General features: G+C 39.9%; 2 protein-coding genes across 5 annotated transcripts; one reads left to right on the top strand and one right to left on the bottom strand.

Moving 5' to 3' along the window:
- Positions 1–20,431: 20,431 nt before the first annotated feature.
- Positions 20,432–37,446, top strand: LOC147618562 (uncharacterized). Of its 4 annotated transcripts, none has more exons than XM_086775012.1 (3): positions 20,432–20,582; positions 36,542–36,808; positions 36,981–37,446. In XM_086775012.1, exons 2-3 carry the CDS (start codon positions 36,557–36,559, stop codon positions 37,077–37,079), a joined length of 351 nt encoding a protein of 116 aa, XP_086631138.1. In that variant the 5' UTR covers positions 20,432–20,582; positions 36,542–36,556; the 3' UTR covers positions 37,080–37,446. The 4 variants fall into 4 exon arrangements, with proteins under 4 accessions (XP_086631138.1, XP_086631139.1, XP_086631137.1 ...); XM_086775013.1 differs by lacking the exon at positions 20,432–20,582 and adding an exon at positions 20,678–20,702; XM_086775011.1 differs by lacking the exon at positions 20,432–20,582 and adding an exon at positions 20,703–20,749.
- Positions 37,447–38,806: 1,360 nt separating this feature from the next.
- LOC147618561 (uncharacterized) lies at positions 38,807–41,824 on the bottom strand. Its single transcript, XM_086775010.1, has 3 exons — positions 40,117–41,824; positions 39,673–39,988; positions 38,807–39,587 (listed from the first exon to the last, which is right to left on the bottom strand). The coding sequence occupies exons 1-3, from the start codon at positions 41,547–41,549 to the stop codon at positions 39,108–39,110; spliced, it is 2,229 nt and encodes a 742-aa protein (XP_086631136.1). The 5' UTR covers positions 41,550–41,824; the 3' UTR covers positions 38,807–39,107.
- Positions 41,825–72,089: the final 30,265 nt, after the last annotated feature.

Genomic DNA, 72,089 nt, shown 5'->3' with positions numbered 1-72,089 from the left:
GAGCTTTGATAAGCTCAAGGTGATTGTAGCAGCTGCACCTATTTTGACTATTGTCGATCCAAATGAGCCGTTTGTCTTGGAAACAGATGCTAGTAATGAGGCCATTGGGGCCGTACTTATGCAAAGGGGATGCCCAATTGCATTTGAGAGTAAAAAGTTAGATCGTGCGCAGCGTAACTAGGCTTTTACGAGCGAGAGTTACTAGCGATAGTTCATGCACTGAAAAAGTGGAGACGCTATTTATATGGTGCTCCTTTTGAGGTCCGGACGGACCATGAAAGTCTCAAATGGCTTTCAAGTCAAAGTGAACTAAAGGGTAGAAAAGCTTGGTGGGTGGAGATTCTACAGGAGTTTGACCTTCAGATACATTACCAAAAAGGTAAGTATAACGTGGTGGCAGATGCACTTAGTCGCATGCCACAGATTAATGAACTTAGTTTCACAGTCTTCAAGAATGATTTCTTGGAGTCACTACGTGGTTTATGTGAGCATGATCCATCTTTTACAGAGGTCTGGCACAGTGTACCCGTACGCACTTCTTCACAGATGGACCACCTCCCTCGTTGGCACGGATTGTTAGTCCGAAGAGACTAGCCGAAGGTGCAATGGGAAAGGAAGCGAGAGTTAGTCCGGAGAGACTAGCCGTGTCTTCTGGGTATAGTTTAGAGCCGGAGAGCTCTGACGTAGGCCCTTCATCACCTTTGACTGTCATGGCTTCAAAGGGGAGTGATAAACTTCGTCGGGGGGAGAAATATGCTAATTACTCTATTGATGACGGGTACTTACTCTACAAGGGTAGAGTATGTGTACCAACTATTGGTGACTTTCGGGCCCAAATTCTTAAAGAAAGTCATGATAGTCCAAGTGCGGGTCATCCCGAGATTCAGAAGACCTATGCACTAGTAAAAAGATAGTTTTATTGGCCTAGTTTGTTTAAGGACGTCCAGACTTACGTGCTGAAATACAATAAGTGCCAGGTTAATAAACACAAACGTCTTAAGGTTGGAGGACTACATCCGCCGCTGGAGATTTCTCAAGGAAAATGGGAAAGCATTTTCATGGATTTCATTACCGGTTTACCCAAGACGAGTCGAGGGAATGACTCGGTGTGGGTGGTAGTGACAGGTTAACTAAAATGGCAAAGTTTATCGCCAACAACAAAGAAAACTATTAAAACGCCAGAGTCGGCAAAACTCTTTATTGAACATCTCTACAAGCTATATGGCCTGCCCGCAAATATAGTGTCGGATAGAGATAGAAAGTTCAACAGTCATTTTTGGAGGGAAGTCTTTAAAAAGTTGGATACTACTCTGAGTACGAGTATGGCAGATCATCCAGAGTCTGATGGTCAAACTAAAAGAGTTAACCAAATTCTAGAGGATACGTTGCGTTCTTATGTTAGTAAGAAGCAATCTAATTGGGAAGAGTACTTGCCCTTATTAGAGTTTACCTATAACCAAACACTGCAACTGGATTTACACCATTCATGTTAATGTATGGATTCCAGCCGAGATCTCCGATGGCTGTAGGCCTAGAAAAGGAGAAGATTCAATCTGTCAAGGATTTCCTTGAAGATATGAATGATATGCTCAGAGCCGCACGTGAGAGCATTCGTAGTGCTCAGGATCGCTCTAAAACTTATGCGGATAAAGAACGTAGAAAGGTGATCTTTGCAGAAGGTGACTTTGTATTCCTCAAGGTTCATGCGAGGTCAGAAACCATGAAAACGGGAAAGTGTGATAAACTTTCTCTGAGATATTGTGGTCCTTTTAAAATCCTTAACAAGATTGGGGACGTAGCATATAAACTTGAGTTATCGGAGAGTTCTCAAGTCCATCCTGTCTTCCATGTCAGTAAACTGAAGAAATCAGTTCACGGGTTAGAGAATGCAGTTTCTCCAGAGATTTTGGTGGACTTGATAGAGCCACCAAAGATACCACATGAACCTGAAAAGATTCTAGGGTATCATGACAGACAAACCCGACATAAAGTGTACCAGGAGGTACTTGTTAAATGGATAGACAGGGATGAGGAGGCAGCTACTTGGGAATGCCGTAGTGCAATTTCCAAGAGGTTTCCCAGTTTGTTTTCGAGGACGAAAACTCTTCTTAAGGGGGGAGTAATGTCACATAGGCTGTAACGCCTATGATGACCGACGGCAGACCGGATAGCCAGACGGGGCTTTAGCATCAACGCCTCGGACATGGCCATCTGGGGTTTAGTGGGAGAGGATGCCCATGCGGAGTCATGGGCAGCCAGGCTAGTGTGGATGACAGGCCACACACTATATAGCCTGGGGGATGAGGGGCAATCCTCATTCTTCCTTTGTGGCTGGGTGGTGAGCCAAAGGTCGTCCCCTCCTGTGGTAGCACCCGTAGTGGCGCTACGGTGATCTAACAGCACCAAACGGGGGTGTTGAGAGATGTGGTGCCATGGAGCACAAGGAAGATAGGGAGTGAGTCACATGAGTAAAAGAGACGAAGCATGTACATTAGAAAAAGGAATAGACTAAGGGTCTAATGTCAAAGATTGATTTGTATGGTCAAAGGTGAAGTCAAAGGTCCAAAAGGTAGCACATGGAAAGTACAAAGGGGCACATAACATGTGAGCATTTATGGACACACGGTTGGCACTAGGGTACACACATCTTGTGAGATGGGAGCTCGATGAGGGCTATATAATGATGTATTTGGATCTAGTCTATGCAATGAGATTATGTGCAGTTCTTTCTATTGGACTAAGGCTGTCTCTTTCAAAGTGAGCTTGTTCTGCATTTTGATGTTATGGTGAGCATACCATTTTGTTGTTAACATCTTATTTACTTTCTTAATCACCTCATTAGTCTCCTTAATCATGTCTAGAATTACTTGCTATGAGCTGCCCGAGATCCATGATTTTTAATAACTTATAAGTCCTTCTTCCCACTAGACCCAAACAAGATATATCATAGTGGCTACAGGCTACTTCACAAAGTGGACATAAGCTAGGGTAGAAGCTAAAGTCACTAGGAAAGTCGATACTCATACCACCACTAAATTCTTACGTGAGTAGGTAATTTCTAGATTTGGATACCCGTTGGAGATTGTTAATGACCAAGGGTCACACTGCATCAATGAGGTCATCAAACATTTATTGAAAGGCGTTTTGGTAATACATCAAAAATCATCACCTTTTCTTAGCTTTGGAGAGGATGGCTGAGAATGACATGGTTAAGAGGATAATTGACTTCGAAGATTTGAAGAAAGCTAGGTTGATTGCCATGCATGGCCTAATGGTGGAGAAGTTTCAATGAAAAAAGTGGTTTACGTCAAAAACAAGGAGCTTGAGGAAGAGAATCTACTACCTCTGTTTAGAACAGGTATAGTAACAAGAAAAAGAAACTAAAATTGAGGGGGCATGGGACCATTTAGGATCACGGAGATAAGGTTTTGTAAGGATCAATGGGACCATTTAGGATCGCAGAGATCTATCTGCCCGCAAAGGTTCTATAAGGTTCAAAACTCTTGATGCGGTGTAAAAACCTAGGGGTATATCAATGGTAGCAAATTAAAGAACTACTATGGATCTTTTTAATTTTAACCAAGCTCGTAAAAAGAAAGAAGATAAAAAGAACAAAGAAACAATAAAAAAGCAAGCCTAGGAGGAAGTGAAAGAACATATAACATAAGAAAAAATGCATTGTTCAAAGATAAAACTTAACACAAATATGGCTGCTCTTGTCACCCTTGAGGATATAATGACTTAGATATTGACAAGGATAAAAGTTTAAGTGACTATTGTAGGTAGTGATACCTCAAGGATTGCCTTAATAGATACATGTGAAAGTCACAACTTTCAATCTTAAGAGACCTATGAAACTCTAGGTAGACTTGAACTTAAACCTAAGAGACATATGAAACTCTTAGGACAGATGGTCACAACTTTCTGTCCTAAGAGACCTATGAAACTCTAGGTAGACTTGAACTTAAACCTAAGAGACATATGAAACTCTTAGGACAGATGGTCACAACTTTCTGTCCTAAGAGACCTATGAAACTCTAGGTAGACTTGAAATTCAACCTACACTATAGTTATATCGGATAGATATAGAGGTTGGGGTTCTCACAAGGTCCCTTAATTTCCAACTGGGTCCACTATACCGAGTAGTTCTATGCTTTACTTAACCTTGAGATCTCCTCTTCTTATACTTTCTTAGGAAGTGTTTCTTCATATTTTGGTCTTGGTTTATATTATCCATCCATAGCTTTCTTGGCCATTTCCAATGTGAATTTTGGAAGCTAAGATGTGGGAAATCACCATGGATTCTTGCATAACTTGTTTGCCATCATGAACACCATCAATTCTTCCTTCAATGGAAACTCCATGGTGTTGATTCATGGGTTGAGTCAATTTATCCTCCATCAGTCCCATCCTCGTAGTTATTGAATCAAATCTTGAGTTCAAGGTATGGTTGATGGTATCCAGCCTCTCCATAAGAGGTTTGAAATCAAGATGCAAAACTTGGAAGCTAAGATATGGGAAAGCACCATGGATTCTTGCATGTATTAAGAAGATACTCTCACACAAACGACATGATGCCTAAGTGAGTTAACCTCACTAGCAAGAGGATGGAAATGGCCTTCCACAAGCCAAAGACTCCAAGATTATCCAAAGGATAAAATGCCAAAAAGACACAATAATGGCCTATGAGCCCCTTTTATACTTGAGCTCATGATCATGATCCCTAAATCTAACTAATGAAGTTGCTACTTCTTTACAAACCATCCCTTCCCAAATATTTTGTCCTCAAAATATATCATATGTACAATTATACTTCCATGAGAAGAAGTGAAGGTTCCATGATGCCCATAAGACCATAAAAAGTAGATAGAAAGATCTCCAAAAGTAGCCATGTCAATAGCAGAACTAGATCCTCCACGTATTAGAAAAGAAATGTCATTGGTCTTCCGTATGATCCCATGAATATAGTCTCCAAGGAAATGATTGAGTGAGCCTCCAATCAATGTTAGAAAACTTCCACCCATAAGCTTTGACTATCCAATCAAGAATAAGCATGAACTCATATGTAGGAGACTATCTTTTGACATCCATGTCATAGTTGAAAGCCCTTGCAATTCCTTCGTGGGGAAACACCTTGAAATGGTTTGCAAATGAGTTATACAAAATGTCAAAACATTCCCTCATCATAATTCTTAATCATAGGAGCCATTGCATTAACATAGAGAAAAGAACCCAAAATTGCCTCTACAGAATTTGTCTATAAAATTATAGAATGCATATCTCCCCATATAAGAGGTCCATGGGAATCATGTGACGTGGTTAAGAAACATCGCGCGTGAGCGGGGGCTAGGCCCACTCAAAGGTTTTTTCAACCATTAAAAAAAAATCATTATCTGCAGAGCAGATCACGATTGTGTATGTGTGGTGGAAGGAGACCAAGGAAGCAACCCTTTTCATCATTTTTCTTTTGGGCAGCAGCCGCCAAGGGAGATCTTATCATTTTCTACGCCATAGCAGCTCGATTGAGCCACAAAAGGCGCGGACAATGGCACCAAGCAAACACAGCGTCTCCGTGTGTAGTAGCAACCCCACATGCAGGAACAACGTGTGCAGCTGGGAGAGGCTGCAGAGCTACAGCAAGACATCATGGCATCACTAATCGTCCACGTTGGTGAAGCTTCACAAGCAAAACGGACGTCGACCAAGCTGCGTAACAACCAATGTGGATAGCAACCGACTGTTTCTCTTATATGCACAGAAGCAAGCGTGGATAGCAAAGCTAAGCCAGCATGCGCAGCAAGAGAGAACCAAGCCACTGAGCACAACAAGAGAAGCCGGCATGGGCATCAACCATTAAAGGGACCACATGCATGTGTGAGCTATGCATGCACAGAGGTGGCGAGCTGGACTGAACCAGCTGAGATCCGTTGAGCTCTCCATCTCGCTTTGAAGGAAAGAGGGGTCTATCAAAGATCCACATCCATAGAAGGAAGGCAAACGAGTGCATGGTTATGGATCTTCAGCGCATGAGATATTGAAGCGGGACGTGAGCTGTGGTGCAGGTTCTACTTGGATCGAGGAGGGCCACCTTGCATAGGGTACTCAAGGTAACATCATCGGTTGATCGCGTGTGACAGTGTGCTGAATGGTGGAGCCATTGTGAGCCCCTTGTGAAGACTGCGAGTCTGGGCATTAGCAGCGAGTCTTGGATGTAGTTCCATCTCTCTTGTCTTTCTTTCTCCCCCGTCGACACACCAACACATCGACATTGACTCTCCAACGGGGTGGCTGGCACACTCTATGGGACTCGAGTATGTAGTTTCAATTTTCTCGTCAATTTATCCCCTATTATTTATTTATTTATGGCATTTCTTTTTATTTTATCTATAAAATAAATATAAATATAAAGAATAAGACTTTAAAAATCCGATTCCAGCATGGCTAGCGGGGGCAATTCGCGTTGTTAGGTGGATTAGGGGGTTTTCTCATATGTTGTCCTCCGTGTCCGGCTTGTCGTCCTAGGCCGAGCTACTGTATTCTCCAGGCAATGACCACTTGCCAGACTGAGATGATGCGATCTCCTTTGGGCTTGCGCGAGGGACTGGGAATGTTCTTATTGACGTAGCTCCTGATGTTTCCCTGTCTATAGAGAGGACCCCGTAAGCCCATCCGCAGAGCGACGAACACCATGGAGATAGTGGACAATCAACCCTTGCAAGGATGACTACACTAACGAGAAATAGTCCGAGGATGATCCTCTTGATGATAAGAACACCTATGGAGATGATACTCAAGGATGTGGAGTTAGAGGCCAAGATGGATACCTTGAGGATGTCCTTAGTCCAGTTGTTTGCAAGGACCAGTGCATTGAAGAGAAACCAGATCGAGATAGGAGTATTCATGACTATTTGGATGCTAGTCTTGCTACTCCTATAGCAGGGAGTGTTGTTGTGCCAAGATCTACACACATGAGGGTGCATTTTCCTTCTATCGAGGATGTTGTGCCTTGAGTGGGATCTGAGGCTAGAGTGCCTGCAAAGTAGTGTGCAAAAGCAACTACAATATCCTTAAGAACTTGTATAAGATCGGGGATTAAGGTAGAAATAAATGGATTCATAAAATAATTAAATAGAGCCTTGGTAATTTGCACAAATTAAATTAATATAAAGGGCTAGATTAAAAAGGTTTAGATCAAAGAGTAAGGCCAAGGCTAAAAGGATAATGTTCTTTTAATAAAGGGACTCTAAAAATTAGAGCATATGGGCTCCATAGGGATGTGTCCACACATATTTGGTCCTATATTTGCAAAAAATAAAGGGGCCAAGGCTAAAATAATTAGGATAAGGATGTAAATATAGATAATAGATATCAAGCACTCCAAGAGTTAGATAAAATGGGTTGTACTTACCATAAAAGCATGCTAAAATTACATGCATGTCCCAAACTTTTTGGGAAAGCATAAGGGGGACCTTGGGCTTATAAATATACTCCTCTTCCTTGTTTTTTGCCATGCCTCCCTCCTTGGTAGCTATGAGAGTGAAGTGCAATCATCACAAGTTCTTTTTGTCATATTTTGAGTACTGGAGGTACACCTACAACTGGAGTGGTCCCTTTTTGCCTAGTACTATAGTTTTGGACTTTATATGTGCACTTTCCCCCTCAAGAGAAACTCATGGAATTCTCGATCAACCCCACTTGCTAGCCAACTACTCTGATTTCACCTCTACATAAGGTTAGTCAAATCTATTATTCAATTTTTTACATAAATCTTTCTTAGATATAGTTTGTACTTGTGTCCATGAAAGTTCAAATTTGAATTTCCACTCATAATTACCTTCTATTTATCCATTTATTTAATTTTTATAATAACATTAAATATGATTAATCAAACCCATAGCCTTAGAATTAATTTTGTCTTTCCATTAAATAACCTTTGAAAGCCAAGGATGCATAGTTTTATAATTTTTTCCCTTAAAAAGTTTTTTGGATAAATCCCTTGTCCAAAACCACCATCCCTAACCTTATAACCCATGTTAATTTAAATTAATTAATTAGCTATTTCGTACTAAGTCATTAGAGATTTATTCCTTATATTTGTGAAATCTTAGGCTAGGAAAATCTATTCTTGATTTTAGAAATTTTCCTTGGTTATGGTTTTCATATGGGAATTTTCCCTAGTGTATTTTTATTAGGGGTTGTTCTTACGCAAAATCTAGTTGTCTAGTATTTGCTTCTACCATATGCAAAAAGGAAGAATTTCTATGCTCATTTTAGCTTTCTATTTCTAAATTTAGCCTTTTCAAGTTATGTGCATAGTTAGAGGCTATTCTCATGCAAAAAGCAAAAAAAATTGGTATTGAACAAAAAATAGCACCAATGCTACAAATAGAATCCAGTATTGAAAAGATAAAACATGTAACTGACCAATTAAGGTTAAGGTTTAACGATTTTTCACTACGTATTAGTCTGGTATAGGACACAAAGGTTAATACTGTGTGAAGGATTCTGATGCATACTATCACGAAATTTCTATGTGGGATAATTTATGGTGATATGGGACACTAGAATTTATTGCACACTAGAATTTCTATGTGGGATAATTTATGGTGGTATGGGACACTAGAATTTAACACACATAGAATTTCTTGATTCATCGTCTAATTTCTGGTGGTATGGGACACTAGAATTTATTTCACATAGAATTCCTTGATTCATTGTCTATCTATCATAATTAGAGAAGATAGTAGAATTTGTATGTTGTAAGACATTGATCTCCTTTGCTTGCAATAATAAAACACACAACTGAGGCCAATTGCTTATCCAGGCAGGAGGGATGTTACATAATGTCCACCCTTTAGCTGAACGGGGATGCCCAGACACTAGTGTTCCATGCTAGTGAATTTGGTATCATAGGTGACCCACATTAAATACTAGTTACCTATAGTGTCATTGGTATAGCTTCAGACCATGCTTGATGGGTGTATGTTACTGAAGTGTAAAAATAGTGCTATACTTGACGACTGTGTATGGTCAAAGTGAAACAAGTGAACTATGCTAGACAATTGCACATAGTTGAAATGTAAAACAAGTGGTTTATGCAAATGATGTGCCATGCTAATTGTGTTGAGAAATCAAGTTTGACTAAGTGGATCAAAGCATATGAGAAACATGATTAAGCATATTGGTTAAGATAATACAAAATGTGATTAAGCTAATAGCAAAATAATGATAAGTGATTAATCATAAACCCACATAATATCATGCATTAGAGTTGATCCAAGTACATCCTTTTATAGCTCTTATGGAGCTCCCAATCCATGCTTTGTGTGCACCCTAGTGCCAACCATGGGTCCAGAAATGCTCACACTACATATGCTAACTTGCACTTTCCATGTGCTATATTTTTTACCTTTTGACTTCACCTTTTACAAATGACCAAACAAATCAACCTTTGCAAATGTACCCGTAGTCTATCCTTTTCTAATGTGCATGCTCCTCCCCTTGCTCTATTCATGTTGCACCTTCACACATTGCTTTTCTCAACAAATTGAAGTGTAACAAGTGGTAATACATGCCATGCTAGATGATGTATAAAATGATACTCTCATAAAAGTGTAACAAGTGGTGAGTGTATGTTGTGTGTTTTTATCAACGTTTCATATTGGGATTAATTGTGGAGATAGAAATCAATTAGAACAACTAATGCGTTTACGTTTGTGAGAAAACATAGTTCAAGATGGAAGGACCAGTTTCTTCAAGAAGTTCTTCTTTTGATGCATAAAAACTCTCCTTGAAATTTAGAAAAACTCTTAAATAAAATTTATCGTAAAAATAATCAAATGAAATGAGTATGTTACCTTGGGAGTTAGAATACTCATCATAGTAGGGGTATTCGTCTTCATCATCATTGATCATGTTTATTCCAAGTGAAATATACTTTGACTTCCGTGGACAATTCGATGTGATATGTCCAATCTCATTGCACTTGTAACACTTCTTTTGAATCATCTTTATTAGCTTGTTGTGAATCATCAACCTTGGTATCAATTCTTATGTTATTGCCATTGAGGGGTTTATCAAATGATTTTCGAAAGGTTTTAGGCTTCAAAAACTTTGACGTTGAGGTTTGAGGTGTCATTGCTTCTTTGGGAAAGCCATTTTAGTTTTCACAGTTCAAGGCTAAGGAAATAATTGAGCTAAGAGAATGCGGTCGAAACATGTTTACTTTTGATCAAATTGTGGGTCTCAAACCTGCTATAAACTTCCTTCTTTAATCCTTGGTGCAAACTTTCTCAATTACCTGCATTTATAACAAGGTTTGCCAAAATCTATCTACATAAGCGGATATATTCTCTTTCAAGCTGTCTGAAGATAGACCATCATTGCCTAGCCCTAGCTTTGCACTGCGAGGGTAAGAAATCTTTCTTAATGAGCTTCTAAAATCTCTTCCAAGATTTTTGTTTGTGCTTGCTGGTTCTGGTCACGTTCCACCATAATGCTGCATTATCCACCAAATGATTGGTACCACCCTTGATTTTCTCCTTCTCTAAGAATTTCTCACTAAAAAGTAATCATCAAGCTGACTAAGCCAAGCAAGTATTGTGCGAGCATCTTTCTTGCCATCAAAATTTTGAAAGATAAAAGCTTTGTAGCTAATTTTCTTTGAGTCTTTCCTAGACTCTTAAGCTCTAAGAGTAGCTTGCATGATTTTCTAAATTTGGACACCATCGAAGTTTGAAGATGCATCACTGACATGTCTACGCCTTTTCTCATGGAATAATCTATCGTCTAGCTTCATTCTCAATTAGAATATAGTTTTGGAGTAATTGAAGTTTCTCTTGAATGATAAAAGGCCTTGGTCTAAGAGCTGGTGTTGCAAGATATGTTGGAAGAATAGGAAGAAAGAGACAAGGAAATATAGAGACATGAGGAGGAGCAAAATGAAGAAGATAAAATCTAAGGGCGAGAGATTGACTTGGAGTTAATAAGCTGTAAGTTTGCTTTATGTGAGAGGGACATAAAGACACAAAAGGATGAGGTTAGGCAGCTCTGTAAGGCAAAGAGGTAGCATGAGAAATACCTATAGATGCAGGTCAACCATAGAAAGTATGAGCAAGAAAGGAAAATTGGACCTTATGCAAGTAAAGCTAAAGTAAGCAAGAGATGATATATAATTATTAAAAGAAAATAAGGCAAATATATCGAGGATTTTGGACTCCAAGCATCCATCCCCAAAGAAAAGGTCAATTACTCCAAGCTAACAAGGAAGCCATAAACAAGCTCATGCCTAAGCCATCCATACATTCATGATGATGAAATCCAAGCAAACAAAGAGGAGATAAAGTTAACATGTCAGCAGGTGCACCAACAAGTGGTCACTCATCTAATCAATAGCATAAAGACAGTGCAAAAGGAAACCACCTCAGTAAAAGTAGAGCTTGACAAGCAAAGAGGAACATAGAAGAGGTTATCCCAAAAGGAAGAGACTTCACATGTAAAATATGCAGAGCTGCAAAAACTACAAGAGCCACTCGAGAGGACGAAATGATTGTTGTGCTACCAAGATTATAGAATTGGAGTTGCAGCTCACATGCCACAAATTGTAAAACCAAATGACAGGAGCAGCTGATCATGCATCATAATTAGATTCTCTATCCATAACTCCAAGGGCAACTCCTCAAACCTTAACTTTGTACTTTTATGGACTAACCCCTATCTTTGTCATAATACGACATTGATGTCAGTAATAAGGACCCCAAAAGGGAGAGACTTCACATGTAAAATATGCAGAGCTGCAAAAACCACAAGAGCCACTTGAGAAGAAGAAATCATTGTTGTGCTACCAAGATTATAGAATTGGAGATGTATCTCACACAATGAGTCATGCCACAAATCACAGAACCAGATGCAAAACTAGATGACAGGATGCATACATCATAATTGGCTTTTCTGTCCATAACTCCAAGGGTGACTCCAAGGGCCCCTCCTCAAACCTTAACTTTGTACTTTCATGGACTAACCCCTATCTTTGTTATAATCCAACATTGATGTCAATAAGGACTTAAAGTACAACAGTACAAATAGGGACAAAATAAGGGGATACGTAGTATCAATACAACAAAATATATATAGGGACACTAACCCAGCCATCTTCCATGACAACTTATAATGTATTGATTATAAATCCATGTATACTTATACAATGCACCCTATAGTATTAAACTTTAGATCTTTGTGGAGAGTATTGCAAGACTTCACCATTTCGGATGATAGGGAGTAGGTGTCGGATCTATTTTTTCCACATAATCTCCCTTCATCACCAGCCACCTTCAAGGTCACCACCATCACTAATAGTTTGGATTGGTTCTAAGAGCAAAGGGTGGTTAGAGGCTCAAAATAACTTTATGCCATCCATATGGCATATTGAAACTATATAAAAAAATCTTTAAATTTCTAGAAGCTATGCTAATATTTATACTTAATCATTTCAATATCGCAAGCATATAGAATATACTTCTATAGTCGTAGATCAAATAGATATTAAGGAAATCAATAAATTCGTAAGGATAGCAAAGCCTTCACCACCACTTGTGACTGGGGAAAGAAGGGGAGGGTAGTTCGAAAAGATACCATTATATGTATCTAATTAATCGCCCCTTAACTTCAAAGCTATTACCATCACACCTCTAGGCCCTAACAAGAGATATCAGTGCTGCTGTGATAATAATATTATCTCTCATTCTTATATTCATTTGGATTTTCTACTAACCCTCTTGCCCTTAAGGAGTTATCGATAAAAAGGACCCTATTGCGGACCCTTTAATTGAGGTAACACCCTTTGCTTTTATAAGACATGGTTGTACTTTATAATTCTCATGATGTTTTGTTAGATGTCCCTATGTAGAAGAATATGAAGACATGATCTACATGGGATTCCACCTGGGAAATCCTCTCTAAATCCAAAGTTGATTCTTAAGGTATTAAATCAGGTCACACCCTTCAACCCCACAAAAAGGATTTACCCAGAGGTATATGTCTACCATCCCTAGAGATGACAATAGTATGCACTTTACCCACTATAAGCACCAATGGCAAAGTGGGAAGAGTTGATGCCAATGCCAAGGAAGGGAACCTTGTTTTGGAATGTAGCAAAGAGCACAAAGCTGGCAAACTCCCAATTGTAAGACATATTGGAGATGTGGGTGGTTAGATACATGATAGTTTAAAGCTACAAAAGATGGTGATAGCTTATACATGATACGGGTGGTTAGATACATGATAGTTTATAGTAGCTACAAAAGATGGTGATGCTAAAACCCATTATAGACAAGGGGAGGCTATTACAAAATAGAGAAAGATGATGATAAGCCAAAGATGGAGGATTTTGGAGTGCAACCAGACCAGTGAAAAGAGTTTTTAACCATACTAAAGTAAGCTAGGTGTATAGATATGAACCTCTACAACTGCGAGTGTACCCAACCTACATGCCAATGATGTGAAGAAGGTTCACTCCAATAGCGTTTGCTGAGAGAAAAGGAGGGATTACCATATATGTTATAGTTTTCAAATCTTTAAGCGTGTAACCTTTGATTATTTAGTAAGTTCACAAAGATAACATCTTTTATTATGGATTATAGTCTTTGATTGGCATAGATACTTGATATCTAATAGTTGTATAGTAGCATGCAAATTCATGAAGCTGATCGTTACATCCTCTAAATCGAGATTATTGCTTCCAAGTAAAAATAAAACCAAGTTCATTCATATACAACTTCCAAATACAACTCTTAAGTTAGACCTGCTGTACACAATCTTGTTTACTTGCATGGGCTTCGCTTATCCTCTGGGGTGCGCACAAAGTAAGCGAACGACGTTCGTTCCCTCCATGGTACATGCCATGTGTATGCCTTGACGTGGCATTACACATGGCACCAATGTTTGTGCGCCATGTGTATTGCCCGCCGCCAACAACAATCGAGTAATACACATGTAATGCCATGTAGAGGCATTACACATGGCAATGCCACATGTATTACTAGCACATGGGAAATACACATGGTAGGCCATGTGTATTGCCTGTGTGCAGGCAACAATACACATGGTAGTGCCACGTCAACCCCACGTGTATTGCTCGAGTTTGGGCAATACACATGGTGCCTACCATCGTGGCAAGCGCCATTTAAATGGCTCTTTCCCTCAATTGCCCCCTAACAAACAACCTCTCTCTCCCTTGATCGCCCCCCTAAACAAATGGCCTCTCCCTCAATCACCCCCTATTAAACCCACCTCTCCCTCAATCACCCCCTATTAAACCCACCTCTCCCTTCTCACCCTCTCAAACCCCTCTCGCCCCCTTCTAATCGCCCCCCTCTCACCATCTTAAACCCTCCTCTCCCCCTCTCAAACCCCTCTCGCTCCCCCTTATAATCACCGCCCTCTCACCATCTTAAACCCTCCTCTCCCCTCTCACCCTCTCAAAACCTCCTCTCCCCTCTCACCCTCTCAAAACCTCCTCTCCCCTCTCACCCTCTTAAACCCGCTCAATCTCTTCATCTCAAACCCTCACCTCGTCAATCTCTTCATCTCAAACCCTCACCTCCCCCCTTCTAGCACATACTCTCACAACCTCACAACCTCTCCCGGCATAGAAGGAACCTAACATAATGCCTCCCTAAACACATTTAAAATCCAAGGGCTTCACCAAAAATCTAGAAGAGATTACACTATCTCAAGATGTGGTCATGTTGCAAGTTGCCACATGAAGCAAGGTGACCAATACATCTGGTGCAACGCTTGAAAATAATCATGTCGCTATCAGTGGTGCCACGATTTGCCAACTCTTTGTCATTGGGGGCCTAATAGATCAAAGTGGTTGAAGCTTCCCCATGGCACTCCTCTCTCAATTGGTGTTCAAGGTATGTGGGCACCGCATAATCACACTACCATAAAGTCATATTTTGGTTTCCATAGATGTTGTTTCTAAAACAAAAATGCATTGTAGTTTGAGTTTGATGCCACATACCAAAAGAAGGTCAATGGTTTGCCTAAGCAGGGGAGTAGAAAGTACAATCAGAATGCAAAAATGTGGGCACCGCATAAACACACTACCATAAAGTCATATTTTGGTTTCCATAGATGTTGTTTCTAAAACAAAAATGCATTGTAGTTTGAGTTTGATGCCACATACCAAAAGAAGGTCAATGGTTTTGCCTAAGCAGGGGAGTAGAAAGTACAATCAGAATGCAAAAATGTTCGATAAGAATTACAAAAACGCCCTCAAGGAGATGGAGGTGCTATTTAAAAAGAGAGGACATGAGCTGGCACAAATAGCCAACCCTGACTGCCGGCAAAGAGTTCGTCAAGAAGATGATCTCTTACTGGGGTTGGGGTGAAAAGGCGAGCAAATTCACTACTCCCAAGCAAGCAAAGATTACTCGTGTATGATCACACATTTTCTCTTGACACATTAAAGTTTTTTTGATATGTAGCTAGACATGTAAAGTTGGTTCACAATGCAGAAAACGTAGGCTCTTGGACATATTGGCAGGTGGCGAGTTCCCAATGAGAGATGCCTAGATTCCTTCTTCGGACAGAGCTTTCTTTATAAGGATACATCATCATGTGAACTGGTTTTAATGGACCGAGTACACGCTATAGCTCTATGCAAAGTTGGAGGAGAACTCACCCGCCGCCATAGCCGGCATGTGTGAGAGAGTGATCTCTCCTCTTAATTCGCATGTAGAGTTGTATCAGTCTTCTCTGCCTTTAGCGTTGGATTCATTTCACACTGATTGTAAGCCACCATTTGAACATGGCTTTGTCCCCACCACTACTCATTTCAAGCCACCATGTTGAATGAAATACGATGTGTCGATTCCTCTTCTTTGCACATAATCTTGAGACTAGCCATCTTCACCCTCCCATGGATTTGAGTTGAAGCTTTCCTTGTTAGCTTAGCAAATAGCCCATCTTAACTTTATTATTACTTTTACCTTAGCTGAGGGGTAGCTTAGGAATAAGATCCCAAAAGGTACTTTGTTGGGGTAGTGGTTGGGAGCTCCTTTGTTGCTTAGTGTTGCTGCCTGTGCTGCTTACTTGAGATCTTGCTTTTGCTTGATGAAGATCCCTTGCTACTTTCTTTGCTCTCGGTCTTTTGCTCTTGGCTTTGACTCTAGCTCTTTGGAAGCTCCTTTGGTGTGGATTCCATGTTCTTTGCCACATGTATGCTCACATGCTCATTTGGTTGTGACATTTTTACAAATTCTCTACTCTTTTTTCACACATACATTCATTTGCGTGCTCATTTGGCCGCTTTTACGTTCCATTTTTCATTCACTTGCCTGCTCATATGGGCGGCTTACAAAAGTTACAATTTTTTTTGAGAATAAATTGTCAATGATGTCTTCGTAAAAGCTTTTGCAAATGACACAATTGATATACACTTGTTGCTTGGTGTCAATGTGATTAGCAATGAATGATTTCTTTTCCATGTGAACAACCTCTTATGCAAGGCTTCGAAGTTACACCAATACTGTTAGGACCGTAGGTTTTGAGGAAAACAAAACCTAAGCTCTTATCTTGGCTGTATGGAGGAGGGTGCATCATCTCAGACCTGCTCGTTTGCGTTTCTGGCTTGTGCATTGCGCTTGGCTGCCGTGCTGAGCCATTTTCTTTTGTCGCCATGAGATGCTGTCGATCTTATTGATAGCACTGCGTGCTGCCTTCTTACTATACCCGCCTTGCTGTCCGTGAGAAGCTCATGCTACGCACTGCTCTTGTACTACTCTACTGCTTGGTTGCTTGGCTTGCATGCAATACTGCTGCTCTTCTGCTCTACTACTTGGTTGTTTGGCTTGCCTGCAGGACTGCTACTCTTCTGCTACTGCTTGCCGAGCCACTATGAGGTTTATATGCTGCTAGTTGTGATCGTTGCCACACAGGTTGCTGAGTGATAAGGTGTTGCTGCCCACCGTCTTGCTTGAATGAGGTGCCTTGCTGCTGTATATACACTTCTGTGAGATGGAAGTCGTCGCTTTTAAATGCGAGCTGGATGCCTACACGCTAATTGCTACTCTCGCCTGTGCTTTGCTATGAAGTAGCATGCATTTCAAAATCTTTAATAAGGCTTATTAAAGTTATAAGCCTTATTATAAACATTAGAATAATGAGCCTTGGATAAGGCCCTAATAATACTTTCAAGTTAAGTTAATGGCACTTTCATCCACAGATATTTGTGCAAGGGAAGACTAAATGCACCGCCTGCTTTCTCTATCTCTCCCTTTCACACTTTCTCTTCTGCTCCTAGCTTGCCTTTTCTTTTGCTAAACCCACCAATTCTCAATGCAAGGTACCCACGCATACTAGTCCTATCATGGTTGACAAGAACCACTATTAATAAGTGATGCTACCTAGATGCCCTAATTCCACCTCTTCTTCTTCTTGTCACCGATGCTTCTCTTCTTGGCACCACTTCCAAGAGTTTAAAAAAAAGATACCTTCTCCTAGAGCAAGACCTACATGCAAGAAATACTCTACCATAGCTAGAGCCATCCTGCCTATGATACCATGTCAAGAAACATGGATCAAGCTCAAGCTATGGCTATGGAGGATGAAACAAAAACATACTTAAGATTAAGCAAACAAGGAACTTAAGAGATAATCAAATGCAAGACTTACTCAATGCGTGCTCCAATTCTTGAATTTTTGCTTCATGTTTCATTACTTGAAATTGCCCTTTTTTTTAATGGATGGGTACAACATTGGTATCCACCTTTGCTCATGTGGCTGGTTGCTAGGCTTGCACTTCATTTGGACGACTCATACTTACTCCCTACCAACTCCTGTGCTCAATGGCATCACATTTCTCAATATCATGGATCTCAAATATCTAAAGTTCCATGGTAAGAAGAAGGAGGATCTGAATGCAGACGTGGTAAATTTTGAGAACATTACATTGAGTGGCACTTTTAATGGGTAGAAGACCAATTGGCATGTGCAGTATGGCCCCATTTCTAACATATGAGGAACTGCACGATGCATTTCTGCACCGATTCCAGAAGGATAAGAAATCCTCGCAAGTGCTAGAGAAACTATGCCCTTGAAGCCAAAAACCTTGCGGGTAGAAAATTACGCGACTAAATTCCACACTCTATGGAGTCTGGTGGACCCAACAGATTGACTAGCTAAGGCACTTATGGGAGAATGGTTTGTCCGGGGTCTATAGAAGAAGTTAAAGCTTGTTATAGCATTTTGTTGATCTCACCATCAATAGATTTGATGGGATGGTGGAAGCTGCTCAAAGATCTGAGCACAGTTTAAGGGATAGCTAGAATTCAAAGAAGAGGAAAAAAAAGTGAGAGGATGAGCAAGAGAACAACACTTTGGATGATGTCTCGGATGCGGAATCAAATTCAAAATCCAAGCATAGGAACCGAAAGAAGAAAAATTACAAGTAGAGGACGGTCGAAGAACGACTAATGGCAGCATAGGCTAACGCTTTAGGGTGCAAGTGTAGGAGGAGCTAGATCTAGGTTGCGATCCCATGTATGGTGCGTATGAAGTGTTTAAATCAAGATCACAGGGAGGAATGTAAAATTTTTCCCTCCTGTGCTATATGTCAGACCACCACTCATGTTATAGAGGCTTGTTGGTATAATGGCAAAGTGCATTATACCCGCCACTATACCCGCCACCAGCATCATCAGGTGGAGCAAACCAAGGCTGTAATTCCAGTTGAATAAATAGCACCAGTCAACCACGTCACTATATGTATACCATAGGCTCATCCTTATGGACAAGGTCATGGTGGTGCAGTAGGCGTACCTTTCTAATGCTATTACCCAAAGAAATCAATCATCATAAAATGGAGTGTCCAATGTGGTAGCATCATCAAGAATTCCAAAAAACAGAAGCAGAGAGGTCCAATTCGGCCCAACCTCTAAGCCTCCTGTCATGGGGTAATCACAAGGGCATATGGCGCAGTAGTAGTAGCTGATTTAGAGGATGGACCAAGGACAAATAAAAAACCCCAAAATTGGGAGGAGCAGAGCCGTGGCCAGAACCAAGTTGCCAAGATGGTGCACAAAGCTCAGGGCAAGGTTTGGAATGCTCAGAAAGCTCCCCTTCTAAGGGTGGTGGTAGTAGATAGTCAGGAAGCCATTTGATCACATATAAAGGAATTAGTCTAAAAGAACTAGAAAGGATCCAAGGTGCAATGCAGAGCCAAAAAGTGCTGAATGCATCAGGATGCATCAGAGGTGCAGTCTAGAGCCAAAAATTGTTGGATATATCTACATCAAGTAGCAGAGGTGTAGCACAGGGCCAAATAGTGCCAGAAGCACCAAAATCAGACCACAGATCTAACGAATGACACAACAAAGCATACACTTGAAATTCAAAAGGAAGAAGAAAAGAACAGTTAAAATTTAGGAGGAAGAAGGAAACCATAACATCGTGAAATTTAGAGGATAGGGTCAAGCTGATTCTTCCACAAATAGAGCAAGTTGAAGTTATGGAAGAGATTAAAGTATTAATTGCTACGGAAGAAGCATATGAAAAGGACATGCACAAAAGTGGTGGGTTTAAAAGATGAACTATCCGAAATGAACTTGGGAGATGATAAGAACCCTCGGATGGCCTAGGAAAGTGTCAAACTCACAAAAGAATGGAGGCATAAATAAAGGATATTGACCCTAGTTTTTGTCAATGTAAAATCAATCTTAAGGAGGGTATTGACCCTAGTTTTGTCAATGTAAAATCAATCTTAAGGAAGGGAAACTTCACGATGTTATGCCAGCTCCAATTTTAAGGTGCCACGAAATGCTTTCATAGCTTTCAGCTAAGTGACAGACCCAATGCAACTAATGAGTAATCCTACGTTAGTAACAAGCCAAACTCCGTGATAGAAAGGTTCAGTTTCTAGGGAGATTTATCCATCTATGATGAGAATGACATTGATAAGAGTATAAACAGAAACGTCTCTAGCTTATGTTTCAATGACGAGTGAATTGAAGATCATCGTGGTCTTTGTATTACATCTTGGTCTCATGGGTCATTTTGGCCTTTCGTAGATGTTTAATATAAGTCTCCCCCCACCTCGAGTGCACGTGATAGTTCTGATGAATGAATACATCGAAAAATACATGTAGCAATCGCTTATGGAGCTTTTGTAGAGAGCATGAAAGTGGAAGGAGGTGGAGCTTGAAAGCGAGTGGAGAGGAGAAAAGCCGAGGAGATTTGGTGCCATCATTCTTGCCGACAAGTGTTTGATGCACTTGAACGTGGTGTGGCAGGTAAAGAAGGAAAAAGTTTTTGACCAATATCGCAGGCAATCACATATACGATTTGAAGGGGTGCGGGCTGTCGAACCATGTGGGGGGCCGGACAATAAGCAAGGAAAACCTGAGGGTAGGGTGAGTCCGGTCGTCAATGTGAACCCTGCCTAATTTACACGTCACAGCCCGACCTTTCACTTGGTGTTCGAAGAAGCCTTTCTTTCCAAGGCACCGTATAGATAGAGACCTCTTCTATTTGTTGTGCTTTCCTAGCGTTTCTTCGAGCTCGTTTTCTGCGCAGTTTTCCAGGTACGCTCTCTCTTTTCTTTTAAATCTACGTCCTGTGTAAGGATCGTTACTTTTGTTGCAAGCTGGTTCTCGGACTTCCGCAGAAGGCTATTGGGAGCTGTTTCTCCCTTCATATTTCAGGTTTCGTGCTCTTGGTATTCCATGATGAGATTTCCATGGACAGTTCTGTATGTATCACTCCAGTGAGATAGTTTTGATTTGTTTTATTTCATTTTCCCTTCCATGATGAGATTTGCCATTGTTTTATTTCATTTTTCGTTCCATGATGAGATATGCCATGGAAATTTTCGTACTTTGGTCTCATAGGCCCATTGGGTCTTTGGTAGATGCTTTCTGTCTCTGGCCACACATGGACCAGTCCCTAGAGCAATATGACCAAGATATGCAGGGCAAAGTGAATACATGACTAGTTCTTCACACCTCCATAGGTTCATAGCAGTTTACAAAGCCCAACACAAGAATCTCACACCCCTAAAGGCTTTATAGGAGTTTACCTTGCATTTTGAGTTGATTGCAGTGGAATTGAGTGTACCATCAGGTATTCGACTTGGACAATGTTCTCGAGCACTCAGGCAGGTGTAGGCTTTCACATAGGGGCTGGTTGACTTCTTTCAACTGACTATACAGCCACGTGGGTAGCCCGTAAACATGACAATAGTTTTCAAGCATACACACATGTATGCAATGCACCATTGGCATGGACAATCTCCGTTCATGAAGTTAGTAAAGTAGGTAGGCATTTCCGGGCATAGACAAAGGTCACTTAGGCCCATTGAAAAGCTTGTATCGTCCAAGATACATGCAAGGATCCAGGACCCTGTCGGGCAGCGCCAGTCCAAAGCACAAAGCTCAATGCAAGGGTGGACCATTTGGATAGCCAAATGGTGACACCTGTGACCTATTGTACACGCCAGGCTAGCACTCCTAAAGAGGAACGCTCTGTGAAGTCCAACACTAAGGAAAGTAGATGACTGTGACGATTTTGCCACCCATGTATATATATGCATCAATGCCATTGGTCAGATTGTTTTATTGCTGTCGGCGAGGTCCACAACCTATGGTGGAATTCCTAACGAGGTGGGGCTCTTTTTTTTTCTAGCAAGGTTACATTGGATTTTTGTTAGTGGGGACACTATGTCATCGCAGCCATGGCATCATTGCCATGTGACATTGACATGTGGTAGTGCCATGTTGCACCTTGCGCGTGCCCATGGGCGTGTACATGCTATCCTACAGGTGTGGTGTGTTACAACTCATGCGGCCTATGGGGCAAGCCAAACAGGCGCCCACCTGGTTGGCCAAGTGTGCAAAGAAAGGGTGCCCATGTGTGAACCATGTGAAGGGCTTTCAGGGGTACGATTGGTCTGTGACCAGTTGCAGCGGACAAGCCCTCTATCCCCTATATTAGGGGTCCTTGTCACCCATATCACATCTATGCCCAAGCATCTCTTCTAGGCAGCCATAGGGGAGCAAGGGAAGGCTAGTGCAAGGTAGAAGGTCAAGCAGGCTACAGAGGCCACAAATACGTAGAGTGTCTGGCAGCCTCATGTTCCTGCACTTGCCTGTAACATATCCACAAGGCATCAAAGTGCTAGATGCACAGTTTAGTAAAAAAATAATAATTTAGGGCACCATATATTATGCACACGTGTACACATGCATGTATATTATCAAATGATGTGCTATGCACTAATCTACCTAGGGTGGATTATAAAGCATATTAGTCATGATAAGACTGTTAATTAAATATTAAGATTGCAAAACAACGTATGCTAGCACTAAATCATGAAAATGAAGCAAAGAGACACGACTGCTTTCCATTAAACATTGAGCCTATTTGTAGGCTTTAGGTACAATGGCTAGCCCACAATCATGGCCTTGATTGAAGGAAAAGCGGTGGAGAAAATCTAGGAAGGTGGAGATGATTTTGGCAAGTGGAAGATGTGCCTCTTGTATCCTTTAATAAGGATAAAAGGCTAAAGTAAAAGTATGTCTCATCATTTGACTCTTAATGAGATAATGTGAAAATAACCTTAGGAGACTAAGCACATGTTTGGAGCATTATTTCTAACACCCTTCCATGAACCAAACATGGAAAAAGACAAAAAATGGCTAAGATGACCTAGACTTGAATGCCCTCCCACAATCAAAGGTAGCTACAAAGCTTGAGATACAATGGTTATGATGACCAAGGTGAGTTTGCCATACACAAAAGTGGCTATCTCACTAAGCTAGATGCCCATATAAAAGATGGTACATCATATAGAAAACTCTTGGTTTACAATGCCAAAAAAAGAGTACCTAAGCATAAACAAATAAAAAGATGTGAGAGTAGAATGTATTGGAATAAATGGTTTAGCTTTAGGATTATCTTTAACCTTTGTGGTGGGTGCTTTTACAAGGAGTAAAAGGGACTAGATAAGCTAGTCAGAAATAGGTGTCTAGGTGGCATGGGTGTCACATGGCATGGGTCATGTGGGCACCCTATTTGAAGAGGTCTTGGAGGTGGCCTTAGATGCTCTCAAGGGGCACTATACATCATGGGTGATGTCATGGAAGTAGGCGCCTTCTTCATCCTCTCCCTATAAATTGGGTGGCCACACTTAGCTCCTTGGAACCACTGTTTAACTCTTGTATTAGCACTTGAATAAAAGGGCTATGTGCCTAGTTCTTTGTGGACTACATCTTGTGTTTTCTTGAGTTATCTTGTTGCTTAATGTGCTTATGGAGTGCTTGTAGTTGTGGGGCTATTTCCAATATGGTATTAGAGCCATGGCAACTCTCTCTATGTGAGGTTTTTTTCTAGCTATTGGTCAAGTACTTTGTAGAGCATATCTAGCTTGTGGTTGAGCTCTTTGTGATGCATGTTTGGGTAGGAATTAACTTTGTGTTAATTTCCTAATTCATGTTTTCAATGGGACTTATCCTCATGAAAGAAGTATCCCATGTGTGTGTGGGGCTACTTGAAATGTTTAAGTTCTCATTAAGATTCATGTCTCTCTAATCATCTTCTACTAAGTATGCTCTAAACCTTGTTGAGAGAAAGAGGGAGTAGTGCTAATAATACATTAATCTTTTTTTTGAAAGAGTACCCATCATGCTAGATGAGGCTTCTATGTGAGGCATTTGCATCATGTTGGATGAGTTTTTTATGTGAGGCATTTGATATTCTTTGATTGCTATAGAGAGAGAGAGAGAGAGAGAGAGAGAGAGAGAGAGAGAGAATGGTGTGTGTGTGTGTGTGTGTGTGAGAGAGAGAGAGAGAGAGAGAGAGAGAGAGAGAGAAATGGACTCTTCGAGTGTTGGCAAGGAGAGGAGCCAACTAGCCATTACGAGTTCGCCCATCTTTTTCCTCTGTGTACTGGCTTAGAGAATCAACGCAAAACAGTTGTTCAGTGGCTCTCTTCCAAGGTCACTCTTTCTCAGAGATTTTGAAGCACGGCAGAGTAGTCATAAGCTCAGCAGAACTCAGACAGTACCCTTGAAGGTTTCCCTCACAACAGCCCTTCCTAGTCGTCTTGCTTCCTCGACCTGCCCTCAACCATCGAGTTACTGATTTAGGGTTTGCAGCTGCTGAATTAGGGTTTGCAGGTACTGAATTAGGGTTTTCAGGTGCTGAATTAGGGTTTGAGAGAACGGGTTTTCTTTGCTTTTGTACATGGATTTGGATGACCCGGCTGCTGCTGTTGGTGGCATGGCTGCCAATAGCCTTAACATGGATCTTATTGAGGAGATGATCGAGAAGGATGTGGGTTATGCTTCAGATGCCTCGGAGCAACAAAAACGTCAAAGGCTTGATGTTGATGCAAGCTACACTCCGGTGAATGTTGGAGAGAATGCAGAGGAAAGTTCTCAGGTACCTTCTCCGGAGTTTGCACGTTTGCTGCAGATCACTGGTGAGCTTCTGCAAGAATATGTGAAGCAAATAGCGTGCAAATGGCTGCAGTAGATAATGCTGGTGTGGCTGATGTATGCATGGAGACTCCTTTGTTGCTACAACAACTAGCAGATTTTCATGATCGTACTGCCATCTTCTTCTGTATTGGGCGTATTCCGTTGTTGCCTCGTCTTAGAGCATAGTTGGGCCGCTTGGTGTCGCCTGAGGCACTTGAGGAGATTTATGATGGTCCGAGAGGCTTTTATGAAATACTTTTTCGCACTTCGGAAGCCCGTAGGGCAGTCTTGGAGCAGGTGCCACTCTTTTTGGATGGGCAGTTGGTTCATGTGGTTCCGTGGAAGCCTATGGCAGAGTACCAAGATATGTTGCACCAGGCTTACCCAGTTTGGGTTGAAGTGAAACAATTCCCACCAATGTTTTGGCGTGTTTTACCAGGTCTCATGCGAGGTATCGGTGATGTCTTGGTGGTGCCTCGAATGACATCTAGAAACCGAAATTGTCTATGCATGTTGTGGGATACTGGGAGACCTAGGCCGACACATTTGCGTGTCAATATGGCTGGGCTGCAACCTTTAAAGTTTAATGTATGAATTGAGGTGGGATACATTTGCTGGCCACTGTTTCAAATGTGGTGAGATGGGCCACTTTGTCTCCGAATGTCCTAAGAAAGAACAAGTTGTTGCTACCAAGGATATCGTTGATGGGCAGTTGCCCGTGGAAGATGAGCATGATGCTCCTTTTAATGATGCCCAGCACATGGATGTACATGTGGATGTTCAGAATGAGGTTGAGCATATTCATCCCCAGATTCTGCTCTTTTATGGTGCCCATTTGGTCCCCTTTTGCATGGCCCTTGCTTGTGGGCTGGCCACCCCTTTTTTACTATTGTTTTGGGATTTTTCCCAGCCTTTCTGGCATTTCCAATCGGCCATGTCCATTAGCTACAGTCGGCTTGTTTATCAGCTCCAGTCGGCCAGCATTCCCTCACTATAAATAGTGGGTGTTGGCCTCTCTTTTCTCATTCAGTCTTGTACATATTTTGCTCCCTCACTTATGAGACTATTTGTGTCTCTTGCTTGGGACTGTTTTGCTTCAGTATATTCAGCATAGTTCTCTCCATATCTCTCTCTCTCTCTCTCTTGCACTCTCTGTTCAGCACATTCTAGTGCCACTCTGCTTCCGCTCTAAGCACTCTTTCATGGTATCATCGCTCCCGGTTTAGCAACCTCTTTGCTGCCCCAAATTCAGCCCTGTTTTCAGCACCCTCTCCTTTGCGTTTTCTTACAGATTTGCAGCCCTTTGCTGCTGCGTTTTCTGGACAGCACCCTGCTGGTCCTTTTCCTTCAGATTGGCTTCATCAACTCAGCCATTAGGTACTTGTTGACCAGCGTTTTCTTTCCCACTTGGAGATTGGACAATAGGTGGCCTGTTTTATACAGGACAGCAGCCTTTCTTTGCTGCGTTTTCCTCTCCAGTGGCCCTTTCCCTATGCAGAGGGGGCTTGTGGTGTTGCAGGCTTTGGTGGCACTCTTGGTACCTGTGGAGGACACTTCTTCTTCAGAGTTTGTGCATTTTTTTGAGATTGAGCCCAAGCTTTTGTGATGGCTGCACTGATTTCTCTTCATATGTTTGTTGAGTCTGCCAAGTTGGATGGTTCCAACTACACCCTATGGAAGGTGAACATGAAATCGGCCTTGCGTGGCGTGGATCTCTGGGATTGGCTTGTAACACCAGCCGATGCCACCCCTCCCACCCTTGCTTCCGGTGGTGCGACTCAAGCACAGATTGATATTTGGCAGTCGAATGATCGACGTGTTTTCTCCTTCCTGATGTTGAACTGTTAGGATGCTGTTCTCTCTCACGTGCGTACAGCTGAGCTGCACATGAAGTTTGGAAGGCTTTTGCAGATCTCTATGAGATTAAGTCTCCGGGTCGGATTTTGGCGTTGGAAAAGCAACTTATGAACTTATCAGGATGTGCGTTTCCATCTTTATCTACTTTCATCTCGAAGATGAAAGATCTCCGGGACGAGCTTGCTGTTTGTGGCAAGGATATCTCCACAGAGGATATAGCTATTCGGCTGCTCTCCAAACTTCCAGAGAGGTTTGATGCATACTTTCAGCATCTGGTATCTTCTCCTCGTCCGGTTCCAGTTACTTGGGAGGAAGTTCTTCCCTCCATTATGCAGATTGAGTCTCGCTTTGAGGAGCGGACTGGCACCTCCAGTGGCCCCGATGGAGCTTTGGCAGCACGAGATAATGGGAAGACTCAACAATAGAAAGGAAAAGGGGGTTCTGACAAGAACTCCAAGGATTCCGACAAGGATAAAGACAACAAATCTTCAAAGAATAAGGACATTGAATGTCATTATTGTGGCAAGAAGGGTCACAAGTCACCACAATGTCACAAGAAGAAGTGTGATGAAGCAGCAAAGAACTCTTCCTCAACGACGGTGTCTCAACCCAAGAAGGATGATGGCATTCTTCTCTTAGCAGGTACTCGGTGTATACTTGCTCTTGCGACTTCTCAGTCACGATCTTGGATTGTTGATAGTGGTGCTACTGCTTCTATGACACCCCATCGAGATTGGTTGGAGGACTTGATTGCTAGATCAGGCGAGATCACTCTAGGTGATTCTTCTTCTGTGCCAGTGCATTGTCATGGCACTATTCCCATCTTCCGTTCTGACGAGGACAAGAGGTACTTCTCTGACGTTCTGTATATTCGAGATTTGGCTTTTAACCTTTTGTCAGTGAGTGCCCTTACAGCTCAGGGTGCGGAGGTGATCTTTTCTCGTTATGAGATTACCATTCGTGATAAAGTGACTGGTAGCATCTTGGCTCAGGGAGTCCAAGATAGTGGTCTCTACAAGTTGACCGCTCTACTTTCTTCTGGTGCTTCTTCTGCTCTTTGGCATGCTCGGTTTGGCCATTTGAGCTATCAGCTTCTGCAGTGAGCCTCGAAGAGTGGGTTGGTTTAGGGATTACCGACCATCAAGGCTCCGTCTTCTGCTTGTTCCTCTTGTTTACAGGGGAAGCAACACCGAGCTTGCTTTCTGAAGGAGGCGACACATAGATCTTCGACATCACTTGCTCTCATTCATGCAGACTTATGTGGTCCTATGAGTACCGTGCCTTTGAGTAAGGCGTTGTACATGCGCGTGATGGTGGATGATTTTACCAGATATACTTGGGTTTTCTTTCTGAAGACCAAGGATGAGACTTTTCATCACTTCTGTGATTGGAAAGCTGAGGTGGAAAAAGAGACCGGTCACTCGGTCAAGGCTCTCAGGACCGACGGAGGGGGTGAGTTCACATCCCAGGAGTTTCAGCAATATTGCAAGACACATGGCATTCGGAGACAGCTTACTACATCATATACTCCATCACAGAATGGAATTGCCGAGAGGAAGAATAGGACCATTATGGAGATGGCCCGTGCTATGCTTGAGCATTCTTCATTACCTCGACGTTTCTGGGCTGAGGCGGCTTCCACTGCTGTCTACATTCAGAATAGGTCTCTTGCTGCTGCTCTTCCTGACAAAACTCCATATGAGGCTTTCCATGGTGAGAAGCCCTCCGTTGTTCATTTCCGGATATTTGGGTGTACGGCGTATGTTCATGTGCCTAAGGAGCACCGCTCCAAGTTGGACTCGAAGTCTCAGCGCATGACTTTTCTCGGATACAGCACTGTGTCCAAGGCATATTGTCTTTATGATCCTCAGGCCGGTAAAGTTGTTGTGAGCGGTGATGTGGTGTTCGACGAGACTCCTACATCTTCAGAGGGGGGTGGTGAGCTTCTTCTTCTTGCACCTCTTCCTCCTCCTCCTCTTGTTCCCGCTGTTTCTGTAACACGTCCAGCTGAGGATACTCAGTGAGATGATGATGACCCTACTCCTCCTCCGGCGAGTTCGAGCAGATCTGTACCTGGTTGGTATTATCAGACAGTTCGTGACTTTGGGTTACGTGAGCTTCCTTTTGCTCCTCCGCCTGGTTTTCTTCAGTGTTCTTCCAGAGTTACAGGGAAACAAATTCATGAGGGCAACATGTTTGTTGGCCATGTCCATTAGCTCTAGTCGGCCTGTTTATCAGCTCCAGTCGGCCAGCATTCCCTCACTATAAATAGTTCTCTTTTCTCATTCAGTCTTGTACATATTTTGCTCCCTCACTTATGAGACTATCTGTGTCTTGCTTGGGAGTGTTTTGCTTCAGTATATTCAGTATAGTTCTCTCTATATCTCTCTCTCTCTCTCTTGCACTCTCTGTTCAGCACATTCTAGTGCCACTCTGCTTCTGCTCTGTGTACTCTTTCAAACACAATGTCACAGGAATCCCTAGAAGCCTGTAGCTCCAAGAAGATAATACCCTCAAAAGAAAGAGTCCATTTGTCCCAACTTTGTACCAAGAGTAGCCAAATGCTCTATGATAGCACTCTCCTCGAAGGTCGACATCGCCAGATGTAAGAACTCAACCCTCTGAAAACTGATGTCGGTACTCCACAAGCCCAACCAAATCCATATCCCAATCCTTTAATCCCTGGAAGTACCACTATGCCCCAGGCATGATCACGGACACACCTGACCACAATCCAAAATCCTCACACAGAGTAAGGGAAATAGCAGTAGTGGTAACTGAAGTAGTAGTAGCCTCCTCAATAGCAGCACACAGCGTAGAAGCAGGCTCCTCCATAGAAGGCAAAGGGACTAGCAACACATCTTGGTCACTGGTTGACGAAGAATGAGTCGAGGCGAAGCAATAGGAGACAAATCCTCCTCAGAAGCTGTGAGCAAAGATAGCCCACTGTCTTCGTAAAAAACATTACTAGAGATATCATCCTGGCAAGGAGAAGTATGCACAGAAACTGAAGGAAACTGAAGGCAAGGCAACATGAGGAACAAACTCCTCAGATGTAGTGAGCAAAACTAGCCCACTATCCTTCACTGCAGGAACATCTCCAAAAGAAGTATCCATAAGATCATTGGCTGCATAGCACCCAGAAGCAGAAACCATTTGCCGATCACTGGCATCACCATACAGGTCACAAAGCAACTGGCACACATAGAAAGTAGAAGCATCATCAGGAGCATAGATGAAGTGTCGAAGAACCAAATCTTGACAATTCAGGAGGAGAAAGCCATAGATCTGTCTGTTAGTCTTCCTCCACCGACACACATCCTCCGCAGAGGCAAGGTCCGGCAAACACTGATTCTTGTACGAAAGAAACTCCATCAAACCATACTCCTTGAGAATAGAAGTAACCTGCAACTTCCATGATTGAAAGTTACCACCATCCAACTTGTCTGCCTCATCAAGGAAATAACAAGAGAGTGGTACGGGAGCCAAATTTGAAGTTGTCATCATTGATCCAATCAATAGGACCAACCCTCATAAGATAAAATTGTCCAAATCAGAAAACGCTGATATAGGTTCCTTCCTCCCACCAAAACGCAGCCCTAAGAGGCTAGACAGCACCCGAAAATCCTCCTGTAGCAAATAACGCAGAAGCTTCTGTCAACTGTACCTCCAACCTTGAGGTCACTAGAAGAGGGAAGCAAAAAATGCAGATTTGATATAGAGAGGAAAGGCAGCCACACATGGCCTGGGAATATGGTGTAAGAGGGTGCAAGAGGGAAAGGCATCAACAAGGATAGTAGCTTTGGCTCTCCTCAAGAAAAACGCACAATCTTCAAAGAAGAAGTGTCCTCCGCAGGTACCAAGGTTGCCACCAAAGCCTGAAAGACCACAAACCCCCTCTGCAAAAGGGAATGACCACCGGAGAGGAAAACACAGCCAGAAAAGGGCTGCTGTCTTGAAAAAACAGGCCGCCTATATCCAAACTCCACGTGGAATGAAACGCTGATCAGAAAATTACCTGATGGCTGCAAGCGATGAAGCCAATCTGAAGAGGAAGTGATCAGCCGATGCTGTCCAGAAAACGCAGCAACAAAGAGGCTGCAAATCTGAGAAAAACGCAGAGGAGAGGGTGCTGAAAATAGCGCTGAATCTGGGGCAGCAGAGGAGTCGCTGAACCGGGAGTGATGATACCATGAAAGAGTGCACAGAGCGGAAGCAAAGGGGCACTAGAGTGTGCTGAATAGAGAGTGCAAGAGAGAGAGAGAGAGATGGAGCAACTATGCTGAATATACTGAAGCAAAACAGTCCCAAGCGAGAGACACAAGTAGTTTCATAAGTGAGGGAGCAAAATATGTACAAGACTGAATGAAAAGTGAGAGGCCAGTCCCACCTATTTATAGGTGGAGAGTGCTGGCCAACTGGGACTGAATATGCTGGCCGACTGGAGCAGATGAGTTGTGGCCGATTGGTTGAAGGGAGCTAAAGAAGCTCAGCTGAAACAGTTAGGGTTTCATGTGGGAGACAAACACAGAGAAGAAGGGAGAGAGAGAGACGTGTGGGGATAAGTCAACTCACAAAGTATGAGTGTGTGACTCCCCTATCACACATGTATATTTGCTCTAGTACACATAGTGCACTCAGTACATTAAAAGTACTAAGTGTACTATGTACTATAAAACTTATGGGCTTGTACACACTAGAAGGGTGGGCATAATGCCTTTACCCCAACAACCTCCCACTTAGGCAAAGTGCCCTTAAATGAAGGAAAAGAAAAAATCAGCATGTACATGATAATATACGAGGCCATATCAAGGCTGAAACTGGCCTCATCCAATGCCCATCAAGTGTCTGCAATGAGCAAACCGCTCTGGAGGCAAACTCTTCGTCAACAGATCAGCCGGGTTGTCATCCGTATGAATCTTGACAAGCTAAATCAGCTTGTTCTCTATCACCTCTCTGATGAAGTGACACTTCACATCCACATGCTTCGTCTTTGCATGAAAGACAGGGTTCTTTGCCAACTGAATGGCACTCTGACTGTCACAATGCAACAATGGAATATCCCCTGTATAACCCAAATCAACCAATGCCTCCTTGCAAGCCTCTGTGGCTGCAATATACTTGGCCTCTGTAGTAGATAAGGTAGTGTACTTCTGCATCCTGGATATCCATGACACAGCAACTCCTGTGAATGTAAACACATAACCGGTAGCAGACTTCCGGTTATCTGGATGACTGGCATAATCCGAATCTGTGTAACCATGCACTAATGCATCCTGTTTGCCAAAGCAGATGCACATATCCTGTGTGCCCTTCAGGTATCTCATGACACCTTTCACTGCTTCCCAATGCTTCCTTCCAGGGTTGGCCATGTATCTAGTAACCACTCCCACTGCAAATGCAATGTCCAGCCTGGTAGCAACCATGGCATACATGAGACTGCCACAAGCTGAAGCATACGGAATCTTGGCCATATCAGCCCTGTCACTATCCGACTGTGGGCTGTCCATAGCACTGGGTTTCGTTGAAGGGAGCTAAAGAAGCTCAGCTGAAACAGTTAGGGTTTCATGTGGGAGACAAACACAGAGAAGAAGGGAGAGAGAGAGACGTGTGGGGATAAGTCAACTCACAAAGTATGAGTGTGTGACTCCCCTATCACACGTATATTTGCTGTAGTACACATAGTGCACTTAGTACATTAAAAGTACTAAGTGTACTATGTACTATAAAACTTATGGGCTTGTACACACTAGAAGGGTGGGCATAATGCCTTTACCCCAACATTGGTAAAATACCAAATAGGTTGGAAAAAATCCCAGAAATATATGGAAAAAAGAGGTGGCCAGTCCATAATCAAGGGTCATGCAAAAGGGACCAAAAGGACACTAGAAATGGGCAGAAACTGGGGATGAATGTGCTAACAGGTACGAAGTATCACACATGGTCCATAAAAATGCAAATGGCCATGATAGAGAAGGACTATTGGACCATAACAAAGGGTGATTACAAGAAACCAACCAGGGATGCAGAGGCACAAAAGGTCTGGGAAGCACTTGACATGAAAGCTTTGGCTTTCCTTGTCAAAGGATTAGATGACACTCAAATACCACAGGTAGCAAGTGCTGCTTTAGCTAATGAAGCATGGACTAGGCTTAAAGGTATCTTTGGTCAAACTAACGTTGCCTCAAGATTGTGGTTAAGAAAAAGACTGTATAGACTTGACATGGGAGACAAGGATAATGTTGCAACCCATCTCAGCAATATAAGAAGTCTTGTGAACCAACTTTCAGGGGCAGGGGTAATCATTATCGAGGAAGAGGCCGTCTTTGTGTTGCTTTCTTCAATGCACCCAAAGTTTGACAATGTGGTTGGTGTTATTGCCAACCAATCGAATTTAACCCTTGTTAGTGCAGCATCTCATTTGGTCATGGAAGAAGCGACTTGGAGTTTCAATTGATGGCATTGAGTCCGCAAGTGTGGAGGTACCAGTTACAGAATCTGCCATGATGTCCAAGGAAGAGAAGAAAAAGAAGAAGGGACCCAAACTGTGCTTGTACTGCAAGAAGAAAGGTCATATGATTAAAGACTGCTTTTAGAAAAAGGCTGATGAAGAAAAGTTGAAGGAGATTAAGGACAAGGGCAAGGAAGAGGCCAACACGGTCATTATTGATTTAGACTATGCTTTTAAGCAAAGGACTGAATAAACATTGTAAATATTTCTAGCCAGTGGGCATTTTTATGTTTTTGTGTGTTTTCAAAGAACTTGAACTTGGTAAGAGCTTACCGTGCGTGGTGAAGCTAAACCAAGAGGGAGTATTGGAGTATCTTTAATCTTTGTGGTGGGTGCTTTTACAAGGAGTAAAAGGGACTAGATAAGCTAGTCAGAAATAGGTGTCTAGGTGACATGGGTGTCACATGGCATGGGTCATGTGGGCACCCTATTTGAAGAGGTCTTGGAGGTGGCCTTAGATGCTCTCAAGGGACACTATACATCATGGGTGATGTCATGGAAGTAGACGCCTTCTGCATCCTCTCTCTATAAATTGGGAGGCCACACTTAGCTCCTTGGAACCACTGTTTAACTCTTGTATTAGCACTTGAATAAAAGGGCTATGTGCCTAGTTCTTTGTGGACTACATCTTGTGTCTTCTTGAGTTATCTTGTTGCTTAATGTGCTTATGGAGTGCTTGTAGTTGTGGGGCTATTTCCAATAGAATGGGCCAAGTCCATCAAAAGGCATAATCACAATCATCAAAGCAAAGGTTGGTCTCATGGGTGGCCTTGATGGAGAGTCTTCTTCTTTCTTCTCTTCGGCAAGATAGGCTTTTTGGGCCTTCTTCTTTTCATAACAAGCACTTGAAGGTCTTCTTGGTTTGAGGAGTGGCTTTCGAGGATGAGGCTTGTCCTTTGACAAAATAAGCACCATCAACATGGTACTCATTCTTCTTTAGAATCCTTTTCTCTTGTTCCAAGAGAAAAGCTTCAATGTCGATGAGGGATGGAGTTGAAAGATTTAAAAGAGTTGTTACAAGGGTTGAATATTCATCAAGATGTGACACAGCAATTTTATCATCATCTTCTATTTCCTTCTTGTTTCCTATGAGTTGTGTTAAGGGGCTTTTAAAATCATTGATGTGGGCAGGCATAGTAGTTGTGGGGTTCGTGTGAAGCCCAAAGAATTTCACTAGGAGACTAATCTTGATGTGTTTACATGTAGCACCAAATAGTTTGTCTAGAGTTTCCTATGCATTTTGAGCTGTATCACAAGTGTAAATGTAATGTACAAAAGTGTCATCCAAGTGTTTCTCTATAATTCCTAGTGCCTTATCATTCTTTAAATCCCCTATACTATGCATAATGGAGTTGATAGTTATATAGTCTTGTGGGTTGACTACCATGAGTATATAACATGCACGTTCCTAAAAGGTGAATTCAGGCATGTTTCTGGATTCGTCTAGATATATCATTCTTTAAATCCCATTGTGTACTACTCTCTCTAGTAGTAAATCTTTCCTCTTTCCCTTGAACAATGTTCCACAAGTCCTTTTTCATGAGATTAAACTTCATCTTGGTTTGCCAAGTGTGAAAGTTTTCCCCTCTAAACTTTTCTCTCACCTCACTAGGAGCCATAGCAAGGTCTTACCGTTTGCAAGAGCAAGGGTAGTGTCTAATGCTTCACAAGCTTAATTAAGTTGACGGAAAAAAATAAGACACAAGTGAAAAATAATTCCCACAAGAAAGTTAATAACCCATGTCTTCTTTTATATTGCTTGTCTCATACAAATGAAGGTTTGATGCAAGATAAGGACCTAGTCCTATTTTAATGGCTTCTTTATAGTACCAGGGTTTTTTTGGATTCCATAGCTTTCTAGGTGCCTTATTAATGCTTCTTCTAACGGCGGGTAGCTTCTCTCTCCTAGAGGTTACTTCATGTGAAGATTTGGAGGGTTGGTTGACCAAAGAAAATGATGAGCATTCACTCTCATAAGATGGAATATTGATGATTTCAACCACACTCTTGCTAGTGGACATAGCTATAAGTCATGAAGCTATAAGAAAGAGTTATGTGCTTTAGGAAGAAGATTTTTACCCACAGAACTAGATGCTAGATAAAAAATGGCAAGTTTGTAAAGCTGGTGATGTTTCTAATGTAGCTCATCATTCATGAAGAAAGGAAGCCCAAAGATGTCCTCATTTTTGCCTCCATGTGAACATCTCCCAATGTAAGGCCAAGTGTAATGTAAATAGAGATTTTTGTTAAAAATAATAAAAAAAACACGACAAACCAGTTAATTGATTTGCTGACAGCTGGACGATCTCTCTTCACCGCCAGGTGGTTGCTCTAGATGTACCCAGATGTAGCCGCGGTACTGTAAGTGGCTTTGTGTCAGCAAGCTTGACATAAGGCGTCTGCAACTGCAACGGTGGTTGGATATGCTTAGCAGATCGTGGATCAGTCTCGCCAGCGACAGCAGTAGAAGCAGAGGCAACAACTCGGCAGTTAGATGGCCATGTATGACCTTTGTCAGGTGACAAAAGTGGTGAAGTTGCATAGCACGTCAAACCAATTTGGATGTAGGGTCTGCCAGGCGGTGAAGATGAACACTAGAAGAGCATCAGGTATATTAAAGCCTTGCTAGTGCAGGTCGCTTACAGTAAAAACAACTTGGAGAATTTGATCGCTAGTAGCTCTGATACCATATTATCAAAAGATGTGCTATGCACTAATCTACCTAGGGTGGATTATAAAGCATATTAGTCATGATAAGACTGTTAATTAAATATTAAGATTGCAGAACAACGTATGCTAGCACTAAATCATGAAAATGAAGCAAAGAGCCATGACTGCTTTCCATTAAACATTGAGCCTATTGATAGGCTTTAGGTACAATGGCTGGCCCACAATCATGGCCTTGATGGAAGGAAAAGTGGTGGAGAAAATCTAGGAAGGTGGAGATGATTTTGGCAAGTGGAAGATGCGTCTCTTGTATCCTTTAATAAGGATAACAGGCTAAAGTAAAAGTATGTCTCATTGTTTGACTCTTAATGAGATAATGTGAAAATAACCTTAGGAGACCAAGCACATGTTTGGAGCATTAATTCTAACAATGCATGTGTGGAAACTCAACTCAAGCGTCCTGCACATGTCATCAACCCATGATTATTAGATCTGATATCATTAACCATAACTGCCCATACCTTATTTTGATAACGCTAGGCCTTGAATTAATCTATACGTATAAAAAATTCCTTATTGCTACACACATACATACATGCATGCAATTCATATAAATGTTGTAGATCAACATAGGCCAGGACAGTAGTCCAGAAACTTATTTTAAAATTTAGGCAGCATACACATGTCCTTCATTTTGATTTAAGCAGGAAAATTGATCTTGAAATTTAACACTATTATTGCATTTTGGTCAACCGGCTCAATTCATTTTAGAGATGCTTTCAACTTACCATTTTGGATTTCAACGGGCTGAAGGATGAGCTGAGGCTACCCTTTCCCGAACACTGGGCCAGAGATGTGCATTTATCATGAGTTTCCTTTTATGGGCTTTATGTATTGACCAAATGTGGTGCTTTTGTGTGAGTTCATGCTCTTGTTTAATTCTAGATTAGTTATGAAGTGTGTGTGTATCGTGCCATGTTATTAACTTAGGTCACTGGGGGCTACTGAACAACCCGATCTTCTGGTGCAGTTATTGGGGACTCCAATGACAGACATGGCGTCAACTGATGGCTCAGATGTATCAGCAGCAATGGTTTCCAAGATGTCCAACGGCTCTGGTTCATCGACACCTCAACCACCTGCAGCAGCAGCACCATCATCATCTCCTCCTCCTTCGTGCAGAAGGAAGAAAAGTGATGGCGCATCTTTTGTGCAGGACATCAGGGATCACTTCGATGAGTTTGTTCACGCTTCCATGGATGAGCACAAGGCCTGCTTCAAGAACACTCTTAAGAAGGTAAAAGATATTGCCCTTCGAAACCCTAACCCTAAAGTACCTTGGATTCTCTGTCTGGACAAAGGTTCTCTATGCAAGGATGATCTGATTCTCTGATTTTAAAGCTAGGGTTTTTGTAGTGCAGCACCATTGTGTTTAGTTATTTGGTGATCTGCTTTCACTACACTTGCAGATGTTTGGATCTTCAAAGAATGTGGTAAATGAGTCTGCCTCGCCACCTGCCCCTGTTGAAAGTGTGCTGCCGTTAAACTCAACAACATCGTCTTCATAAGCCAAGGTGTAAGACGTGTAGCAGCCTTTGGGGCTTGCAATTAGTTTTGTGCAAAACCAAGAGGGAGAGGGGATGCATTTTACTTATCCAGATGATGTAATTAGAGTCAAGAATTTACTAGATAGAACTTCGTAAACAAGTGTCTTTTTGTAGTCCAATGCCAATTGTATGGATCCCCCCCGCCCCACAACGATCCAGCCAAAAGCAAAGCATAGTTTTAATCTTTACTTGTTGCTTTTTGGAGTTTACTCGGATTAAATTTGATCCCATTGCGATGCATGCATCAGAACAGAACTGTGCTTTTGTCACATTTGGATTCCGGGCGGTGTGCTGAGAACAGTTGCCAGTAAATAATCTTTATCTGTCATTTTGCCACTCAAATTAAAAGGCTGTTAATTTTGAAAACAGAACAGTGTACTTTCATTGATTGTGTTTTTTATGATTCAAAAAACATCAATAAAAGGAAAAAAACTGATTTTGAAAATTTTGAGGTACAATGGTCAATCATCATGCAGCATTATTGATGAGCAGTAAAAATGATTTTGTGAGGGCTATGGGAGGAGGGGAGTAGTGCATATGAAGCTCTCCTCAACATGTTTACTAGTCTTATTCTACCATCAGGTAGTGCAGTGGTATACTCTGTGCACTATTAAGGATCTTATCATGCGCAGGAAATTGTGAAGAAGGCTATTACTCATTCAAACCTAAAGGCCCTACAAAATGCAAGCAAGTTGCAAGTGCTCTAGAGATTTAAGCTTAGAAAAAATGAGAGTATTATCTTGTTTTTTTCAAGTATTAAGAGGTGGAGTAATCACTCATGTTTGAGGGGAATACAAGTTAATTGTAATTTTAATTCACAACTTGGTTGGTGGATGCAGCCCTCAACAGAATGAATGTTGGCATCACCATGTCAATGATATAACAAGGGCTGTAATACCTTGCAGGACCTTGTAGTACCGTGAATTATGAGCAATGTGAAGGAAAAAGTCAATGCCTACACCAGGGAGGGTGGGTGATGGACAAAGGCTATACAGTTTTTAATCAATAGTATTTAATCAACCATGGGCGAGTTGGGTGTAATGTTGATGAGTAATGTGTCCCCCTGTTTTTGTATTTCTCCATGTTGCATTGTGCTTTGCACCAAGTAAAATAGGATGTGTATTTTGTGCACTACATCGAGTTAGAAAACCACAAAATCTAAGAACCAAAAGTTAGAAAGAGGGTAGCCTCTAAAATATAGACCAAGGTTTCATCCACTATGAGCGTATCAGCTTGGTCCTATGTATGAGGATGTGTCTTGGATATAGCTATGAGATGTTAAAATATGGACCTGTGACATGTTGGGAAATGAAGGTGTAATGATATGTTCTTTCTGATTTGAGTGTGTGAACCTTAAAAGATAAATAGGTTTCATTGAGTGGTTGACTTTGAGAAATTCTAGGAGTAAACTTGAGGGAAATTTAGGGGATGGAAGTGCACATGGTTTCCTAGGTTTTTTTAATGATTGATGATTTAAGCAAGCTCATAGTAACCTGGACCGGCAGAAACGGTCGGTTCGGACCGGGTCGGAAACGGAGTTTCCGAGTTTCCGCGAGGTCGGAAACGGCAAGAAACGGAGTTTCTTTTGAATTTATTTTAGACATGTAAAAAACATGCATAGAGACATCCTATTAAATAAACTTATGTCAAGAGATGCAAAAAACATGCATAGAGACCTCAAACAAGACACATCAAAGACTCAAGTGGACATTAGAATCATAACACTTAACAGAATGTAGATAATGCCAAATGGACATGTATGATGTCGCGGCAAATTCATGTGAACCATAAAAAACTAAAGGCTGAAGGCCGAAGCATACATAGCAAGCTGCAAATTGTGATCATAATACATCATACATATCAGCAATGATCATCAAACTTGGGAGTCAGAGGTTCAAAAACTACAAAATAACCGACATGCCGGCTGTCCATAATCCCTAAGGATAAGAAAAACTAAACAAAAAACATGGAACATCAGTGAATCAGTGATCACTGCTGAGCCTCATCTGAAGCACCCGAGGAGTCTGAATCCTCCTGAGAGTCCTCATGGCTCTCGCGTGTGTCCTCACTGCAAGAAGATGAGTCCTCTCCAGTAGCCTCCTCTCTAGCAGCACTAGTACTAGCTGCAGCCGGCCTCCCTCTCCTACGACGACCACCACGTGTGTCGTGAACTGGTGTTGTGGCCTCCTCGTAAAGCAAAGTGTAAAGATCTCGGTCCTCTTGTAGAATTGTGGGAATATCCCGCACCTTCTCAATGTCAATCTTGTCGACATTCACTTGCATTGGCTCAGGACCCATAGCTGCCCGCTCAAGAAGCTTCAAGTTACAATTGCAGAAAACAAGACGCTCAAGTTGGGCTGTAGTCAACTTGTTCCTCCTCTTCGTATGGTAGAGCGCCCATGTGCTCCAATTCCTCTCACAAGTTCCAGAGCTGCAATCTTGTGAGAGGACTCGAATGGCAAGACGTCTCTGTTCAAAGAGCAGATTTAGGATTAGTACATTATACAAATAAGGTGTCGCCGTTAAAGCTTAAGCGGAGGGACTTCTTACTCACCAACGTAGGCACACCATGTCCATATTTCTCCCACCATGAGACCGGCTGAAGCTGCGTTTCTCGAAGTTTTGCAGTAGGTCTTGTGAAGTAGCCAGTGTTGTTGCGGAAAGCAAGGAGATCATCCTCTAAGCATCGCAACATCTGCAAATTGCCACCACACCATTTCTCCACATAGGTTTGGAAGTCATCGTTTAGCTCCTCACACTCAAGCTGATCCTCGCTACGCCATAGAGGATGCAACACATGAGCCACAGCATGGATTGGTCTATGAAACCAAACCCAACGGTTTTGCCAAATCTGCTTGATCTCCGCGATTCTACAAGTTACAAGTAACAAACAAAACCAAAGAAAGACTTTAAAGTTATAACTTAGAAAAGAGCCAAGACAAAAAGGCAATTTGGCAAAGGCTCATGAGCCATGAGTCATGAGCGAAGAAGTACGTACCTCTCTACAGATAGGTAGGCATTGTTGTCTAGTGCCTTCCCGATCCTATCCATGTACTCATAAATGAGGCCTAGTGTACTCCCCTCCATGTCCGTGATGCGCAAGACCGTGTAGATGAGATTTAAGGTCTTCACTAATGCCTCTGCCTCTTCCCACCATGCTTCATTGAGGATCTTGCGTCTAAAATCCACAAACTTTGGGGTCATACTCTTACCCGACTGGATCCATGCATCACAACTAATAGTGCGAATCAGATTTGGCCGCACACGAAGAAGCCGCTCAAGCACTATGAACATGTATGCAAACCTCGTAGTGGATGGCTTGAGAAGCTCCAAGGTACTATTAGCCCTGTACATGCTCAAAACCTTTGGTCTTTGTGTCACAAATTTGACAATGCTCCTCGCGGTGGCAAAGATTTCACTGACCCAAAAAATTCTCCCCAAATCCTCAATCAATAAATCAAGACTATGGGAGGCACAAGGGGTCCACACAATTGTTGGGAATGCATCCTCCAACATACTCCCCATGGAGACACAATTGCTTCCATTATCCGTAATAACCTGCACAACATTTTGTGGGCCAATCTCCTCAATCACCTTCTTGATGTGTGTCCAAATAAAGAGACCTGTAACGGTGAGACCCGCAGCCGATGCATCAATGGCCTTGTAAAACATGGTGCCTTTGCAAGAGGAGATAAGCACATTATACACATTCCTCTTGCGTACATCTGACCATCCATCACATAAGATAGTGCAGCCATATTTCTTCCATGTTTCTTTCAAAAACTCAAGCTGGCCTTCTACGTTGAGTTTCTCCTTCTTTAATTCTCGTGTGCGGATTGTCTCAGCCGAGGGACCCTCCCACTCACAGCCAATGCGGCTAACGGCCCGCATGGTCTTCTTCCATTGTATGGTGCGAGCCACATTGAAAGAGATAGCACACCGTATAAACAAGCGCGTGACCTCCCTTGTTGCCTCCTTCATGGCTTGCTTTTGCAAGCCTGCTGTAATGCTTGCTCTTTGCAATGAACCCTTTGCAGGCACTTCCACACTAGGTAAAGGTGTCCTCTTTGCACTAGGGCCCTCACCCACACTCGAAGATACATCTGTCTGGCTCTCAACTCTAGTCCTCTTTGAAGAGGCCACTTGGCTCGAGGATGCTTCACCTGTTGCATGTGCTGCCATATGTTGCTCACCAACATCCAAACCAAGGCGTTGCTTTCTCCAACCCTCAAGTGATGCCAATACATCGGGCGGCACATTTTGACATAAAGCGACATCTCTGCCTGGGACATGCCCCAAATGGTCTTTTACCCGGGTCACTGAACCTGTTTTTTCATATCCACAAAAATTACATTTCCACTTGCGGGAACCCCCACCTCCGACATATCCATCCCCTTTTGTTGCATACTGCCAATAGGGATCTGTAGGCATAGTGAGACTTGAAGTTGAAAGCACTTACCCTCGAGAACACTTGCCCTTGGAGGCTTGGAAGTTGGGCCTTGAAGCCTTGAAGAATGGGCAGCCACCTGTGAGATTGGAGAGCACTGGAGCAAGCTGCCTGCAGAGTACAGGCCTTGGAGCCTTGTGGGGGGCACTGGGGGCAAAGGCTTGAGCCTTAGGGCCTTGGCCTTGAGCCTTGGCCCTTTGTGGTGAAAAGGCGCAAGGTTCGAAGAAGCGCAGCGCCGCAGGAAAGGAGAGCGAAAATGAAAAAACGCACGCGGCCCCCCCCCCCCGTCAAAACCTGAAAAAAAAAAATACGCGGAAACGGCGTTTCCGCCGGCCTGCCGTTTCCAGAAACGCCCGAACCGTTTCCTGGGGGCGGAAACGCCGTTTCGTGCTACTATGAGCAAGCTTTTAAAGTATCTGTTTTTTGGATTCCAGTTTTGTTTATGTTGTTATATTATGGCTTCCATTGGTATATTTTTGTTGTTACACTTCCACCACCATGAATCTTAGCATAAAACAAATGACCAACCTCATGGGTCTTGATAGTCAAGCCGCAACCAACTCTTGTTGAGTTGGTGTCAATGTTAACTAGACTATTTCATTTGTATTTTGTTTTCCTTAACGTGGTCCCTTCAAATTCTCTTTGTTCGTCAGAGCGTTGTATATTGGGTTACTATTGGCTAGTTATGCTACTCGTTATCACAAAAAATGACAACGGACCTATCCCGGGCGCAACCATATCACCAAGTAGCTTTTGAAACCAAGCTCTCACAAGCTACCATAGCAGTGTACTTGTACTTTGCTTCTATACTCAATAAGGCAACTATCTTGGCTATTTCTTGATGCTTTTCCAACTCATAGAAGCACTCCCAAAAGAAAACATAAAGCCATTGATAGATCTTCTGTCTGTGACACTACCAGCCTAATTAGCATTATTTGTGTATCTATGTACTTGTATCTCTATGCCAATCTCATAGAAAAGTCCACATCAACTATGAACTTTATGTACCCTTGTTAATCAATCTTGCCTTATACCTAAATATTGAGCTTGACCTTATACACCCACTTATATCCAATTGTCTTTCCTTAGGCAAAGGACTAACTCCCATGTTGCATTTGTATCCAATGTTGGCATCTCGTCATGCATGACATCTTCTCATTTTGTTTTTCTAAGTACTTGCTCAAAACAAGTGGGATCCAACTCCTGTATTGCTTTAACTATGTAAGCATAATAATGGGCTATATTTTCATCATATCTCAACTTGCTCAACCTGTCAACAGGGTATCTAACCCTTCTCGACTTGTGTATACTTGGATCACTACCAGGTGTCGTAAAAAAAGTGTACCTAACTCTCATAGACATGCGTACACTTGGATCACTGCCAAGTGTCCTAGAAAACTATCTATCATATCTCAACTGTCAACTGGGTATCTAACCCTCATAGACTCGTGTACCCCTAGATTACTATTAGGTGTCCTAAAAAGGCCCTGGATCTCCTTGCACCAAGAGTAATCACCACTAACGAAATGCCAAGCTCCTCATTAAGGCTCTACTCAGAGTCACACTAGTCACCATCCATATACGAGTAACCTGCTTGATAGATCAAGCATAAAAGGTTGATCTACCTTTTCCTTTCCTTTGCATGATACATGTGTACTTACATCTGTCCTCAATTGACTGACTATGGACTAACATTGGATCCACTCCTAGCCCTCATTGCTAGAGGACTCTCTAGATCCACTAAGTACCTGTGATTATTACTTCTTAACCCATACTAATGATCCATGATCCCAAATTTTGGATCTCCTCACGACCAGACTGTCGATCTCACCAATCCCAAAATTTATAGCTTTGATCTATTGATCCTCTGAATTGTCGATCTTAATTATGGCCGATTCTAACCTTAGCTCATTCTTTTTAGATCACCATCTAGTCGGATCTTCGATCCCAAAATCTACCACTCGAATCGTTGATTCCAAAATCTTAGATCGTCGTAACATCAGATCACCAATCCCAATCCTTCGATTATCTGCTGGCTTTTGGATCGTTAGGTCTTTCAAATGATTGGATTTTTAGATTACCTCATTTTTGGATCGCCCGATTCCAAATTGTCTAGCATTTAGATTGTTCACATATTTAGATCGCCTAAGTTTGGATCACCAACCAACCTGCTCGTGGATGATCTGAGACTGAGATACCTATATAATGCATAAAGTCCCAAGAATTTTCATTTGATTGATGATTCCGATTCAGAAAGACCAGATTCTGGCTAAATCATTGACCATCATTAAAATTTATAACATAGAGCATAGGCACACTTTTTGCAAAAGTCTCACAATCAACAAATCAATAGTCTTGGAAGTGTCAATTTGCAACACTATCATTGCGCTCGATTGCAATCACATGAAGAGGTATTTGATACATTTCACTCTTTGCAAATTTGTGCATTGGCATAGCTCCCACGACTAGCATAGTGGAGAGTGTACCGGATGCATTAGTGTTTGTGTAGGTTTAATTGCTCATTGCATTGGCATAGCTCCCACCATGGATAGCGTGGTGGAGAGTGTACTAGATGCATTAGCATTTGTGTAGCTTCAATTTCTCATTGTAGGGTTGCAAAGGGGTGAGCTCCACAATCAAAACTTTGCCAAAAGTTTGGCAAAAGGTCTGCAGTCCCAAGGCATTGCAAGGAAGCCCATTACGGAGAAGTGCATTGCAAGGAGGGAAAGGTGCTTAAAGGAGCCCGTCAGCCCAGACTCATCCCCAAGTCAGCCGGAGTAGATGTTGAGGAGGACCAGTTGATCCTCGAGGTGGCTATGCACTTGCCAAATCTGGTGTTGCAGCACCATAACCCCACCCAATACTTCCACTTAGCCCTTTAGGTGATATCACTAATGTTCATTATATCAATCCAAGCATATGCCTTGGATCAACCCCTTAACCTTCACATGTTCATAAAGCTATGCCAAAAGGTGCCATGAGAATATATGCACTTGGTTAACATGCTTAGCTTTAAAGGGGACATCTACATGGAGGAAACTTGCAACATGCAAACCAAAGGGTGTATACACCATATTGTGTCCAAAGAGAAAGAAACATCCAATGCTCTGTTTTTCACCACAATGCAGGTGGCTTATCCAACTTTCAATAGAATGGAGGGGGATGAGGCCCTAGGCTTCATTAATGAGCTAAAAAGGCAAGACTACTTGGACAAGAACCATAAGTTGGGAGAATAGGGCCCTGAAGAATCTAGTAAGGATGTTGAAGATACAAGCCAAGATGTAGAAGAAGGGGAAAAAATGATGCCCTCTCGCACTATCGTTAGATGAGAAACGAAAAGATGCTGAAGCATTCTAGAGAGTTGAAAAAGAAGAAATCAATAGAGTTGAAAAAGAGGAGAGACAAGCCCTAAGAGGTAGACTTCCCAGATCTCAATACAAAGGAGCTACCATAGCCCTACAACCACAGCTACTATAGGAAGGAAGCCGCAAAGAAGGAGGTGAGGTCAAGAAGTCGCAAAGAAAGAGGTGAGGTCTTTCTAGGACTAATAAGAGAACCACACTACAATGGGCATGAGACCTCTTCTACTCCCTGGCACCCCCACTTTGTCTTTTAAAGAAGAAGAGATATTACCTAAAATGATTCCTCTCACGCATACCTATAATTCATGATTATGTTGAAACCATCTATAGGTTGGCAAAGAATCTCTCCCATATAGAGGCATATTCATGACATTCACAGTACAATGGAAAGGCATAAATGCCCTAAATAAATGTTTACAAAAAAGATAAAAAACCATGGAAATATAGCCAAAAATGTGCCAAAGTTAGGCTTCATAAATGGTTTCCTCAGTACTTTATAATTCAAAAGAATTAAGTCTTTGCATAGAAAAAACACTCCTTTGTGTGCTGGTCGAGCGAGTTGACCCTAGTCTTCTTTGGTAGGAGGATCCCGGCTCGTAGATGCAATGCCGTCAAGGAAAATGTCATCACCAACAAGCCTTACTGACCTTAAGTGCATGAAAATGTTTTAATTGGCAAAAATGTCAATTTGCACACAATTGGAATTACTCAAATCTACAAATACCAGATTCCTATAGAATCACGGGATCAAGAATCACGAGCATGACCACGCTCGGATTCATGGTAATATTTCCACACTATCTCAATTGTTTAAAGCTATCCCTAGTGTTAGGGTGGCCTCAGAAACACCCTTAAGCACGTAGTTTGATGACACTCAAGGTCTCAATTGATGTGAATTTCTAGGGTCCAGATCATAGCCATGATCCTTTGCAGAATCACGGTGGTGATCCTAGCCCTAACAAGTTCAATGACGGTATATATAAGTTCCATGAGGTCCCTAGTAGTTATTTCAGGTGCCAATTGAATCCAATTATCAAGTTGGATCACTGTGATTGATGATGTGTCATTGTGATTGGATGACATTAGGCATGGGCGTAATTGCTAGTAACAGTTGTGATTTTTGAACAGTGAACAACCATGATCACGTTTGGATACAATAAGATAGGATAAGATCTAAATGGTGAGAGTTAATGTGCAATCTTGGGGTGAATAGGACAACTGGAATGTCAAAAAATCACAGGTATGATCGAGAATCATAGGCATGATTTTGCAATCTACAAAATCATGTCAATGTGAATCTGTAGGTTTTGACAAAAAAGTCAATGGATTGGGGGTACAAATTTTACTTTCTCCAGTAAAAAATTTCTAGTTTGGTCCTTTGTAACATGAATGTTTATGTGACGACTAGCAAAAGATCAATGGCTCATTTTTCTAAAATTAACATTTGAAAAATGCAAGAAAAATGGTATTCACTGTAAAATCACGGTGTGATTAATGAGCTCCCACCATGCACGTACAAATGATTTATTTTCTTTTGTAACTCTTAATAATCAATGTAAACAACCATTCAAATGCTAAAATAATACAAAACAACTCTTCTTTTTATCTTTTTTCTCCTTTCACACACAACCTTATCCACAACTTATCCTTTTTGCAACTAACCATATAGCTTTAAGAAGCCATATCTAGGGAAAAAAAACTTGTAAGAAGATGATGGGAGTGTAAATAGAGTAGAAAGAGACTAGTTGTATCCCACGGTGCCAAAAATGTGAATAGCTATAGTACCCCTCTCCTAATACAATGGATAATGCTTACCTTAACATGTCGTGGGGGAACTTACCACCGGCTCCAAGGTCCCATATCTGGAAGACTCCAAGCTCCACTAGTGGTTGCTAGCTCCACTGCTTTGCCTCCTTCCTCAAGCTATCACCAAGAGGTTAGATTTACTTATTCCTACTCCTACTCATACACACTCTTCTTCCCTCTTTCTAGTGTAATTAGAGATTATCCTCGCTTTCTAGTGTAGTAAGTACATCCACCCTTGGAGATTCTTTCTAGTGTAATAAGTACATCCACCCTTGGAGATTCTTACAACACAAAGTTACTTATTCCTACTCCTACTCCTACTCATACACACTCTTCTTCCCTCTTTCTAGTGTAATAAGTGCATCCACCCTTGGAGATTCTTACAACACAAAGTTACTTACTCATACTTGTACTCATACACACTCTTCTTCCATCTTTCTAGTCTAATTAGTGTGGCCACCCTTGGAGATTATGATGGTTGAGCTCACCTTCCACTTTAGGGTTAGGTGTAAGAGTTCCAAGCTTACTTGTCTTTTTTGCAATACTAAATTGGCATAGGCCTATTGATTGCCCACACCGGCCTCAAGATTACCCTTGTGATCACCTTTAAGTCCTCTTTCTTTGTACTCCAAGTTAGCTTTGTTCTCTTCTTTTCAATTTCCTCTTTCTAGTGTTGGTGCCTCCTCACATATATCCTCTCGAACTTCCTTAGGTTAAATAAACAAAAGAAGACTTCCCTCCTTCTAGGCCTCTTATAGCTTCACTTCCCCCTCACTCCCTTGTTACACATCTTCCTAGTTACTCGTACTACCCACTCTCTTCTAACTCTTCCAAAACTCACTTACTCTATTTCCCATAGGTATTCCACTATTATTCACTCAATATTGTACTCAAGATAAGAAGGATTATTGTTTCACTCAAGAAGCTCTTATGCATGCTTTTCCCTTCACAACCATATATAAAGCGTAAATCTTGAGCTAAATATATGCCCACTCACTTAAATCCTACAAACAAGAGCTCAAATTGAATCTATTAAATCACTCATAGACACAATGGTGCAAGAAAATCATTCAGAAAAGGTTTACATTAGGGCATAGCAAGATAAAGTAACAATGGGAATAAGAAAACTGCACAAGTTGCTAGTTAAAGTGATGAGTGGTTCTTACAAAGTCGAGAAATTAACTTATGTGAAAATGTATTATACTTATCCCAAGTCCAAAACTCACTTATACCTTTTCTACTTCTCTCTCTACAAGATAAAGATGCCTATGGCACATTATCATTTGTGTCATCATCCAACACCGGGGCTCGGGGCTTCTATGGGCACTTGGATGGAAAGCCAAAACGACTTTCGAACAAAGTAGTATGGTCTACACATTCGACATTTGGAACCCATACTTAGTTATGTAAACAATCTGTTACCTTACTTGTGTTGAATTTGCAATGTCTTTAACACTACCTGTCCTATGGTGCAATGATGCCAAATACTTATTTCAATATCAAAAAATCTAGAGAATAGCTCAAACTTGACCCTTAATATACCCTACCCATTGTCACGTATGAGATAACATCTCAATTTAAGTTAACTCCTTTTATAAATTTTTAATTCTAGTAGACAACCCTGGCTAAAAAAGGTAAATATAAAATTCTAGAAACTAAGAAGATAAGGACTCCACCAAATGGCAGATCTATTATTATTACTACAAAATGAAAATTCACAACCTTACCCATGACTTATGGCTAGCAGAGGGAAAATTTAGACTCAAATTGGGCCCTTTAAGGATTTCTACATATTATCTCTCTATAAAAATTGAGACCCCTCTGCCCCCTCCGCGCACCGGATTCCCGATTTGCTATAGCCGCAACGGAAGTAGCTTCCTCTTGCGTGGGGTAGGGTTTCCCACTCAGGGCCTCGCCCACGAATGTTCGGACACGAGACTAATCTGGTGGTCATTCCGAAATCGAAACTGAGAAAAATTCCCTTGCTCGAAAAACAGGGACGATTCCACCTTTTTGATTTTCTTAACAAATTTTCTAACGGGGTCAAGAGAACTAAACTATCCTTCACTTGATTGAACCAGATAGAAGGAAAACTATTACATACTTAACTTGAAGAAATCAACGCTTTTTTCCTAACCAAAATCAGGCACAGCCGTTGATCTAATCATTTGAGAAAGTCTTGAGGTTATTTATTTAACTACTTGAGTTCTAAGCATATTCCTATTAATATTCAATTTCATTATTAAAACTCCACTGATTCTAGCCTAACCCATGGGTTAGCCCCCACCACCCAACCACTGGAATCGGTAGAACCAGATAATTACTCACCCACCTATAATTGAATGCCTTTCTTAGCTTTTGCTTTCGAATACAAATACGCATACACTCCTCTTTAAAACTTTAACTTATTAAACAATCCATTGACAAACAATTATGGTTTATAGATGTCATAGCTCAAAAATTCCATCCAGTCCCTTGTTTCTCAAAAAATAGAATCACTCTGGACTCTCCGTTGAGACCAGCTGGGCAGCAACAAGATCCAGTAATAGATTACAATAATCATTCGTTCATTATACAATCTTCCACGACATACGCATGGGTGTCCTAGGCAGCGATGCACCGCGAGCCCGTACATCGCTTGGTCAGAACCCTCCAAGATCCTCCTTAGGTGTCCTGGCACTTCACTTAAGGACCGCTTTGTCGGCCCTTATCCATCGTACCGGAATCGCACCATTTTAACCGTACCGAGACTAGGCTTTGCCGCGTGAGTTGGTCAGGTTTGGCGCGGGAGTTTTGAGTGTATTTTTCTAAACTGGTCACATCTTATTTCCTCGAAACTGACGAAGGAGTTTGGTCTTGGTCATAGTCTGATTCAAGGTTCGAGTCTGATAAGATTTTTTTTCCTAAACTATCTTTCTCAAAAAGAATAGATAATTCAGTTACTAATTTATTGAATTTTATTCATTGAATATTTCCTTAACTGATTTCTACATTAATTATGAATTCCGATATGGAATAAGTTAATCATTTATCTGAATATTTCGATCTCGATAGATTTCCTATATTTTGTGTGAATATAAAATGATAGAAATTTCTCTCTTAGAGTATTTACTTATTCATTTATCAAATACTCATAGAAATTAAACATAAAATTAAAAAGAAATCTAATTTTGATATAAAAATTCTTTATGCATCTATTTATGCATGAAAATCAACTTCAATGGGAATAACACTTTTAAAATAAAAAGAATTTCTTTATGCATCTATTTATGCATAAAATCAATTTAATAGGAATAACACTTTTGTAATAAAAACTTCCTTTATGCATCTTTCTATGCATAAAATTCAAATTTAATGAAAATAACACTTTTATAATAAAAAAATTTCCATTATGCATCTTTCTATGCATAGAATTTAAATTCAATGAAACTTTTATAAGAAAAAAAATTTCCATTATGCATCTTTCTATGTATAGAAATTAAATTCAATGAAAATAACACTTTTATAATAAAAACAAATTTCCATTATGCATCTTTCTATGCATAGAAATTAATTTCAATGAAAATAACACTTTTATAATAAAAAAATTTCCATTATGCATCTTTCTATGCATGAAAATTAAATTCAATGAAAATAACACTTTTATAAAGAAAAAATTTTCATTATGCATCTTTCTATGCATAGAAATTAAATTCAATGAAAATAACACTTTTATAATAAAAAAAATTCCGTTATGCATTTTTCTATGCATAGAAATTAAATTCAATGAAAATAACACTTTTATGATAAAAAAATTTCCAGTACGCATCTTTGTATGCATAGAAATTAAATTCAATGAAAATAACACTTTTATAAGAAAAAAATTTTCATTTTGAAGACGTCACCTGGGAGAAAGAAGCTGAACTGATGCGGGATTACTCCTAGTTTGCGAGATGAGGACATCTCGTGTCTTTCAAGTAGGAGAGGATGTAAGATTCCTCCCCAGCCCCTCAAGATGTCCAGTTTCTTCCCCTACAATCAATTTCAGAATAATAAAAGATCTTGTTTCTACCTGTTTTGGCCTAGAGAGAGAAATTATTCTAGAGAGAGAGAGGTAATTCAGTTTTTAGATATCTTTGGATGGAGAAATATCCTTTCTTATTAAAATAAATTCCCCCGAAACAAAAGTTTAAAAAGAAATTCCTAAGGTGCATTAGAAATAAATTATAATCTGCTCAAAAGACTAATCCTAAAGGTCCAGATTTTTTAAAAATTTTGGATTAAGGTTCTGATGGACCAATAAGATTAATCCAAATGTAGGGAGGAGATAAATTGAAGAATAAGAGAAACCCCCCCCCAAAAAAAAATGAGTAAATGCTCACATAAGATGAAGAGTGGACTAAGGACCAAAGAAAACAAAAAAAAAAAACTGAATTTTGACACCTCAGAGTAGTGGAGATTCCCCCTCATGACGGAGGTAACTTTTTTCTCATCATTACTCCCCAATTTTAAATGAATTAAATGAGATATTTTATCTCTCCTCTCTCCTATTTCAAGTCTAGTTCCAAAAAGTAAGCTGAACCGACCCAAAAATGGTCAAAAATTGACCAAACTGATATGAAAAATTCTAGAATCAGTTTACTTGGTTTGAGGCTCATTTCTCCTATAAATAGAAGCCTCCCCCTTTGTAAAAGCTTAATGGTGTTTATGCACTGTTACTCTACTTCTACCCAAAGCCATTTACATTGAATTCTCTTGATAATTCAATTGTTTTTGGCTTAATCCTCTCCAAAGCAATTGGTGGCCACTCTTACTTCAAACAAGAGTAGAACCCTCAATCCCTCAAGCTAAAGGAAAGCTTACAACTCCATGTAAGCTAAATTTTCTTACTTTTTAATTTTAAATCTATGGTTTTCTTACTTTTTAATTTTAAATCTATGGTTTTCTTGATTTTCTTGTTTTCTAATTGATTGAAGTAAATTCTAATGCTATGCCTTGATGAAAAGGCCACCCCCTTCTCTTCTTTACAATTAAGCCTTTCTTTATCTTAGAATGATTAACAAAAAAGATAAATTAAACTATTCTTATTGTTTACTCTCTTGATTTTTAAAAATTGAGTAGATTAGAGTCCCATACATCTAGATTGGGTTAATTTAAGGTGAAATTAGAATGATCAAAATGAGAAATGGTCAGCCACACAAAGGAGGTTATGGTAAAATTTTCTAGAATTTTATGGGAAAGAAAGTTTGTTTTTATGTTATTCCAAAAGAGTAATTTCCAGCATTTGTGCATTTTAAAAGAAATATTTTAATTTACTCCATGTACATATTCACCTATGAATATGCATGGATATCACTGATATTAATTATTACAATTAATTTCTATGCATAGAAAGATGCATAATAGAAACGTTTTTATTATAAAAGTGTTATTTTCATTGAATGCATCTTTCTATGCATAGAAAGATGCATAATGGATTTTTTTAAATATAAAAGTGTTATTTTCATTGAATTTAATTTCTATGCATAGAAAGATGCATAATGGAAATTTTTTATTATAAAAGTGTTATTTTCATTGAATTTAATTTCAATGCATAGAAAGATGCATAATGAAATTTTTTAATATAAAAGTGTTATTTTCATCGAATTTAATTTCTATACATAGAAAGATGCATAATGGAAATTTTTTTATTATAAAAGTGTTATATTCATTGAATTTAATTTCTATGCATAGAAAGATGCATAATGGAAATTGTTTTATTATAAAAGTGTTATTTTCATTGAATTTAATTTCTATGCAAGCATAGAAAGATGCATAATGGAGAATTTAATTTCTATACATAGAAAGATACATAATGAAATTTTTTTAAATTATAAAAGCGTTATTTTTATTGAATTTAAATTCTATGCATAGAAAGATGCGTATAATGGAAATTTGTTTTTATTATAAAAGTGTTATTTTTATTAAATTTAAATTTTATGCATAGAAAGATGCATAAAGGAAGTTTTTATTACAAAAGTGTTATTCCTATTAAAATTGATTTTATGCATAAAGAAATTCTTTTTATTTTAAAAGTGTTATTCCCATTGAAGTTGATTTTCATGCATAAATAGATGTATAAAGAATTTTTATATCAAAATTAGATTTCTCTTTAATTCTATGTTTAATTTCTATGAGTATTTGATAAATGAATAAGTAAATACTCTAAGAGAGAAATTTCTATCGTGGATTGTAAAGAGAAAATTCAAGAAATCTATCGAGATCGAAATATTTAGATAAATGATTAACTTATTTCTCATTGGAATTCGTAATTAATCTAAAAATCAGTTAAGTGAATATTCAATGAATAAAATTCACTAAATTAGTAACTGAATTATCAAACCTTTTTGAGAAAGATAGTTCAGGAAAAAAAATCTTATCAAACTCGAACCTTGAATCAGACTATGACCAAGACCAAACTCCTTCGTCAGTTTCGAGGAAAGAAGATGTGATCAGTTTAGAAAAATACACTCAAAACTCCTGCCAAATCTAAAACTAAGTTTGAGACCCTTCGAATTGATCTGTGAATAAAAGTTACAGAATTCTAGGAATTCTGTTGTGGAATTCAGAATTACGATCCCAACTTGGTCCATTCAAGGGTGAAGGGGAACAGCTAGGAGAAGTAGTGGAAAAATGGATAGAGGCAATGGAAGAGTATTTTGATGTAACCGGTTATAATGAGAGGAGCAAGACGGCTCTCGCTAGATTGAAAATTGTGCAAACGGCCAGGGTTGCATGGAGGAACCATTGCGAGACAAACTGTCTCAACTGAAATACCCAGACCTAGTTAGATCTTAAAGCTTACCTCAGGAAGAGGTTCTGTCCCCCGGGCTTCTTGGAAACCAAAATGAATGAGTTCTTGGAATTGAAGCAGGATAGCCGGACAATTGAAGAATACCATCAGGCATTTGCTCTTCTCCTCAAATATTTGCTCTTCTCCTCAAATATTCCCCACTTTTGGATGAAGAGCAGCTGATGGCTAGATTCATTCAAGGGATGAATGAGCCATTGGACACTTTAGTAAAAAATGCCAAACCAGTCTCAATGGCAGAAGCTATCAGAATGGCAAAGGACTTTGCCAAAGCATTTGTTGTTAAGGTCCCGCCAAAGCTAGCACCCTCAAACATTAAAAGGTTCCAAATCAGAATCAAGATGCTAGGAGATTCATAAGTGAAGGAAGTCCCTTCCGTCAGAACACTTTCTCAGGAGCCCCACCTTTTTCAAGGATTCAAAGGGTCATATGAGCTTAGAAATGAGAACAGGTGTTTTGGGTGTCAGGGTTTCAATCACCACTTTAAAGATTGCCCGACTCTTGCCATGTCAAGAGGACAGGGAAGTCAAGGACCCGGAGTGTAGAGACCAGCCCCTTCATATCAGTCAAAATCAGGGTCCGTCTCGTCAAAATCAGGGCAATCCCAGGAGGAATCTAGCTCAGCCATCTACCTCTGTTTAGAGTAATCTCAATACTCCCTCCCAGAACTAGGGTAACCAAAGAGAAAGAGTTCCGCCCCAGTCTCTGCAATAGCCACCAAAGCACTTACGATAGTAGAAGTAGTGGAAGAGGAAAGAGGTCAGATTTATGCCACAATTGAGAACCAAGGGCCAAATCGTCAATTCTCTATCATCCATACTCCAGCTAAGTATAAGGGTAAGTCATTTAAGCTTTTGATTGATTCAGGCAGTACTCATTCATTTATTTCCCCAGGATGCTTGCGTAAGCTAATCTTAGAGCAAAAATCAAGGAAACCTATGCAAGTTGAATTGGCCAGTGGGAAGATTCTTTTCACTCACCCCATGAGACAGATCATATTCAGTTTAATCTAGAATGAAATGTAACTGACTGCGAGTTCAGAGTCTTATCTTTGGGAGTTTTCAATGGAATCCTTGGAATGGATTGGCTCCACAAAAATCAAGCTGACATTCATTGTCCCAATGAAACCATTTCCTTCCGTGACCTTCACGGGAACAAAGTTCAAGGAACTGGAATTTCTGGATCCCCAAGTCTGCAATTAGTGAAAGCTTCTAGGTTACTGAAAGGACTTAGAAAGAAGCAACTCATTTATGTTGTCAAAATGAATCTGGTAGATACAAAGTTAAAAGCTAAAGAACCAGAATGGTTAAGTGAGTATGATGATTTTTTCCCAGCAGAGCTAACAGAGATGCCTCCGATTCGGGAAATAGATCATGTGATAGAATTGACCCCCGAAGCTCAACCATAGTAGCCTAGCGTATGTACAAAATGCCAGTCCCTGAAGCCATTGAACTCAAGGAACAGCTTAGGCAGCTGTTAGAACAAGGGTTTGTAAGACCCAGTGTTTCACCTTGGGGAGCACTAGTTCTCTTTCAAAAAAAGAAGAATGGAACGTTAAGACTCTGTGGATTACAGAGGTCTCAACCAGTTGACAGTTTAAAATAGGTATCCTATCCCCAGAATTGATAAGCTTCTAGACAGGCTAAGTGGAGCCCAGATCTTCACAAAGATAGATCTCAAAGGGTATTACCATATTAGGATTAATGATCAAGATATCCCGAAGACAGCCGTCAATACTCGCTATGGGCAGCACTATGAATTTACAGTCATGCCATTTGGATTGACAAATGCTCCAGCTACATTCAATCGCCTAATGCTCCAGCTACATTCAATCGCCTAATGCAGGACATTCTCAAAGTGTAAGATTCCTCCCCCCCAGCTTTTGAGGTATACAGGTGTAAGAACCTCCCCTTGTGATACTGTAATAATTCCCCCCTCTGAAATAAAAGAAAGATTTTGTTTTATCGTGTTTTGACCTAGAGAGAGAAAATGTCTAGAGAGGGAGGTAGTCCAAAATTGAAATATTTTTGGATATAAAAATCCTCCTAGTGTCTAAAATGGTTTTCCTTGAAACATAAATTCAAAAAGAACTTTCCAATGTGCAATTGAAATTAATTAGAAATGGGTATAAAGGACCTTAGCCTAAGGGTCTAGATTTTTTGAAATTTTTGGGTTATGGTCCAATTAAGGTTCCTATGGGAGGAGATGAATCCAATTTATAAAAGAAAAATACCAAAACTAGATCCTGAGCCCTTTGTAAAAAAATATGAGAACTATGCTATGCCAGTATTATGCTGAAATAATGATATTTTCTATTATCCTCTACAAAATTGAAGAGATTGGAGCTTCTCTCTCTCTTCAATCTTCCTTGGTGACTCCTACAACATACAAACCAATTGATTGGTTGCGGGCCTCTACTCTGATCAAAGAATCAAGTAAATTAGAAGGTAAAGTATGGATTATTATCTTTTTCTTATTAAAACTCCAAATGCTTCTCTTCTCAACCCCTCTCAAGCTTGAGAAGCTTTAATTTGAATGGCTTTTGATTACTATTGAAGTTCTTTTATGAATTCTAATAAAGAAACACATAAATTTCCATTTATGCTTAATTTTAATGATTTTTAAGCATTTCTCTCTCTCCTCCAAAGAAAGGTCATTCCTATGACCTATTCTGAATCCAAATCATAGCTTCTCATGAAGCATTTCTCTAATCCAAAAGTAATTTCTATGCTTGTCTAATTGGAGGCCAAAATAATAATTTTTTAATGCTTTTATGATATTTATTTCATAGAGAAATTATGAATCAATACATAATTGGATAATGATCCAATTGGTGGTCATTCTAATCATATCAATAATATTAAACTTCATTCTTTCAATTAAATTGAGAATTATCAGTAATAGCAGCGGAGCTATGGCGTAAAATTTTTGTAAAATAAACACATAAAACATTTTCATTCATAATATGAAAAGAGGACTTCCTACCATATTCTAGGAATTATCATCCTAGATTAATTGAATGATTCTCATTGAAATCATGGAGAAATTAATTTTTATGTTTATGCTTAATTAATAAATTAGAAAAAAGAGAAGTTCTAGTAATTTATTTTTATGTTTAAAGAGTAATCCCCATGATAATGGAAATCCATGTATTCCAAAGAATTAACAGAAAAAATAATTTTTAGTATAATTCGATTTATGATTATTTACCAAAAGTGAAAATATGGGTAGAATTGATTTCTACAAATCCCATGAATTCTTTTATTCAAAAGAAGAATATTGAATATAATTCAATTGAGGAATTGAGAAAGAATATGAAAATAGTTGTCATAAAAAGAATCTTTAATTAGGCCAAGCAATTGGCAGAAAATTAGAAAAAGTCCTATTATCGGTATTAATCTAGAAAAAGCCATTAAATGGGAATAGCATGTGAATGGATGTGATAAGATGTGTATGGGATGTGGCAATATGTAAATGGGATGCGATAAGATATGTATGAGATGTGATAGGACAAGAACGGATGCGATAAGATGAGTATGGGATGTGATTGGATGTGAATGCGAATGTATATGTGAAAGAAAGGGTATGCATGTGTATGAGAATGAATAAATGTGGGTATGGATGTGGATGTGGATGTATGGATGTGGATATGGATGTAGATGTGTATGTTGTTGAAATTAGGGCATTGTGATGAGCTATGGTGGATCAAACACTAGAATCAACATCATTAACAAAGTGATTAGTAAATAATTAAGACGTAATTAGTAGGTAATTAACAAATAGATTAATGTAGGCATGGATACTCAAAAACCAGCAAATTCTCATTAGGACAATGCCTCAATTTATAGAGTTTACATCAAGCATCAAATCCCACTGATTTCTCCTTGATTCACTCCACCTCTTTTCCATAATTCTCTCCGCCTCTTCACTTTTCCTAGAATATCTCCCAGAATATCTTCACACTTCCCAGAATATCTCCACACTTCCTAAATCTTCTCATGCTACCCTTTATTCTCTCCCAGTAGATTCTTCTCACCTTTTCACAGGTTCTTTCACATTTACTCATTCTCTTTTATAGCCTCTAACCAAGGGCTTGTTCCTGCACACACCCTATTCACTTGTATATTTCAACACCTCCCCTCAAGTGAATACTCCTAGTACACCTAGACCCTATACCAAGTTTGCCTCCCCTTACTTGATAGTCCGCGACTAGTGCCTAGCACACCTCCCCTCAAGTTAACTTAGCACACCTGGACCCTATATCAAGTTTCTTCCTTACTTGACAGTCCGCGACCAGTGCCTCAAGTCCCTAAACTCCATAGTCCTTGACACTCTCTCTCTCTATGTGTCCAAAGCTACCTATAAGTGCCCGTGACCTTGACTAAAGTGCTCACACATACATCTACCTACCACGTGGACTACATCATCGGCGGCTCAAAGGTGGTTTTACTTTGTTTTGGGGCGGGTTACATTGGGTTGTGGGCTCTCTCTCTCTCTCTCTCTCTCTCTCTCTCTCTCTCTCTCTCTCTCTCTCTCAGAAAAGATGATTCGACTCCACTTCCTTTGGAGCCTCCATGAAGTTTGCCGATGTCGTTCCTTCTCCACTGGGTTTGCTGTAGCAGTCTCTTGCCATGTGTCCTGGCTTTCCACAGTTGTGGCAAGTGAAGGTCCTTCCTCCTACTCTGCCTCTTCCTCGTCCTCGTCCTCGAGAGAATCCTCCTCGGGTGAAGAATGCCTTTTCTTCTCTTGCTGTTGAGTCAAGCCATTTCTTCTCTTTGCCTCTGCTCTCTTGCTCTAGTAGAGCTGCTTCTATCTCGTGTAGCTTCAATTCAGGTACATTCTTTAGTGTTGCTACAATGTTTTCATATTCATCTTTGTCCACACTCTTCAGAAGCACTGCTAGTGCCTCATCATCTTCTACCTTTTTGCCAATAGGTGCTTGTTGTTGCTTAATGCTTTTATATTTGTTCAAGTGTGTGATTAAAGGTTCACTTTCCTTCATGTCCAATTTGTAGAATTGCATTAACAGATTTATCTTTGAATTTTTAGCTTGTGTGCCAAATAATTTATTGAGTTCATCCCATGCATCTTTTGCCCATTGTATCCCTGTGATGTGATGAATGATTTCATCATTTAAAATGAGTGCAATAAGTCCCAATGCTTTTTCATTCCTGCTCTTCCACTCATTTTTTCCTCTTGTCTCTGGGCATTCATCTCTTCCCTCAACTAACCCCCATAGATTTTTCCTCATGAGCAAATACATGTTTTTTGTCTGCCAAAATTTTGGACTGCATTCTTCAAAGCTGTAGGAACTTTCTTGGATCTCAGCATAGCTTACCACTTCGCGAGACCGATGGTCAAACAGAAAGGGTGAACCAAGTAATTGAAGATATACTTCGGTCATGCTATGGCAGGGAACCCAAGAAGTGGCTAAGCTATCTATACCTAGTCGAGTTTGCCTATAATGCTTCTTATCACCAGTATTGGGATGAGCCCTTTCAAAGCTCTGTATGGACAAGACTGCCTAACACCATTAACTTGGTCCGACCCATTGATTGGGGTGGTCGAGATGTCCAGACAGATGCTTGACGACATGGAGCAGCAGATGTAGTCAATCCACAAAGATATAAAAGCTTCCTAGGATAGACAGAAGTAGTATGCAGATAAGAAGAGGTTAGATAGAAAATTCGAAGAAGTAGATATGGTCTTCATTCGAGTATGCCCCAAAAGAAGTTCTCTATCTCTTGGGAAGTACAAGAAGTTATCCCCCATATACTATGGGCCATATCTGATTACAAAGAAAGTAGGTGACTTAGCCTATGAACTTCTTCTGCCTCCTCATCTCAAAGTACATAATGTATTTCATGTCAGCCTACTTAAGAAGTATGTACTGAGCCCAAATCATGTGCTTAATGATGAGATGAACTCTTTACTTCTTCAACCCAAGGGCAGATGAAACTCCAACCTGAAGAAATCCTTGATGTTCGAAAGAAGGTTCTAAGGAACAGAATTCTGAGAGAATTATTAGTCAAATGGAAGTTCTATCCTTTCTGGGCCATGGTCATCAGCCCTTTGTTTATCCTTAGTTCAGTGGGGAGTTACGCCTCTAGTTCTCTAGGTAGCTTTGGGTTGTGGCTCAGACCTTCCTGCATTTTTTGTCCCATAGTTGCCACCCAAGGCCGAAATTCTGGTGGTACAAAAAGTTCTGCCTTGCAGACATCTTGCTCTTCTATGCTTCCTCTTCTCTCTTTTTCTACTATTCTCCTTCTCTTTTATTTTTCTCTTCCTTCTCTTTTCTTCTCCCTCCTTTTTCCTTTTCTCCTCTTCTAGATTCCTTTTCTTTTCTACTTCTGCAGGAGCTTCTTGCTTATGTCTCTCCTCTAGTTGCCTTTTCCTTTCTTCCTCCACTTTTTGTTTCTTTACTTCTTTCGGGTTTGGCCAACAAGTCTTCATCCACTTTTTGTTTCTTTACTTCTTTCAGGTCTGGCCAACAAGTCTTCATCCACTCTGTGCTTTCTCTTTTTGCTAGCCTTTTGGGCTATTTTATGCCATTCTTCTTCATCATACTGGAACAAACTGAAAATCACTCTGGTGGACTTTGAAGATCCTCCGGCTTCGTGGTGTAAGCATTCCGCATTGGATTGTCCAGACCTAAGATCCATGGACCTAGAAGCTTGTGCGATTTCCCTTAAGTGTGCATGCACCACTGTTGACTATTTTTCTTTGGCCCATGTGGCTGCTTGTTTTGCCAAATTTTCCTTGTAGATGGTAGCCCAATTTATCTTCTCTCTTGCTTCTGTTGCTCTGAGCAGCCTGTGGTTTTTGTTTGACGTGTCCTCCGGCTTTGCCCATAAACATCACATTCTATAAAGAAGAAGAAAAAATGTTCTCTCTGGGTTTCATCTACCACATCCTTCACCTGGTGCATGTTGCCTATCTTTGGGATCTCTTTCTCCACCCAGGGTTTCATCTTAGTGTCCAACCAGCGCACCGTCTATCGCGTGATGTACTGCAAGCTCAGAGAATTTTATGGGCTCCTTCTCCTCCACATGCACAGTGTTTGTCTCAAGAAATTGATTGATCAACTTGCCCCTATCGTCGAGGTCCTACAAGTCCTCCCATTGGCGATTTAGCAACTTTTCAAAGCAGCACTTCCTCACCCACTCCTAATGTTCCTTCATTCTCATGTTAAGAACCATCATCAGTATTTTATCTGGTCTTAGAGTCTTGCTGACTTTTGGCATGGCTCTGTCTTCAGAGAGAGTGCTATGAATTGGTGAGAAAGCTGTGAGCAAGAAAGCAGGTTGAGCGTGTGCATGTTTTGGCTCCTTGTGCTCTTTTTTGCGATGCTTTTTCCTCTTTCCTTCCTTTCTTAGGGCGTTGTCATTTTTAGCTTCCCACTTTTTGATGTGACTTGACCCTTGATTCGTATCATTCCTGCCGTCTTGTCTTAAAGGCATTACAAGTTGCTCGTTGCCTCCCTGCCTTACCATTGCATGTGGAGTTTTAATGATGTTGTGTGACAGTTGTCCTCCATGTAGTCACTTATGCTACCAACATCATGGCCATTTGCATTGCTGACATGGAGGATTTGGCTGGTGTACACTTGGTCGCTCGCCTCTTTGTGCTGACCTGGCCTTGTTCGACTGTGGAATTGTGATCTTTCGTGCGGTCAAGCCACCCTTGCGGAATTCCTCCATGGCTTTGTTTCTTTTTGAATTTTCCACGTCAATCTTTGCTGGTGAGATCATGCCACAACAAATGCTCTAGATCGGTTCCTTGTCCTTTGTTTGTTCTTCTTTTGGTGTGACTACCACCGGTTGGCTCATGTACTTTGTCATGCCGTCGTTCACATTTTGGGAAAGGGTATGCCATCCAAGCTTTGTAATGTAAAGATATTTTGACTGACTGGGTTTTTCACCCCATGAATGGCCCTATCCATCGGATCTTGAATTTTTTGGGGTGTGATCCCAACTTGGAGTTGTAGAACAATACTAGGTCTCCTTGCTTGAAAATTTTGTGCTTGAGATACATGTCAATCCAAGCTTTCCTTCTCCACTGCACTATCTCAGCCTGTAGAGAACCGTGTTGTCTTTATTTCTCTAAAGCTAGGAGCTCCTGTATTTTGTGCTCTTCAAATTCCTCCATTGGTAGCTTTTCTTGGATGGCCACTCTCAAAATGGGCACCACAAATTTCATGGGCATTACTACCTCCAGTCCGTAAACTAGTTTGAAGGGTGTTTTCTCCATTGACTTTGTAAGATGTGCGGAATGCCCATAGGGCAACATCTAGCTTTTGGTCCCGATAATTTTTGTTGGGATTTATAATCTTCTTTAAAAGTTTGGTTAGAACCTTGTTGGTAGATTCCGCTTGGCCATTGCACTATGGTTAATAGGTTGAGGGTGATTAATGAGGTACCTTTCCACCATCAACCCTTTCAATACCTTGTTCATGAAATGTGTGCCCTGGTCACTGACTATTTCCATTGGCAATCCATGCCTAGCAATAATATCCTTGAAGAGGAAATTCACCACCTCTTCTGTGGAATTGCTTTTCATAGCTTTAGCTTCCTGCCATTTGGTGAAATAGTCGGTTTTGCCACAATGATGTATTCATACCTACTGCATTTCATGGGTGCCGCTTGATTGGTCCAACAAAATCCAATCCCCACTTCATGAATGAGCGAGATGGGAAATCTATTAGAATCACCAGGTTGACCCATCTCGCTGACAAGCATCGCATTGCTTTGCTTTGATGTTGGCATCCTTCATGACCATTGGCCTCTAGAGGCGTGCTTGCTAAATTTTCTGAGCTGTTATTTCTCTGCCCATGTCCTCTGGTTATGCCATAGTGTGGTTCCCTCAATACCGCTTACTGCTCATGGTCCGGGAAACACCTTCGTAGAATCTAGTCTGTGCCTCTTTTGTAGAGCTTCCCGACAATCATTGTGAAGTTTTTACTCCTCAAGGCTATCCTTTTATTTCTGTGAGCTGTGTAACCTTCTGGGAATGTTCCATCCTTTAGAAACTGCATCATATCATATACCAAATTTCTCTCGCTTCTATAGCTACTACTGTGAATAGGTTGGTATCTGGGAGTTGGTCATCCACCCCATCTAGAGTTGGTTCTCAGGAATCCAGTTCAGACAGAAAGTCCACCACTACATTTTCTTTTTGGGGGTGTGCTGGATGGTGAATTCAAATTCTTAAAGCAAGAGCATCCACCTTGCCACCTTGCCATCTTCCCCTGCCACAAAAAAGCTTTCACCAGATAAATCAGGGCTTGATGGTCCACATGGAAAACAAATTTGTTTCCCAAGAGGTAGTGTTGCAACTTGTTCACAACATATATCATTGAGAGCCCGCTCTATTGTGTTATAGTTCCTTTCCCCCATTGTTTGGGCTTTGCTTGCATAGTGAATAGGTTGCATGTACCCCTCTTGCTTCTCCTGCATCAGTGCATTGCCCATTGCTTTGTTTGAAGCATCTACATATACATGGAATCATTCCAGTCTGAGGGTGGTCACCATTGGTGCAGTTGACACCATCCTCTTTAGCCATTGGAATTCTTTTAAACACTTCGGATTCCATTCATACTTTGCATCTTTCTTTGTAAGTGAATACAATGGGTTGGTCACATGTGCTAAATATTTTAAAAACCTAGCATGCCACTTAACCTTACCAAGGAACCTCCCAGGTTGCTTGATGTTCTTTGGAGTAGACATTCTAGATATGGACTCCACTTTAGCAGGATCTATGGCCAATCCTTGGGCTGATACTATGTGTCTTAATAGTGTTCTTGATTTTACTGTAAATGCACACTTGGTTGGATTTAGCTTGAGCCTTGTATCTCTACAGCCTCAAATTATAAATGTTCTTTGCCTTATCCCTAGATACACTAAAATCATCCACAAAGGCTTTCATGAAGTTTGTCAAGTAATCATAGAAAATATTTTGCACCATTCTTTGAAAAGTGGCTGGTGCATTGTTCAGGTTCGAACATCATGATAGTCGTCACCACAAAGACACCCCATTCAATGATGAAGGCTATTTTCTCCCTATCTTCTGGTTACTTGTTTGAACTTCATTTGGACATTTTTGACAATTCCCCTAGGAGACACCATTCTATTATCTACCATTCTTATGCTGAATGGAATGGGTTCCAATTTGAGGCCCAATCCTATTTTTGCAGTTTCCTTTGCAATGATGTTTACTCCAGATCCACCATCCAATACTGCATCATTGATAAAGCACATTGTTGAGTTGGATTGTGACTTTGGCCACTTCATCATCTCTAGAAGTTGGGGGTTCCTTAGCTTGCATTCTGTTGTATTCCAGAGTTTCTTCTTCCTCAGAGTGTTTCAATTCTTTGCTCAGTCCTTCAATGCCTGCCATTAAGATTTCGACCTTGAATCTTGGGCATAAATCCAAAACTTGTCTTAATAGGACTTGTCATCTAGTAGCATTGATACTACATTGGTTTGCAACCAATCATCATCCAATCATTATCCTTCTTGCTTTCTTCCAAGAATCTTTCATTGTTGTGCTCTACGTGCATCTTGTGCAGATTTTTGCTTGCTTCTGGAAGATTTGTGATGCCATCACATGAGCCATCATCCTTTTTCTTACCTTGCCTTTTTTCTATTTCCTTAGTGGATCTTACACTATAAACAGACCTTCAAATTGGGATGAGAATTTGCATATTTTATAATTTTCTAATTATCACAACACTCCTCAATTGGCCACAGGTAAATCTCCATTTCGAGATTACCTATGGTAAGAAGTTGAGTACCCGTACCTTTAGAATTGGTACAGTGAAGTCCAACGGGCTGACGCCTTAGCTTGAAACCACACACAAATACTCATTAAACTACTACTATTCAAAGAGCTCCATTTGAGATTGCCTATGGTAAGAAGTTTCCTACCATTGCCTCTAGTCATCTGGCCATAGACAAAGCTCCACTTAAGATTGCCTATGGTAAGAAGTTTCCTACCACTGCCTCTAGTCATTTGGCCATAGAAAAAGCTCCACTCAATATTGCCTATGTGTGGTAAGGAGTTGCCTAACCCTACCTCTAGAATTATTGGTAGTGAAGTCCTAGCATTGGGTTGATGCCTTAGCTCGAAACCACACACAAATACTCACTGAAGTAAATACTACTATTTAAAGAGCTCAAGAAAGATACACAAAGCAAGCCAAAAAAATAAAACCAATGCAATTATAAGAGATTGATTTTATCATATTAAGAGTTTAAAATGCAGACTTAAGAATGTTAAAAAAACCCCAAAGTGAAGCTTCCTCCACGCTTTTATGGGCCTTTCAAGCTAGTACATAAGATCGATGACGATGTCTTTAGATTAGACCTACCCATCCATTGGCACACACATAATTCCTTCCACATCAGTTTACTACGTCCCTTAGAGGGTCCCCTTGCTTTGCCTATTGAGATGACCTCATCTTCTTGAGGAAGACTCTAAAATTTTAATTTTAGAAATAATCATTGCCCACCACGACCACTTGTGGTGAGGACATGTTTACCATTGATATTTAGTCAAGTACAAGAATCACTCAATTGAAGAATCACAATGGATGCTTGAGTCATCGCTAGATGCCTACCCTACCATGATTACTGCATATCATAAGCATTGCATTGATTTTATTCGTATTTCTTTACTACATGAGGTGATATATGGTGTGTAGATTCACCGCACTATGGTGCAAATTCATCGCTTAAGGAAACACCTGAACAGTTTATGCAGATCGCCACTTGAGGTAGCACACTTCTACTTTGTGTTGATTTATCTCTTGAGGAAACAAGATTTCTCATATAATTAGTATTTGTAAATCGCTGGTTGAGGCAGCACAGTTCTAGAATGTGTCAATTTGCTGGTTGAGGCAACACGATCTTTGAAATTTATAAATAATTGAGGCAACATGATCTTTGAAATTTATAAATAATTGAGGGTAGTTTCTCCTCAACCTAGAGCATTCGATGTAAATAGATTTTAAATGATTATTTGGATTTATTTTTATGGTGAAAATTATGTGCATATAATACATGTGATGGTTTTTGATAAGCAGATCAGTGGCAAGGCTAGCATGGGTGCTCAGTGACTCTCCTCCAATTTTTGTGTGACAGCCGTGCCCATTTTGGCATTGCTGACCACCATCAACTATTTAGACTAATTACTTGGACACCCTTTTATTTAATTTTTTTGGACTCTCGTAGTGTAGTCAAAATTTAGTTAGCTCATTGTAATACTTTAATGAAATTTGAGGACAATAATTGATGCATGCATGAAGCATGTAACTTTCTTATTTTTATGGGACAAGAGCCCAAAGTGGATTGTACGATTTGGCTTGTGCAATACTTTTGGGGAATATATAAAAATACACTTATTTGAGGAGAGATCCAAACTCACCCTAAACACAGAAAGAAGGAACCATAACAAATCAGCCAAGGATACATGGTAGAAGGGGTGGCACAATGTGCAAAAGTGTGTGCCCCCAAAAAGGTCCTAGGTACTCAACTACCAAAGGATGGGTAAATTTCTTTCAAATATAATGAATTCCAAAAGTAAAACTCCCCTCTCAATACTCTAGCATTTATAATCTTGTGGCATCTACCCAATTCACAGGGGTTCCATAGAGGAGGCACAAGGATTATAAGATCCAAGGAGTTATTAGTAAATATAGATAGTAAAGTTGTGCATCAAGTTAGATTACACCAAGATGACACCCTGAGAAATTAGGAAACTATGGCAATCGATTGTGAGTATAGATAAAAAGGTTAGAAAATAACTATTAAATCAATGTGGTCTCAAGTGTTAGCAAAAATTGAGAAGGAAAAGCTACTTGATGTTGAGTCCAAGTTATGGACATGGATGAAGGCTATGCACCCCTAAGAGAAATTAGTTGGGGATAGGCATGTTAGAAGCTCCAAAAAAAATTATCTTTAAAATCATAAGGGATCAATGGATATAAAAATCACGGGGCTCACAAAATAAAGATAATCATTATCATAGGAGTAGTGTAAAGAGCTCACAATGGGTAATTCCACTAATAAGGATGGCATGGATCATCACCAAAAAGCTTCAAGGAGACTATGGGGTGTATCTAGCTCCAACCACAAGGACCGGCCTAACAAAATGAGAAAAAACATCAAGGAGACTATGGAGTGTAGCTAGCTCAAACCACAAGGACCAACCCAACAAAATAATAAAATGACCATCTTAAATAAGTCAGTATTAAAAAATATTGTGTTGTTGCACAATTGAAAGCCTTGGGAAGAATTGTTGGAATGTAAGTGAACTAAGTTTATATCTCAATGATAATTTAAAATTAAAAAGGAATTATATTAGGGCCCAACACAAAAATTAAGAAAGAACGAGAAAACCATCTCTCAAAACATAATAATAGTGCATAAGCTCGATTTATCATGACACAAAAATGTTTTGTGAGGCTCACTAATTCTAGCTCAAAGTCCACCTCTCATAAGTGAATAAGTCTTGGTGCTACATTGATTAAAAGTTGGAGCTTTCTAAAAAAAATATAAATCTTCTTATGTAGGATATCCTTTTCCCATGAGGAAGTTTCTCATCCTAAACTTCAATGCTTGCAAGTCATTCTTGGTTGTTCTTATCTAGCTTCTTAATCATAATCTAGGATATACTATTAGACATGATTACCTACATCAACTTACCAACAAATAGTACTTGCAAAACTTTCTACACTTACCTCAAACTTGCAATATCCAAAATAGTCACCTCCTATGCTAGTGTAAACTTCATGTTATATACTATTACTATATGTGAACCACTCACATATATATACATCAGCCGACAAGCTACAAATCTCAAATTCTCTACACATAAGTTTTGTAACCAAAATTTTGCCACAACTATGCATCAAACCAAAAATTGGGTATATAGAGTCGAAGTGGACACTTCCAACAAAGAGTTCCTGTAAAACTTTTCAAAGCCAAAATGGGCCCTCAAATCTAAAATTTAAGAACACTAAAGTTAGATTTGTTCTCTTCTTTCCAATTACCTCTTTATGGTGTTGGTGCCTCCTCACATCTATCATCTCCAACTTCCTTAAGTTAAATAAATAGAAGAAACTTCACTCCTTCTAGGCTTTGTTCTCTTGTTTCCAATTTTCTCTTTATGGTGTTGGTGCCTCATCACATTTATCCTCTCCAATTTCCTCTCAGAGGGTTCGCTATAAGTAAACCCTCGATATAATGTGGGTTCAAGGCCTATTTTAAAAATCCCTTATCTGGGAATTTTTCATGATAAAACATACCGTTTTTCTATTCAACTTATGAATAGAAAAAGTACCCTTGATATAACGTGGGTTCTAGGCCTATTTTAAAAATCCCTTATCTATGAATTTTTCATGAATAAAACATACCCTTTTTCTATTCAACTTATGAATTTTTCATGAATAAAACATACCTTTTCCTATTCAACTTATGAATACTCCCTTTAAATCGTACCCTTTTGTATGTAAAAAGTATGTAAAAAATGGATTTTAAAAATCCCTTTTTGAACCCACGTGCTATGCTTACCTATTTATGAGTGAACCCCCCCACCCCCCCGCAAGAATTTCCTTAAGCTAAATACATAGAAGAATACTTACCTCTTTTGAGGCTTCTCATAGCTTCACTTTCCTCTCACTCCCTCCTCACATCTCTTTGTAATTACTCATTACCAACTCTCCTCCCACTCTTCCAAGAACCTCCTACTCTATTTTTCATAGGGATTCAAATCCTATTCATTAAGATTGCAACTCAAGCCAAGAGCATTTGTTCATAAGAAGAGCCCTTATGCATGCTCATTCCCTTCACAATCATACATAAAGCTTAAATCTTACACTAAACACATGCCTACTCACTCAAATACAAATAAGAGCTCAAATAAAGCTATTAGATCACACATAGATAGAATGGTGCAAGAAATTCATTGAGAAAAGGTTAACAATAGAGTCTAGCAAAAGACATTAACAAGAGGGAAATAAGAAAACTTCACAAGTTTTTAGTTAAAGCAATGAGTGGTCCTTACAAAGTAGAGAAATTGACTTATATACAAATGGATAAGATAAGTGACAGATGTTCTACTTGTCCTGAGCCCAAAACTAACTTATACCTTTATATTCTACTTCTCTACTCTACAAAAATAAATAAGCTTAAAGCCTATGGCACATTATTGGTCATACCATAGAGTCATCTCATGAGGCCTATGAGCATAATTACCCATCACAAGCCAAAACAACTTTCCATAAAGTATTCTAGTTCTACATTACATTGGGAACCCATACTTAGTTGATGTTTAGCTAATCTAACCACCTTACTTGTGTTGAATTTGCAATGTCTTCGATGCTCGACCTATGGTGTCATCCTATGGTGCATTAATGACGCTTGAATGCTTATTTCACCTCAAAATTGACCCTTGTAACCATTGTTGGGTTGGTGATGATAAATCTCAAACATAAACATACTATTTGCGGAAATGTCTATTTTTAGTAGGAAACCTTTGCTAAAAAAAGTAAATAAAAAATTTATAGAAATTAAGGAGACATGGACTCCACTAAATGCACATCTCCTATTATTAGCATTATATTTACAACCTTTAGCATTGACTTGGTAAACATGCCACCAAATGGGCAACATGTATATATGAAGTAGGTTATGGTTGAGAAATGAGTGGATAATAACACCCAACCAAACTTAGTATATGGTTAGCCACATATATGTGAGTGTTTCATTGAATTGAATGTATCAACCCTAAACATATATAACTACAGATTTGTTAGTTCAATAGTGGTTCAACACCTAGATCTTATATGAAATTATAGTGACTATTTTAACGGGTGAACATGTTGAGAATAAAAATTTGGTATTGACTATTTCAAATATACCATTATTGTAGTAGTTTAAAGCTATTTTAATTATTTAATAATGTTGAAAAGTATAGATCATATGGTCAATTCTCTTTTTGATTGATTACATGACAAGAAATCAACTCGATGACAAATTGTCCATGTCAATATTGTGGCATTAACTGTTGTATGCAAAATAGCATGATTGGAAATATATTATAATTTCTCTTATACTTAAATTTTAATTAATAAATATTCATCATTTAGAAAAGACTTGCAGTTATGTAAGAAAATAGTTTCCAAAAAAGTCACACACTTTGGATTAAAATTCTTTCTTAAAACCATTACATCAATGGCATGATTGAACATTTATATATACATGATAGTCAGAGGAAATACTTATATTTTTCAAAGTTGATGCTCGTTCTCAAAATATAATTCTTTTTTTTTAAGTTTCACCATTTGGATCTTCTTATATGGTTCTCTAGTTAAATATTAGATGTAAAAAGAAAAAGGGGAAATGGTCTAAATCTTACTAAGCACTTGGATCATCTTTTAAAGAGATAGGACACTAGTGTAAATTCAAGTTAGATATTTTTTTGAAGAATAAAATCTTGACAAAAAAAGACTAGTAACACTAGTATAAATTCAAGCTAGATATTTTTGTGAAGAATAAAATCTTGACCAAAAAAGATTAGTACTTCTAGAGTGGAAATATTGTAATGCAAACATATATATACAAAAGCTTAAGTTATAAAGTAGACATTATTTTTTAGGAAGAAATAACATAAATTAATGTGCATATTGAAGCAATCAACATAAAAATGAAAGTGACTTAAGATATGCAGCCCAAAATAAAAATGACTTAAGTCTATGTAGCCAAATATGAATATGGATTAATGTATATAGCTAACTATTAGTTTTTTTATTAACGCATGAATGAGACCCCAAATACATGAAAGTGAATGTTATGCAAGTGCATCTCAGACTAATGTCTTTTTATAGCAGATTAAAGAAATGAGAACTCCTCACATTCAAATATACAAACGTTTAGGGGAGGTTACCTTTTGTGTGTTTTCTTGCGCACAAAGACAATAATTGAATAAGGGTCATCTTAAATATTAGTGGGGATAATTTAAGTCAAAAAATACCTTCATGTATTAAATTCTAAACCATAAAAATGGATAACTTAAACAAAACACCTTATATAAAAAATAACTCCACCATAAGGATGGTGTTTACATGTGGAAGGTGTGATTACATAAAACTAATAACTTTCTATATAAAAGGATTTGGATTTGTACATAAAGAAATAAATGGTTCTATAATTTTTAGAGTGACATTACTTTTGATTTATTTGAGTTCTTTGAGTAGTTAAATGTGCATATGCACACACAAGACATTCTAAACTTTCTAGATTATGCACCATATGTACATGTGTTAACATTAGATTTGGAATCTCTCTCTCTCTCTCTCTCTCTCTCTCTCTCTCTCTCTCTCTCTCCATCCTAGACATTGGTGAACACATTTAAGCGTGGAGACACACACATACACATGATTCACACATTCTCAAGGAAATTTGTTTTTGAGATTGCATTCAAATATGAGTCATTAACCCTCCACACACAAAAACACATGTATGTGTGTGCACGTGAAAAGATACACACATGCATGTGCATTCATGGCCTTATATAAAACACACACCATGCATATGTACTTGCTAATTTATGATTTTTTTTTTTTGCTGGGTTTATTCATCTTTTCTATGAGCCTAGATGATATGCCTATTCTTATTTTGAGAACTTATCTATCCACTTAACAAATGTAGCTATTTTTCCTCTAAAAGAAACATCCTCAAGGTCATAATACCAAAACTACAATACTCATTTAAGCATCATTTTATCATGGCAATATTTAACTTCTAGAGTACTAGTGTGCCCAAAAAACTAGGTTTCTCATGTCATTCTAAATGAATGGAATAGATAAAGCTTGAATCTTCATATAGGAGTAGAATCTTGAACATCTCCTTAGGGTCTCACTTATTCATAATCTTCCAAACCATTTGTTCTATAGATGATCACGTATTTGTGCAAGATGGTAGTATACAAAAATGTGGAATTTCTCATTGTATAAGTTTTTTATTGAATATAATGTTCATCTATACTACTAATATAGAAATGGAGCACTAACTACCACACGAGGATGATGTAGTTAACAAAGTTGTGGTCCTCCATGGGTAGTAAAGTATCAAGAGATGTCATTTATAAAGTAGGAGGCCGTGAGTAGAAACATATTGAAGTGTCGTTTCCAAAGTAGTTGTCCATGTATTATTAAAATCTAGGCAATATGGGTGCATGTTCAATGCCTTTGAGTGATTTTGGAGCTATGTTTGAAATGTTTAGAGAGAAGAAGGCTAAGAGATTTTTTTTTGGGGATCAATAATTATATATGTATAAATAGATGTGGGGGTAAGATATTTTTAAGGCTAAGAGATATAGTAAGTAGGGATCAATAATTATATATGTATAAATAGATGTGGGGGTAAGATATTTTTAAGGCTAAGAGATATAGTAAGTAGATGTTTAATAAAGGGCATTCACATATAAAAAGGAGCATATTTGCAATTGTAAAGGTGAAGGATAGGTAG

Source organism: Cibotium barometz, chromosome 35, assembly GCF_041138505.1.
Source record: "Cibotium barometz isolate CiBa-2024 chromosome 35, ASM4113850v1, whole genome shotgun sequence".
NCBI classification, from domain to species: domain Eukaryota; kingdom Viridiplantae; phylum Streptophyta; class Polypodiopsida; order Cyatheales; family Cibotiaceae; genus Cibotium; species Cibotium barometz.
The sequence above is the reverse complement of the archived record's forward strand: the minus strand, read 5'-3'. Positions and strand labels throughout refer to the sequence as shown.

Coding starts and splice junctions, on each gene's coding strand:
- LOC147618561 (XM_086775010.1), bottom strand. CDS start 41,549: ATGCCTACAGATCCCTATTGGCAGTATGCAACAAAAGGGGATGGATAT. Junction 39,989..40,116: donor GCCTACCTATCTGTAGAGAG/GTACGTACTTCT, acceptor TGTAACTTGTAG/AATCGCGGAGATCAAGCAGA. Junction 39,588..39,672: donor GACATGGTGTGCCTACGTTG/GTGAGTAAGAAG, acceptor CTCTTTGAACAG/AGACGTCTTGCCATTCGAGT.
- LOC147618562 (XM_086775011.1), top strand. Junction 36,809..36,980: donor TCAAGAACACTCTTAAGAAG/GTAAAAGATATT, acceptor CTACACTTGCAG/ATGTTTGGATCTTCAAAGAA.